Source organism: Nuphar pumila, chromosome 14, assembly GCF_984573655.1.
Source record: "Nuphar pumila chromosome 14, dmNupPumi1.hap1.1, whole genome shotgun sequence".
In the NCBI taxonomy this organism is placed as follows: domain Eukaryota; kingdom Viridiplantae; phylum Streptophyta; class Magnoliopsida; order Nymphaeales; family Nymphaeaceae; genus Nuphar; species Nuphar pumila.
This window is the reverse complement of record NC_143262.1, coordinates 13,720,682-13,778,771: the sequence shown is the minus strand read 5'-3', so window position 1 is coordinate 13,778,771 and position 58,090 is coordinate 13,720,682. Positions and strand designations below refer to the sequence as shown.

General features: G+C 39.7%; 4 protein-coding genes across 5 annotated transcripts; all 4 read left to right on the top strand.

Annotated features, from left to right (window-relative positions):
• The first annotated feature begins 3,367 nt into the window (after nt 1–3,367).
• LOC149816442 (pentatricopeptide repeat-containing protein At4g25270, chloroplastic-like) lies at nt 3,368–5,488 on the top strand. Its single transcript, XM_089986894.1, has 6 exons — nt 3,368–3,599; nt 3,714–3,922; nt 4,036–4,374; nt 4,486–4,547; nt 4,635–4,715; nt 5,227–5,488. The coding sequence occupies exons 1-6, from the start codon at nt 3,368–3,370 to the stop codon at nt 5,486–5,488; spliced, it is 1,185 nt and encodes a 394-aa protein (XP_089843020.1).
• Nucleotides 5,489–16,049: 10,561 nt separating this feature from the next.
• Nucleotides 16,050–22,034, top strand: LOC149816441 (uncharacterized). Its single transcript, XM_089986828.1, has 5 exons — nt 16,050–16,506; nt 16,964–17,092; nt 18,179–18,343; nt 21,415–21,720; nt 21,798–22,034. The coding sequence occupies exons 1-5, from the start codon at nt 16,084–16,086 to the stop codon at nt 21,936–21,938; spliced, it is 1,164 nt and encodes a 387-aa protein (XP_089842954.1). The 5' UTR covers nt 16,050–16,083; the 3' UTR covers nt 21,939–22,034.
• Nucleotides 22,035–25,063: 3,029 nt separating this feature from the next.
• Nucleotides 25,064–31,781, top strand: LOC149816440 (B3 domain-containing protein At3g19184-like). Its single transcript, XM_089986893.1, has 6 exons — nt 25,064–25,195; nt 27,680–27,708; nt 27,786–27,948; nt 28,596–28,802; nt 29,821–29,908; nt 31,431–31,781. The coding sequence occupies exons 1-5, from the start codon at nt 25,064–25,066 to the stop codon at nt 29,899–29,901; spliced, it is 612 nt and encodes a 203-aa protein (XP_089843019.1). The 3' UTR covers nt 29,902–29,908; nt 31,431–31,781.
• A 16,776-nt stretch (nt 31,782–48,557) lies between these two features.
• On the top strand, nt 48,558–57,785 carry LOC149816439 (putative protein phosphatase 2C 12). 2 transcript variants are annotated; one of them, XM_089986706.1, is made up of 10 exons: nt 48,558–48,677; nt 49,051–49,418; nt 50,884–51,055; nt 53,659–53,812; nt 53,927–53,990; nt 55,657–55,764; nt 55,942–56,067; nt 56,158–56,390; nt 56,848–57,050; nt 57,217–57,785. In XM_089986706.1, exons 2-10 carry the CDS (start codon nt 49,224–49,226, stop codon nt 57,231–57,233), a joined length of 1,272 nt encoding a protein of 423 aa, XP_089842832.1. In that variant the 5' UTR covers nt 48,558–48,677; nt 49,051–49,223; the 3' UTR covers nt 57,234–57,785. The 2 variants fall into 2 exon arrangements, with proteins under 2 accessions (XP_089842832.1, XP_089842833.1); XM_089986707.1 differs by having other exon boundaries at nt 48,642–49,418.
• The last annotated feature ends 305 nt before the right edge of the window (nt 57,786–58,090 follow it).

Sequence of the window (58,090 nt, the reverse complement as noted above, 5' to 3'; positions counted from 1 at the left end):
TAGTTTTAGCTATCTGCACAAGAGAATCTCGCTTACGTATAGGACATATTATCAAACACTTGCCTTTGATGAATATCTTTCTTTTTAAACTAGGCTGTTCAATGTGTAGAGATGGTTTACAAGAACATGATATGAAGTTCTACCTATGCTCGACTTCCAACACCTCTCTGTTGCCAATTTCTTGAGGTTTCAATCACGTGGTATTTTTGCTGCTTTTGCTTGGATAAGTGGAACGCAAGCTCCAAGGCATTAAGGGGCTTGGAATATGAAACATTCCACACTTTTAAAGGGAGATTCTCTTTATTCGAGAGCATGACTAAAGCTCTGTTTGGGAGCTGGTGTTGGAGATGAGATGAGAGGGGTGATGGGAGTAGAGAAGAAAATTAGAGATAAGGCTAGAGTTGTCAACTATGAAGAAAATGGCCCATATCCACCCCCCATCTCCACTCTCAACACCATTCTCTTCTCCCAAAACAAGGTTTCCAAACACCTGTGGGGGTAGGTGATACTAATTAAATCCTCATTAAATACCATCTCCAGCTCCCAAACATAGTACAATGGCTGCAACAAACTGAATATCGTAGTATCGTTCCATGAAGTAAAAACAAGGAAAAGACATGAAATTGAGTTTTTAGTAGGATCAACTCTCACAGACTCGCTGTATGCGATCCTAGACCCTCACACAGACACAGACTAAATCATTGTTGATTAACTGAATATTAAACCAAGTGTGTTTTTTATTTTTTTCAACAAAATTCAGGTGGGGAGTATGCCCCATGGACACTTAAACAAGGCCACAGTCAATGTGCCACTTCTCAGTCCATAGCGAGACATCTGAACCATAATGATGGTTTCTGCTTGTTATCACCAAAAAGCAAATCAAGTGCTTAAATGTATTAGTAAAAAAGCTAAGCAGTATTTGTAAAAAAAACCAAGTGATATTGGTAAATGGATTAGTTCAGTTCGGGTGTGTAAGTTGGTTGGCTAAACCCGGTCCAAACTGAAGCACCAAACTGGTTAGAACCGACCTGTCCTGATTTTAATAGAGAACCCCATATGCCGGTTAAGTCCAAAACCTGGAACCACTTAAAAGGTGGGTGTTTTAGTATGAAAACTTTGGACCTGACCCCATTTTGTATTCCACTCATCACCAGAAGCAATTTATACCTATATTCATGTCCTGAGCCGACAAGGACCAAAACTGCTACATGAGCAAGCAGATACAAACAAAGTAAATCTACCCTTTTACCGATTTCAATCCTAGTTGAATATATACATGTATTTGGTCCTAAAGGAAAATAGCATACCCAGAATATTCATGCTGCATATGAACTATGCATTTCCAGCACTTTTTTCACAAATCTGATCCTACAAGTGTTTGGCATGATCCATTTACTGAAAATCAAACTTGAATCGTGTGCTTTTTTTAATGAAAATTATGATTTTTTGAGGCTTGAATATTTACAACAATTTTGAGCCATTGATTTTCAAACCTCATAAAAATATGTTCATGTGTCCTAGTGGGATGATTCAAGAGCCGTTCTTATCCTGCATGTAAAACACCTGTATGGTGAAATTTGAAGAAAAAAAATTATAATAAATACCGCCTCACTTTTGACGGAATTAAAAAAGTAACTCTCAAACAACTGCTTGAGTTAACCTTGAACATCTAACTATCGTTACACCTTAGTTAGCTTGTGCCAAAAGTCTGTTTTACCCTTGAATACTAGAAAAGACAACCAACCTTGCCTTTTACTGCTCCTCTTTCATACCACTTTTATTGTGCCCCACCCAATTCCACTCATCGGTGTTTTTTGTTTTAAAGAAGAAGAAGAAGAAGAAGAATTCCACTCATCGATTTGTGCCCCACATGACTCTACTCACCGGTCCTCTGTGCTGGATTCTGGTCACCAGAAGGCCCAATCCTCCTTCACTTAACAATCATGATTGTGGCTTCATCATCATTCAAAAACAATGATGAGAGAGATACGCAGCTTAGTGGGCTAGAGAGAGGAACGCTAAATTTGAGCCAGCAATAACCAAAAATGCTGATTTTTTTGTGTGGTTTAGAGACAAAATTGAAACCCAAAATACAGATAAAAGAACCTGAAGTTTCTGCAAAGAACAGAGGTTAGAGAGAGAGAAACTAGGGCTCCTCCATTGATGGTGCTCAATCACTCCTTGGTGAAACCCTAGACAGAGAGAGAGAGAGCACCATAAACTAAAATCTCTAGCACGGAGGCAAATCTGATGGGGATGAAGCACAACATAATTTTGGTGAAGGCGGAGCACATTTCCGGTGAATCCAAACTTCGGCAGAGAAATGCAGCACAGAAATTTTTTACTGGAAAAGGGTAAACATGTCTTTTTGTAAAAGTTAACCAAAGTCTAACCATACGTAAACATTCAAGGGTAGATCAGATGGTTGTTTGAGAGTTATTTACTTAACTCAGGCGCCTATTCGTAAAATTTCAAAAGTGAGTTGGTTCTTTGTAATTACGTCAAAAAATAGAGTGTTCATGAAGCGGCGCTGCATGCCCTGACAGCCACCCATCTTTGGCATCTCTCGAGAATGGTGTGGATGGGTGGCTGTTAGCAGGCGGCATGTAGCACCGGCGCCGCTGTATAAAAAGTGCACCCCCAAAAGAAAAACAGTATGTACAGGGTAGAAAGGATTGTGTTACCTCCAGTTTCGGGTTTGGGTCCGACTGTGAGACCCAATTCAAAATCGGGCCTGATAGTCGCCCAGCGATGCGGATTTTTGCATTGGTGATTGGATACCAACTGTGTTTTCATAAGAAGGCTGGTTAATTTCACAACAGACCAGTGCCATTGAATCTCAGCTGGTGATCACAAAACCACCCTAAGGTCTGGATCTCCGTGAGATGTCGTCCCAGTAGGGATGGTTCAGATTCAAATATCACCAAACCATGGTGATATTTCATATGACCAGATCTCTCCTGGCAGGGAAGACTGACCAACCAGCACCCGCTGCTTTCCTTTCCATGGGACAAGGCAAATTGCGAGAAGCTGCGGTTCTCCGAGCCATATGAGAAGATGAGGCTCTCAGCCATCGTTTTCGATTGCATTCATGGCCCATCTGGCCTTCCGCGTTCTCAAGAAGAGGCCCCCATCGTTCTCTTCCTCACCATCATGCCTTCCTCCTCCTCCTCCTCCTCCTTCCCCTTCCCAACTCAATCGCCTCCTTCAGAGTTGCTGCAACTCAAAAGCATTAAACCAAGGAAATCAAGTCCACCAACAGATCATCGTGAATGGTTTTCACAGAAACTCACATTTAAGTACGAAATTGGTGGAGTTTTATGCGGTTTGCGACGATTTCGGGGCCGCACGCCAACTGTTCGACGAAATGCCTCATAGAAACGTCTTTGCTTGGACTGCCATGTTGGGGTTCTATTTGAGGAATGCTATGTATGAAAAGGTTATTGACACGTACTGGAGGATGAGATTCACGGGTGTTTACGCAGATGATTACGTGTTCCCCAAGGTCCTCAAGGCTTGTGCCCAGTTGCTGGATTTAGAAGAGGGAGTTCGAATTCACGATGATATGACGCAGCTGGGTCTGAGGCCTAACTTGCATAGTTCGAATGCGCTGATATAAATTTTCTCGAGATGCGGGGATGAGGAGGGTGACCGTCGAGTGTTTGTTGAGATGCCTCAGAGAGATGTATTGTCATGGAACTCCATGATTGCAGGTTATGTTTATAATGGTATGTATGAGTCGGCATTGGAGCTGTTTGATTTGATGCAGAAGGGTGATCTGCGACCAGATTTAATCACTTGGAATACTGTTCTCGCTGCTTATTGCCAGTGTGGACTCCTTGAGGAGGCGTTTGGTATCTTCAATCGGATTAAGAAGTGTGGATATACAATGCCTAATCACGTTACATGGACAACTTTGATAGTTGGTTACTCAAGAAACGGTCATTACCAAAGGGCATTGGAGTTCAAAGAAATGTTGATTGCAAATGTCACCCAGATACTGATACTCTTTCTTGTGTTATCTCTGCTTGCAAGAATTTACGAGTTTTTTTGAGTGAGCGAGAGGTCCATGGCTATGGGATTAAAATCCTTCTTGGGCTCGAATTCTACAACTCTGCCGGCAGCGCTCTTGTGACCCTTTACTCAGGGCGTGGCAGGATTGCTGATGCAAGAAATGTTTTCAGTAAGATGAATGAAAGAGATGTAGTTTCATGGAATTCTATGATCATGGGTCTTATGCAGTCTGGCTCTGGTGATTCGGCATTGAAGCTTTTGCATGACATGCAAATGAAGGGACTTAAGCCTGACCAATTTTCATTAACCGCTCTTTTGCAGATCTGTTGTAGCCAAGCTTCAATGAAAGCAGGCAAACAGGTTCATGCTCATGTGCTTAAGAGTGATTATGATTTGGTTACTGCAGTTTGGAATTCAGTGATTCATATGTGGATGTGTTAAATATGCATATGCTGTTTTTCTGAGTATAAGAATGAAGATGTCATCTCTTGGAATGCTATAATTGGAGGTTATGGTGTGAATGACCATGGCAGGTCAGCACTCCGCTTCTTTAAGCCGATGAAGGAATTGGGAGTGGAACCAAATCATGTGAAATTTACGTGGGTTCTTTCTGCTTGTAGTTATTCTGGACTTGTTGATGATGGGAAGGAGTGCTTCACGAGCATGACTAATGAGTTCAAATTTGTGCCAAGTATGGAGCAGTATGCTTGCATGGTTGATCTTCTCAGTCGTTCAGGACGTTTTGAGGAAGCAATAGATTTAATTACTAGAATGTCATGTTGGCGTTTCCTGCAAAATCCAATACAAACACAGAAAGCATACCTGTAGTCGCAATAGAATGCGCATGCAGAGTATTCGGCGTTTGTATTGGATTTTGCAGGAATCACCAACATTGGGTTATGGGCCCACGATGAGCTTAGGCCTTAGGTCGACGATGAGCAGGACCCTTTACCACTTAAGCCTTATGTGGTATTTGGGGTAGGCTAATTGGTATGAATCTCTCATCATTTTCATGGCAGCCTACCCCATATAATGGAAGAAATAGGTAGTTACGTGAATGTGGTCACATAACTCCCACCCACTACCCCCATTATGTGGCCCACTAATGGTGTCAAACCGGGTCACCCTGTGGGTTGGACCCAAACCCATTATGTCCAACATGTCGCTTGAACCTGATGGAAGCATTTGGGGTTCTTTGTTTGCTGCTTGCAGAGTTCATCAAAATGTCAAACTTGCACAGATTGCTGCTGAGCAGCTATTCCTTTTGGAACCAAAGAATCCAGGGAACTATGTGACTCTTTCAAACATATTGATTAAGTCAGTAGTGTTGCGAAGGCACATTTCAGGTCATGTGATGGTGTGCACTTGCCTGTGGGAGTGGCAAGGCATGTTTGACCCTTCAGTTGGAGGAGCTAGCCGATATGAGATGACTATGCATGTAAGTGGGTATCAGATATGCGACGACCATGATTGAATGGATTCTTTGAAGGAAAAGTTTGTTAAGTTGAAGTTCTGCTACGTAAAAAGATTATGTATGGGAAAACACATGCTATGAGATTGAGTATTTCACGAGGCCTAGTGTCACACTGGCGTTCTTTGGCTTGCAAGCGTGAAAAATTAGGCCTTGGAATTTAGCCCATGGCAACTGGTATCAAAGTAGATTTGGCGTCAGCATGGCGTTGGTCATCGAGTTTGTTTTGAATAGGAGCATATGATTGCCTAAGTTGGTGAATGTGTTGGAGTGCCTTTGGCCATATTTTTCTTCATGTTGCCAAGGTATTTTCAAATCATTAGAACCGTAGTGCGATGCTTCATGATAGAGTTATGACAAATGTTGGTTTGCTGGAGTTGGGTTTGGCTATGTAGAAGGCCAACTACGTAGTCGGCTCAGGACAGTGATGTGCAGTTCCTGTGTGAACAAAAGGGAGTATTTGTTTATATACATGTCTTGAAAGTTTTGCGAGGCATAGTGGTATATGGAATATGCATTTAAGATGATGAATCCTAAGTGTCAGTGGCGGCACAAAAGAGGGTAGTATTCACTTGTTACGAGTTCACCAACCACCAAGAGAGTGCCCTAAGGTTCAGGGCAGGAGCGTGACAAGTCGTTGAGGAAAGTGGTGGACCGTCATTGAAGTGGCTTGAGGCGCATCAAGCTATGAGATTTGGCATGTCAAAGAGTTGGGATGACAGCGGGTTGAAGCCGAAGGAGGCACGCCTTAGGGTTCGAGGGTGCCTAGAGTATTGAGGGCAGCGTAAGGAGAACCTCGATTATTGCTCGTGGTTGATGGCAATGCGAGAAAGATTGCATCAGTTGTCACTTGTGTGTTGCTCTTAGGGCAAACCTGAGCCACCCTAAGGAGTGGAGTACTGACATACCTGCAATTAGGTATGGCCGAAGTGAGATTGACAAAACCTAAAGTGATCGAGCTAGAGAATGGTCGATAAGGCCTTGCAAGAGAAGTCGAGTGAGGAAAAATCTCCAGAATAGGATTCACTTTTGTGGCAGTCTGTGCATGGGCTGCGTGATAATTCATGAAGTCAAGGCGAAGGGGGCACCAAAGTTGAGAGAAGTGGTCATGCACAAGGAAGGCGTATGTGCAAATGTACTGAGACGACAAGTGGTTGTGCAGGCATGGGAGACCCTCTTGAGGATTGGGACTATACTGTGGTCTCGTAAGTATGAGAAAGTAAATGAACCAATTGGTAAGAAGTAACATAGTGTCCATATGGGTTGTGTTGTCGAAGTTGAAAGATCTCCTCAGATTTGAAGGCGCTGGGTAAATACATCATCGAGGACGATGATAGAAGAGTGTTGCACAAGAAGTCTCGGATAGCCTTGTAGTGTGTCACAGTATGGGACGTGGCACGGTGCATGGTGCAAAAGAGGTGTGTGTATGCCATAGAGTGTGCATTGTGCCTGAGTTCGACACTAGGTTGTGCAAAGTGTGTGGCATGTGCACGAGCATGGTGCAGTGCAAAGGCAACAACAGATGCTTGGTCGTGTGCAAAGTGCAGTGAAAATGCCTTAGGAATGATGGATTAGCTAGCCGCGATGCGCATGGGGCAGTCGGGCCAGCCTCATAGCAAGCAAACCCAAATTGGGTCTGCCCGCATGTGCATAGTCCATGCATAGCCTGCAGGGGCTGGACCTGCACAACAGTGGCATACACGTGCGTGGGCCACTGCTATGCACGTTGGGTGCGCACAATAGTGGCACCGCGCATGGCATGGACCACTACTACACATGCAGGGTGCATGCAATACTCGTGTGTGCATGACAACGTCGGGCGCATGGGGCATGATGCATCTAACGCATTGCATGCGGCACGTGGCATGGGGTGTGTGGCTACGTGTTGTCGTGTGTTGTGGTATACAACAACGTGCTGCAGTACATGTAGGCATATGGTGAGCAGCACAAGCAGTGGCATATGTGCCGTCGCGCACATATGTGTGTACAAAACTTGATGGCGATATTTCAACATGCATTTTGAGTTGTTTGGCGCCAAGATCGAAAATACACCAAATGGATTATAGAGAATGCATTGGTGAAGTCAGATTCAAAGAATTTGAAAGTTGAAAATTTTATGGTTCTCTAAGCGTTATTAGGGTTCTTCCTACCAACAAGAGGTCATCTCCCAAAACACCTATATAGGGGACCTCCTACTTGACCCTGTTGGCCTGTCTTGGCACCAATTTGGCACATGCACCCCCTATATCGCACAAACAACACTGAAAGTGCATGGAGGTGTTCGTGTGTAGTGCAAATCCTCCATGGGATGTGGGAAATAGCCTTTGGTGCGCGAGATGTGGCCTTTGGTATGGTTGTACGACCGTAACCGTGTATGGTGGCACGTGGTCGTGTGAGTACATGCATAGTGTTGGCGAATGAGTCTGGGTGGTGCTCTTCGCTATGACATGCAATCATCAACTGGTCTTCGGATTGAGAGTCGAAAGACCTTGTCCCTTTGGTGGTGAGGTTATTCTAGGACCGTGCTCATGGGACCGCGATACGCTCTATGGCATGTGAGGCTAAGACATTTGTTCATTGTTTAATTCAAAAGGCCGAAATTAAGGAAGGGTGACTAAGAATAATGCTCAAGGGCTTAGTATGCATCAACAATGCATATGTGACTCATCATGCATCCTATGACATGTGTTTGATGTTGGTTAAGTCAGTAGTACAGTGAATGCATGTTTAAGCTCATGTGACTGTGTGCACTTGCCAGTGAGAGTGACAAGGCACGTTTAGGCTTTCAGTTGAAGGTGGTAGTCAGTATGGGATGACTATGCACGTAAGTGGTTATCAGATGCGCGATGACCATGATCAAACAGATTCTTTAAAAAGAAAGTTAGTTAAGTTGAAGTTTCATTATGGAAGAAGATTACGTGTAGAGGTTTTAGATTCATTATCTTATTTCTTAACAAATCAATCATGTCAAGGGGCATCAGATTTGACAGAAACAACCTAAAATGCTCATTCATTGGCCTGCAAACAACTACCACTTTTCCTCATGCCCGTTCATTGGCCTGCAAACAACTACCACTTTTCTTCACGTTGATTACAAACCGCCAGATGTATGATTTTGTTTGACCCGTTGGATTCATAAATCCGAAAAACACTTTATTTGATCATTAACTTGTTCATGCTAAATCATTAAAAAGATCATAAATTAAACTTAAAGCGAAAGCGTACATGAATCCGTTAGTACTCTGGTAGATCTTTTACGGGCATGATCTTCCAGAACCTCTATATGTGGCATTGCCTTCTGCTCTAAACTCGATGAGAGAGGGACAATTTTCTTTCTTGATGGGGAGGCAAAAGAGAACAATCACTATATATGATTTTGGGGACCATAACCTAATTGTAACCACCTTAGAGTCTATTTCCTATTTTATGATGGGCTAAATTGGATAACCATTTGTGATCACTTTATATGGGCCTTAACCTTAAACAACATATAATGTGTGATTAAACATATGTAGGTCCACACGATTTATCTAACAATCTCCCACTTGGGCTACATATGTAACCTTACAGTCATGCATTATAACCTTATGAGCTAAAAAATACTGTATTATCAGATGACATCTCTAACAATCTAGTCCATTAATAATGTCAATATAGAATCAAAGCGGTCTTTATTACAATCATCGTAATTAAACTCATCAATGATCATGTATATTGACATAACCAAATGACATAGATCAAGTATGGATGCAAAGTATAAAAATTACATGTAATGTGATCCAAACATGCCTATTTCTAACTGGTTCTACCTTAATCTTTAGTGAGATCATAACAAATTAGCACATAATGAAACTAAAACCTGAACTTTATACTTAAGTAGTAAAATGAAACTTTATTATATCATAGAACGTCCAAATACAAACTCCCACTAAACCAGCATATCATTAAATGATATAACACCCATTCGAGTAGTATGCTCGAGAAAGACCTTGGGTGGCAAACCTTTGGTAAGCGGATCTGTAATCATGGAGTTTGTGCCAATATATTCTATAAATATTTGATCATTCTGCACTCTTTTTTAATAAGGAACTTGATGTCAATATGCTTTAACTTTGACGAGTTTTTGTTGTTGTTGGAATATAGCACTGTCAAATTATTATCACAAAATAACTTTAACAGTCTTTCAACATTATCCAAATTTGGCGGTCGAGTGACAAAATTGCTTAACCATATTCCATGATTGTATGCCTCATAACAGGCTATGAACTCTACTGCCATAGTGGAAGATGCAATGAGTATCTGCTTGGCACTCTTTTAAGAAATAGCTCTCCCGACTAACAGAAAAATATAACCTGACGTGGATCTGCGACTGTTTGGGCATTCGACAATGTTAGAATCAGAATACCCAATGATCTCTAACTGATCTGATTTCTTGTATATGAGCATATAACCTATTGTTCTTTGCAAGTACCACATAACCCGTTTGGCTGCTTTTCAATGATTCATCCCTGGGTTACTAAGATATCTACCTAACATTTCAACAATATATGTTATATCCGGACGTGTAAACACTTGAGCATACATAAGACTCCCTACAACAGATGTATAAGAAATCTTTTTCATATCCTTAACTTTAAACTCATGTTTGGGGCATTGAGCGAGACTAAACTTGTCTTTCTTTGGGACATTGAGCGAGACTAAACTTGTCTTTCTTAGCAACAGGGGTGTCACCTGGTTTACAATCCTTCATGTCAAATCTATCCAGAATCCTTTCAATATAATTCTTTTGCGATAATCCAAGAATACCTTAAGAATGATCTTGATGTATCTGGATCTCTAATACAAAAGAGGCGTCACCAATATCTTTCATTTTAAATTTCTTTGTCAAAAATTTCATAGTTTCGTGTAATATGCTTACATCATTACTGGCAAGTAATATGTCATCGACATATAAAATCAAGAAAACATATTTACCCCCACTAAACTTATGATATATGCATTCATCAACCACATTTATCTCAAAACCAAATGAGAGGACAACTTGATAAAATTTATGATACCATTGACGGGAGGCCTGCTTAAGTCCATAGATGGATTTCTTTAATTTGCAAACAATTTTCTTTGCATTGCCTAATATTCTGGTTGCACTATATATATTATCTCATCAATGTCACCATTAAGGAATACCATTTTTACATCTATCTGATGCAATTTCAAATCATAATGAGCCACAAGTGCGATTCTAATTTTGAATGAGTCTTTCGTAGAAACTGGAAAAAAGCCTCTGTATAGTCAATGCCTACTCTTTGAGTAAACCCTTTTGCAACAAGACGTGCCTTATATCTTTCCACATTACCCATCGAATCTCTCTTGCTGTTAAATATCCATTTGCAACCAATGAGTTTCACACCTTCAGATAAAGGAATAAGATCCCATATGTCATTGTCTTTAATGGATTTAATCTCCTCATGTATTGCCTCAATCCACTTTTGAGAGTTAAAACTCTGTATAGCTTGATGAAATTTGATTGAATCATCTTCCCTTAAGTCAGTATCACCTTCATGTTCTTGAAGAAAAATAATATAATCATCTGGAATTGCTCTTCTCCTCTCTCTAGTGAATTTTCTTAATGAAACTTTTTCTTGAGTTACTTGAGGTTATTGAGTTTATACTCTAGGAGTAAAAGCTTGATTTTGGATAGAGAGATCTAGAACATTGTCTTGTTCTGGATTTATTAGAACAATGTCAGAAATAGTAATCTGATCATTGTCAACAACAACTGTAAGAAGAGAAACAGACTCTTATTTAAAAGTAATGTTTTTTACCTTATCACTCCCCCCAAACTCAACGTCATTAAATAAACAAGCATTTCTCCTTTCAAAAAAGGACTTATTCATAGGGTCATAAAATTCATAACTCCTAGATCTTTTAGAATACCCAACAAAATAGCAGCTAACCATTTTTTAATCCAATTTTCTTTCATATGGCTTATATGGCCTAACCTTAGCTGGACATCCCCAAATATGAAAATGCTTCATACTAGGCTTTTTGCCTGTCCACATTTCATGTGAGGTCTTGGTTACTTCTTTAGTTGATATTTTGTTCAATACATAAGCTGCAGTCTTTAATGCCTCTCTCGAGAGAGACTCTGGTAAAGTAGAATCAGAAATCATGCTCCTTACCATATCCTTTAAGGTCATGTTTCATCTCTTGGCAATACCATTCATGCTAAAAGTGCATGACATGGTGTACTAAGGGACGATACCATATTCCTCTAAAAATTTAGCAAAAGGCTCTGGACGTTGTTCATCTCATCTATCATATCTACCATAGTACTCACCACCACGGTCAGATCTTACGGCCTTAATCCTTTTGCCAAGTTGGGTTTCAACTTCAACCTTAAATGATTTGAATACATCCAGAGACTGAGACTTTTCATGAATTAAATATAGGTACCCATAACAAGAATAATCATCTATAAACATAATAAAATATTATTGACCATTCCAAGAAGCCGTGTAGGAAATGACCCATAAATATCTGTATGAATTAGTTTTAAGACGTCTGTTTTTTTTTTTTTTGGGCACCTAATTTCCTTATGTTTGTTCATTTTTCTTTTATGCACTCAACACAAACCTAAAAGTTAGTGAAATAAAGAGAATCAATAATTTCACTTATCACAAGCCTTTCAATTCTTTGTTTAGAAATATGACCTAAGTGCTTATGTCATAATAAAGCAGAATTCTCATTTGTTAATTTTTATTTAGTACCACGTGAACTTGAATGTAAGGTTTCACTATATGAGGCAATAATATTAAGTAAATATAGGTTATCAACTATAGATAATCACCTGTCTCAATAAATTTTGAATCAAGAAATAATTTAAATTAACTATTTCTAAATAAACAAGAATAACCAGATTTGTCTAATGCGAAAATAGAAACCAAATTCCATCTAAATGATGGTACAATGTATATTCCTTCAAATCTAAATAACTATCAGTCTTTAATAGTAACCTAAATGTTCCTATTGCCCCAACTTTAAATTGTTTGCCATCGCCCATATAGATGAATCTTTCAACAACAATTAACGTTCGACAACTTAGGCAACCCTGCATGGACAAACTTATGTGAGTGGTAGCACCAGAATCCATTCACCAAGTGTATTTGAGTATAGAAGTTAAATTAACCTTAAAACAAACCAAAGCAAGGAGCGTACCTTTCTTTTCACGGCAAACATGATATTTGTTATAGTCTTTCTTCATGTGACCCTCCCTTTTGCAAAAGGAATAATTGGATTTTAGATCATGATGTTTCTTCTATTTTTTCTGCGATTGAGGGTCCACTGCAACTTCCTTATTCATTTTTTTTCTTAAATTTGTTCTTAGAGGTTACTGTCAAGTGAGCACTTTTTATCTTTTTTTGCTTTATCCTTTTCTCTTTTTGCACACAGTGGAAAATAAGCTCATTAAGAGTCCATTTATCCTTTCGACAGTTATAACTAACCTTAAACTGACTGTATTGTGTAGGAAGAGATATTAAAACTAAGTGCACGAATAAGTCCTCAAACAACTCTAACTTTAGTGTCTTTAGTTTTGAAGAAAGATGAAACATTTTCATAATGTACTCTCTAATGTTTCTTTTACCTTTATACCTCATTGAAACAAGACTCGAAAGGAGAGTGTTTGTCTTAACCTTTTCATTTTTAGCAAAACGCTTTTCGATTTTCTCAATGAACCTTTTGACATTAAGCTCTTGAGACATAATGCCCTTGAAGGTTTTCAAAATTTCACGTTCATGATCATAAAACTCATGCGATTGGATCGATCCCACCACTCATGGTTCCTTTTATCCTCAGTCGAACTCCTATATGTAAGAGCAGGTGGTTGATCCTCTCAAAGTACAGAGTTCAAATCCATGCATCCGAAAACAATCATAACGTTATCTTTCTAGTTTTTAAAGTTAGAGCCATTCAAAACAAGGATCAAATTTATATTTACAGATATCGTAGAAGCAGAAGTATTAACTGAATCAAGAATAAAACAAACTCGTAATTAACATACATATTCACATGCGTTAACATAAACTAACATATTTAAACTGTGGTGAACCCCATCACAAGATACCCATCACAACATTGATATTTAGTTTTTAGATAAAAATGTCAACTTGTAAGTGATACTCTCATCACAGTAATCAAACATGGACCATTAATCATGTCAAACAACGAGCCTTTCTTTGGACCGACTCGTTATTTACATGGAAAACCCTACAATCATCCCATATTTATTACTAAAAATATATATATTTGGGTTCAGCCAAATAATAATCTTTCTTTGGGCTGATCACTATTCGCATGAAACCTAAATATATAAACATCTCAATATTCCAAACAAGTCAATCTACACAAGAGATTACTTTGGTAACATGTTGTTTCAATCAACTCATTTTAGAATATTAGACCATTATTATGAAAAAAATATCATAGTTCAAGTATGTCAATACATGAATACGAATAAAAAGAAAATATAACCATAATCCGTATAAGGTCAAAAAATAATCGAAGACAACCCCCTAAAGGGATCCAAAATGAATACTTAACGGCACTGAATCTAATAATAAAATCCTTAAATTTTTCTTTTTTTTTATTCCGAGTTTAAGGGCACATGCAAGGGTCCGACCCACAGAGATCGGGCTAGACCCAACTGGTGGGTCAAAATAGGTCTGACCCAACTCGGGTCAAACCCTAATACACCACAGCCAAAGAGGTAGCTAAGCCATCGAATCAGTCCGACCAGGCCCAACTCGCGGGTCAGGTCAAACCTGACCCGACATGGGTCTGGACCCCATCCAAGCCAGCTCGGTCCCCTTAACCTGATGGGGACCGAACTAGGTTAGCACAGAAGGTCAAACTCGACCTGGCATGGCGCACAGAGGCATCGACTGACTCGGTTCAGTCCCTACAACTAAATGGGGACCAAACCGGGTCAACCGCCTCCTCCAAAAAAATAAAAAATCGACTCGGCCCCAGTTGGAGGTTGAACCTAGCTCTGCTAAGGGCCGAACCGGTCCCAAGTCTATCAGTTGAAGGTTGAATCGACCCCGGCTCGGTCGACTGAAGATCGAACCGTCCCTGGCTTGGTCAACTGAAGACTAAACCAGAACCAGAACCAGGCTTAATGGCTGAACCGGCCTCAGTTGCCGTATCGGCTGAAGCCTGAGTCAACTCTACACTGCGATACACCAGCTAAAAAAAATGAATTGCCCGGGTCGCCATATCGGCTAAAGGCCGAATTGGCTCACCTAACTATTGGGGTGGAAGGAAAAACTGGATCTCGATTATCACCAACCCTCGAAATACCCAGTGAAGGTAAAAAACGACTCTGGATTGCCGTCGAACCTAGAATCGTCCAGTCTGAATACCGTCGTCCGGCGATTTGAGCAGGCGACCGCCCGTTCGACATTCTGAGAGAGCGACTGCCCATTTGGCGGTCTGAGCAGGTGATATCCCCATTCGGTGAACAGAAATCCGGTCTGAATGGGTGTCCACCCTCACCGTCCAGCAATCTGAGCAGGCAACCGCCCGTCCGACGTTCTGAGAGAGCGACTACCCATCAGACGATCTGAGCAGGCGATATCTCCATCTGGTGAACATAAATCTAGTCAGAATGGGCGTCCACCCTCGTCATTCGGTGATCTGAGAAAGCGACATCCCCCCCCCCCCCCCCGTTCGGCCTGCTGAAAGGGGGGAAAGCCGATCGACCCTCCTGCCTGTCGATTTCGGTGATCCAAAAAGGGGAAGGGCCCTCCGTCGTTCGATGATCTGATAGACATAAGGTGGAGGGTCGATCAACCCTCCCACCTATCTAATAACCCTAAGGGGAGGGCCGATCGACCCTCCCTTGCGTTCGGGCACTTCTGAATGGTGCAAGGAGTGTCGATCGACCCTCCTCTGCTCGTGCCCTACCATCGGTCAGAAAAAAAAAACTCAAGAAAGGAGATTCAATCCTTCTCATTTTCTCGAGAACCGTGTAGACACCTAATGATGCTTGCGTCGAAAATCAATTGCAACAGATCACCGAACGCAACGAGAAGCATAATGGTAAAATCGAATATTTCAACGATTCAACGAGAACAACCTGACTCTAATACTAATTGTTGGATTCATAAATCCAAAAAACACTTTATTTGATCATTAACTTATTCATGCTAAATCATTGAAAATATCATAAGCTAAACTTGAAACGAAAGCGTACCTAAATCCATTACTATTCCGATAAATCATTTATGGTATGATCTTTCAGAACCTCTATATATAATTTTGCCTTCATGATAGAAGGATAATTTTTTTTTAACGAAAAGATAAAAAAAACAATCTTAGAGTCTATTTTTAATTTAACTCGTGATAAAATAAAAAATTAACAAATAAGGGTACACGAAATCTTTACGATAATATAACCATCCCATATGGCCCAACCGTATTTGATGATTAAACGCACGTAGGCCACACGATTTATCTAAAAATGACCAACAAACCTAAAATGCCCGTTCGCTGGACTGCAAACTGCTACCACTTTTCCTCGTGCCCGTTCGACCAACATGATATCAATTCCATCATCTCTCCCTATTTCATTTGCCATCAACTCTTCTTTCTTGTCAAGTCAGTTAGTTAGAAGGGGATCGGCAGAAAGAAGACAGCCCACCACCGTCTTCATCGTTGGTCGCCACCACGGTTGGCGGTTTGCAATGACAATGAGGGTGGTGGTGACGGGCGCGTCCGGGTACCTCGGGGGCAGCCTCTGCCGGGCTCTGCTGCAGGAGGGCCACTCCGTGAGGGCGCTCGTCCGACGCTCCAGCGACCTCTCCTTCCTCCCCACGGCCGACTCCCACCACCTCCAGCTCGCCTTCGGCGACGTCACCGACTTCCCTTCCCTCCTCGCGGCCTTCTCTGGCTGCGACGCCCTCTTCCACGCCGCCGCCGTGGTCGAGCCGTGGCTCCCCAACCCCTCCCCATTCTTCACCGTGAGCTCTCTCTCTCCCTCTCTGTATATATACATGAAGGACAGGAAGACTACCCTCGGGATCAAAGACTTAGTCGTGTGCTTCAACCTGCTGTACTTACGGTCGCCTTCCCCACACTATAAACCAGTGGCGCACCCCTTGCCTCCAAGGAGTCGCTCAGCTTGGGCTGAGCAAGAGCTTATCCATTGCCCCTCGTTAATGCAAGGGGTTTGACATTCATGGGAATGGAACCCTGACCACCCGTCTAGTGGCCAAGGCCCCTACACTGTGCCAAACCCCTTGAGGCTTCTCTCTCACGAATCGGAGGGGAGGTGGAGTAGAGTGAAGTTTTATGACTTAGTTGGTATTTTGGAAGATTACCTACTCGGGGAAACTCGGCGGAATCGACAGAGTCGAGTCTTTGGTTGGTTTTTTTCGCTTAAATGATTGGTAATTCGTGGGGTTGTTTCTTGTTAAGGTGAATGTTGAAGGGCTGAAGAATGTGTTACAAGCATTTAGAGAGACGGGTTCTCTGCAGAGGATGGTATACACGTCGTCCTTCTTTGCTCTGGGGCCTACTGATGGGTACATTGGTGATGAGAGGCAGGTAATAATATGCAGTTATTGAGTTATATCGGATTGGGCTTAGTGATTGATTATACGTGTGGTGTTTGTTGCTGTTGGTCCTTTTTGAGTCACCTGCAATCTAAAACTGCACCTCTTTCGAGGGGAAGGAACGAAATAAGAAGAATGGTGTTTTCAGTTTGTTCATAATAGCTAGATGTCGTCATTAGTGGTTTACAAAGACCAGAGATTAGTATGTGAATACTTTCTCAAAATGACAGGCACTATTGGACTTTCAGGTGGCCTTTTTTTATTTCCCTTTTTTTTTTTGCTTAATTTTACAAATCCAGTAATGGGCATTGAATTTCATTGCTATAATGGAAGACATGAAAAAATATTAAATCAATCCACCATTTTTACTCTCCGTTGCTTGGCCTTGTGTGTAGGTTATCAAAATTCATTGATCAGTCTTTTTTTCTTGCGTCTCCATTAAAAATATATGTGCGGCTTCCGTAAACTGTTATGGGGCCATATTCGTCAGATTAACCTTGTGGTTCCATTCCAGTATGGATACATTACTAGGCAAAAGAAGATGATAAGTTATCAAGTACCAATGCTACCATTGTTTATGCAAATAATGTCTTGTAACTACTATTAAACCTTGATCATTATCTTTTATATAGAATTAGAGCTAATCGGGGAGGAATCATAGCTGATGGTTTTTCCTTTTAAAGATTCAGCGTGAAATAAATCCAAGACTAGTGCGGCTTTGCATGTTGTTCGATTAAATGTATGAGGTGGGGACTATACGTTCAACAGTTATTCTAGTTTGCATTGAATACAAATATTGCTGCTCTCTATTAAGAATGATATTCCAGGTCAGTATGAATTGATTTCCTGGAAAGGCGGGGCTGTAGCTGTATGCTATCCCCTGATCTTGCTTTCTGCATCTGCTCAGCTATTAAATGAATATCCAAGTGTTTTATGATTGATTCGTGCTAGCGTACAACTGCAAGTTGCTTAGGAAGAATTTCAGTTGATACTTATTATTTTCCATTTGTTCAAACATTCTTTGCATTCTCGGTATATTGATCAAGTTGCTGGTTGGTTGCTGTTTTCCTAATGGCAGATGCACCATGAGAAGTTTTTCTGTACAGAATATGAGAAATCCAAGGCTATGGCAGATAAAATTGCATTTCAAGCAGCTGCAGATGGTCTGCCAATCATTATTGTTTATCCAGGCGTTATTTATGGCCCTGGAAAGATCACTTCAGGGAATATTGTTGCTTCTATGGTAATATTTTGGTAGCTGACAGGATTTGATAGCTTCCTTATTTTAGCTGTTTTAATTTTTCTCATGTTGCTTTGGCCTTTCGGAGTCTCAAACTTTTGATCGATATATCATCTTCCTTTCAATAGATCTGAAAATATTTTGACCCTGTTAGAGGAAAACACCATCCTTCAACCGATGGAAAATGTGTTTGTCAGTTTCTTCCTTGTAGGGGTTGTAAACAGGTCAGATTTGGGTTAGTTGTAGATCATACCAGAACAGACTAACTGGATATTGGTTAATCAGACTCGGAGTTGGATTTGGAGTCTGATGGAGAAAGGGTACTACCAAATCTGACTAATACATGCATTCAGATTTGGATATTCATCATATTTGATTGTAAAATCTGAAATTGAATCTGAATCCGATTGTTAATTGGATTTAGTTCTCTAATTCTCTTTAACAAATTCAACTATCTGAGGTCGGATATCGGCTAACATTGTATCCATTGATACCCTACCTTCTTGTTTTCTAAAATAGACCATCTTCTATTATAGAACACAGCCTAGGTGATAATTTTTCAGGGTTGATTGCCCTGTGTACGCTAGCGTGATTTCTGAGCTTGATACATGAAATTGCTTAAGATGGTCTTCTATCTAGTGGCTATTGTCCCAATGATCAAAACTGATTGTGGATACTGCTTTCAGATATTTTTCTTTTTTTATTGACAAGTTGGAGGATAATCCCCATGGATTTGAACCCAGCCCCTCAGTTGTGATAGTGTGATCAAACCATCCTACTATCTCTTTTGATCCTTGTGCTTTTGATAGTTAAATAAAGTAGAAAAGTCATTTTCCTTTCCCACATGTCATGTTCTCTTCTTCCTCTTCTTAGTTCAATTTCTGATTCAGAGCTTCCATGGCTTCATGCTGTATTTTAACTGTCATCATTCACATTGACCTTTATTTGTTATTTGACTATTTTGGGAACAATTGTTTGAGATTGTGTCTGTTTCTCTTCATTTGTTTCCTTCATCCTTAACACACCATTTTGGAAGCAGTAGAGCTGCTGGACTTAGCTGTCCATTGGTGAATTATCTAGGCAGCCAATCTATCAAAACTGCACTGTGTTGCTTTATAGAAATCATAAATAACATATCATCTCTGGATCAGTCACCCGGGAAGTCTACATAAAATTTCTGACATATTCCAAGTTGTATACAGTCCTCTCGTCTGAGGACAAGGTTGGTAGACAGCCATATGGGTTGGCAATAAAACTAAAAAGTTCAACATAGCTTCCTAGAAGATATGGAGTCTCACTTTAGGCTCAAGAAGGTGATGTAGATGTTGTGGTTGGGGTTTTACAAGACAGATGGACGCTAGTCATAGTCAGTTTCACATTAAGTTCAAGTAGCTTCAAGAGATTTTCGGGTATCTTTGTTGGTTGGTTGCTTTAAGTCCCATATTGTTTGGTTTCAGAAATTTATCACTAGCAGTAACACTACATGAAGAGGCTTGCTTTTGATATTTGATAAGTAAGCAATATCATAACCGTTTTTTGAAAGGCTTGTTTTGGATATTTGATAAGTATGCACTATAATAACCCTTCTTTGAAAGTTGTAACTGTAGTGAAATGGTATACAAGAGAGCAATAGTCACAATGCCACTAAGTCAAATACACATAAGCCACACAAGGGAAACAAGTACAAGTAAAAAATATCGATTTTGTTAATATTAAAATGCACAAATAATGCATAAAAACACAAGAGGGACTTAAGTTCCTTGTATATACAAAATGAGGATGAGAGAAAAGCCACACACACACACACTTTAACAGTAACATTAACAATGAAAAAACTGCATAAGTTATTCCAATAACTCCGCTCATCTGGTAGGGGCAAGTTGTAAATGTCACCAAGTTGACAGGACGTCACAAGTTCGAAACCCATTGGTGGCGTCCCTTGCCGCAAGGTTGAAGCTGGGTCTACTCCCGGTGGGCAGGGGGGGCCTCAAGCGTTTTACCAACCGGAGGCCAGCCAATGTGCGGTCGGTGGATTATCCAAGAAAAAAACTTGGAAAGGGCCGGAGTGATTCGATGTCCTAGGCAGAAAAAGAAATTTAAAGTTTACTTTTTGTATGGAAATGTCTGAAAGTTGCTATTACATTAAATATATGGACATAAAATTTGAATTTTAAATGTAGTTGTCAATCCTGTTTCACTCGTGTTGAGGTCTCTGGTTTGTATGAAAACCAACCTGTCCCTGTTGCTGGGTAGCCAACACCCACACACACTGCACTGGGTCCAGGTGAACCCCTTCTTCCCTGCAGCACTGGCCACACCTTGAATTAAGGGACAGGTTCAAATGGAGAGCAGTGCCGATGAAATGAATTTGAGGGAACATATTATCATATCAGGACAATAGCTTCATTTCAGTTTTGGAACCTAATGATGGTCTCCAGTTCTCTCCAAGTGGAATCCTCAATTGTGTCCTTTAACAAATACAAAGGATTGGCTTAGTCAAGATATGCAAAGTTATTGAGGCGTTCTATTTTCTTCAATGAATGTCATACCACAACACCATTTAGCATGATTTGTTATGAATGCTATGAGTTTTGGTTGACTGAAAGGGCATGGTTTGAGTGAGAGAGATCCTGACCATTAGAAAATGGTGTTAAGAATTATCTTGTTAGAACTTCTTTCAATAAAAGGAACTTCAATTATAAGAACGATTCTGCTTGTCATTCTTTGAAATATCTCCCTATGAATTTGCTTCTTAGTTGTTGCACGACAGTGAAAAACTAATTCTGCTGAGATTTATCTTATTGTGCATGATTTGTTGCCTCACCTGGCCTGGCTGCCCTCCCTGTGTCAGCTTGAGGCATGCTGAAGATTATCTGAAAATATGAGATGTGGACATCTAAGTCTCATCTTTGGCTTGTTTTCACAATCCAATTGTAACTGAAATCTCACTGTCCCTTCTCGGGTTTCCTTTGTGGTCTTTGCTTGTTGCCTGTTCTGAACGGCCAAGTTTATTTTCCACTTCGTAATTTGGAGTGGGGTTTGATTTTTTACTGACTGTTGGTCTGTTCTGTCAGATTGTAGAGCGCTTCAGTGGGCGCTTACCAGGCTATATTGGCAATGGAAATGAAAGATTCTCCTTCAGCCACATTGAGGATGTTGTACATGGGCATATAGCAGCTATGGAGAGTGGGAAAGTTGGTGAAAGATATCTACTTACTGGAGAAAATGCGTCTTTTACTAATGTAGTTGACATCATTGCTATGGTCACTGGTACACGAAGACCTTCATTTCGCATTCCATTGTGGTTAGTGGAGATCTATGGTTGGATTAATGTATTTTGGGCCCGATTTACAGGAACAATTCCTCTTATTAGTTATCCGGTGAGCGTCTTATTTTCTCGGAAATCTCTTTCCTTGTTATTTGACATTCTGATTAAGTGCCATCCCATTCACTGCAGACTGTGCGTGTAATGAGACACCAGTGGGCTTATTCTTCTGAGAAAGCAAAGCAGGAGCTCAAGTATAAGCCAAGAAGTTTAAAGGAAGGCCTGACAGAGATATTGATATGGTTGAAAAGTCTAGGAAAAATAAAATATTGAACTTGCACGCTGCCTTGCAGAGGTGTGCATTTCTCTGTGCCAGATTGTATAACCATCTGTCTAGTGGTATGAAATTTGTACTTACATCCTTTAAAACATCTACAGCAATCAACCAAGGGATTCATCCGGGTAGGACTAGGACCCTCTTGGTGATTCGGTGAAAAGAAAACTTGATGCCTATGGAAAGAATTAGGCCCCATTTGAATGACAACAGGCAAAACCAAGTTTCTCAGAAACCTGGTTTTTGGCAAACTCAGTTTGCTAAAAATCAAGTTTGTTGGCGTTTGGATTAGGGGTGTCAACCTATTTAACACCAAACCCTGATCCTATAGGGTTTGGTACGGGTCGGGTTCATGTCAAACCCGACCCATTGACACCCCTAGTTTGGATGACTCACAACCTCAAAAAACAGGTTTTGAGTTTCCAAAACTTAAAAAAATGCTTACAGACTATTTTCAGCCTTTTTCAAACAAAAGATAAAAAAAAAGTTAAGAAATGTAAAAAACATGAAAAAATTGACTAGGTTATTTCTGACCAAACACTAGAATAGGTAAAAAATGTTAAAAAGAAAAAGAAAAAATGGTGGGTCCATTTTTTGGCCAGCCACTGGCTAGAAAATGGCCAGACTGGTGCCTTTCTTGTTGGGTGGCACCAGCTCGACCATTTGTCGGCCGGTGGCCGGTTGGAAATGGCCAGATATACGAAAAACTAAAATAAAATGGTTGAGCTATTTTCTGGCCAGCCACCGGCCAGGAAATGACAAGGTAGTGCCACCCAGCAAGGGAGGAACTAGTTCAGTCATTTTCCTGCTGGTGGATGACCAAAAAAATGGTTGGATATCCTAAAAAAGTGTTAAAAAGCATTAAAAATAAAAGAATAAAAGAATAAAAGTTGACCCAGGCATATCTTGGAACGTGCATAGGGATCGCAGTGGACTGGGGGAAAGCGGGGCCCCACCCCGCCCCATTTGGACCGGGATGAAGGGTATGAAACGGGGATGGAGGTGGGGACAAATGTTAAAATCCATCCCCGTCCGGGGGTGGAGGTGGGGATGGACGTGCACTTTTCCCCGCCCCGTCCCTGCCATGATCCCCGCCTCATCCCCGCCCCAACCATTTTCCCCGCAATATCCCCGCCCCGCCCCGCCTCATCCCCGTTTGAACCGGGGATGGAGGACATGAAATGGGGATGAAGGCGGGGGTGGAGGATAAAATCCATCCCTGCCAGGGAGGCGGGGCGGGGGTGGAGGATAAAATCTTGAGGCGGAGCGGGAGTGGAGACCTTGTCCCCCGCCCTGGCCCACTGCCATCCCTAAACGTGCATTATTACATCTTTCCTCCTCCTTTGTTACCATGGCTACCAGCGAGGGAAGTCAATGGGTTGGGTTTGACCTTATCCAAGGTTTGGTAATAAAGGAGGCCCGACTAAAATCCGGGTCAAAACAGAAAGGTCTGATTAGCATATAGAGCAGAGAATGGTTTATAAAATTTGATAAGCCCTACCGACGGGGGCTCAGCTTGTTTGGTAGGAGCTGTTAGTGCAAGTCACCATGTGTTAGGGACGTTGCAAGTTCAAAATCCAATGGTATGATGTGTAACTGCTGGAGTCTGTTTAACCACAGCTCGCCTTTCAAAAAAAAAAAAATCATGTTAGATCAGACCTGGGACTGTGTAAAAAAATTAAAAAATATATTATTTGGAAGCTACCATTAGCAGTCCCTTTGAGGCCGTTCATCTATGTCATGCATCTCAGATCCTATGGTTTTGAGGTTGTTCTAAGCCATACCAGAAAAGCAGTGTTGTCAGTATCCACCTGAATCGCCCCATGCATCTCGTATCGGCAGAAAATCAATACAGAAATAACTCGATTCTAATTTTTTAAATAGATTATAAAAATACTTAAAATAATTTTATAATATTTTTAATATTTTGTGACACGCGTCAACTGCTAGTTAAAAGTTGGCCGATTCAGTTTGAATCAGAGGTGATTCACCTGAATCGTTGAGCCAACGATTCGAGGGCCGATACGAACTCGAATCTGACGACATTGATCTAAAGTAATAATGTCTCTGATAAAAAAAATTATGGGACCCAACTAGAGGGTCAGCAAACCAACCATGATGTTGGGGCTGCCGTTCTTCGCCTGGATGAAGAGCATCAGAGTGACCCCTGATTAAGGGTGTCAACGGGTAGGGTTTACCCGGACCAAACCCTAAAAGGTCTGGGTATGGTGACAAATAAGAAGACCTGATTAAGACTTGCTTTCGGACCCGAAGGAACGATTAATACATGGACCCATGTATAGTTTGTGAAATTTTATACCCTACCCGAGTTTCGATTAAGACTCACAAATTTTCAATGTAAAAATGATAAAACATATTATTTTACCGGGTCTGGTTCATGGAGTTTTTATCGAGTTCGTTTATGGTTTTTCTTATAGTAGACCCAATTAGACCTGGGTCTGAATATGATACCATACCCAAAAATCTGGTCCAAGTTAGTTTCACTTAGGTCCGAACCAAACCCGACCCGTTGACACCCCTACCCCTGATGCCCACTCTCAACGTCTGAAGTCTCAAACTTATCACCACTCGCTGGTCTCAGCGATTGACTGTTGGGTTTGGATTTATTACGATTCAAATTTAGATTCAATGAAAGTTTTCTACTGGATCTGTATAGGATCCAAATCAAATATAATCAATGGTACCTTATCGGACGTAAAAGCCTTCATTTCCATCCCTTTTTCATTATCTAATCTGATATTTTTCATGTAAACTTGGGATCTGCATTCAAATTTTGGTTATGGACTCGGATTCTGACAAAAAATGATCTGGCCGGTGTCCGACCCGTGTCCGACCCGTTTCCGCCCCCAGACTCGAATCCCTCTCCCAGCATTCAAAAACCGGTACGGATGTCCTTCTTAAATTTCGAACTGTGTTTCAAACGGTCATTTTCCCCCCCACTTTCAAGAGAGAGAGAGAAAGAGGGTAGCCGTCTTCTGTGCTCCTGTTCCCCTAGAAAGCTCTCTCTCTCTCTCTCTCTCTCTCTCTCTCTCTCTCTCTCTCTCTCTCAAGTGCGTGCAATCTTCGTGGTTCTTTTGTTTGTGCATAGAGTAAGACTTAGAGGATGGTGGTGGCGGCAACGAAATATGAGGACGTCCGTAAGCGACGGTTGGAAGAGAACAAAAGGCGTATGGAAGAGCTGCAGCTTCCCTCTCTATCTGATCATCTTCGGAATTCCGCTATCAAGCCCTCTCCGGTTTGTTTCTGCATAACTAGCTTGGTTCTGTGTCTGTTTTTTCCTACCATCATTTCCTTAGCCACATTGCTTCCCTTTCTTTGTTGTTTCCCTTTTTCCCCTCTACCTTGAATCTACATGTTTATGCATGTCATTAGATCAAGAAGGTGAAGACTACGATTGATCGGCGTATAGGCTCGTTCTTTGAAGTCAGAAGATCATCTAGAGTTGCGAACAAGCCTGCGCCAAATTACAAAGAAGTTAGTGCTTTTGATTTATGATTTTCATTTTAGCCTTCTCTGGCTTTCAGATTATTTAGGGAAGAGAAGTTTTTTCCATTTATTGGTTATATTATGTGACATTTCATTCTCTGAAATGTTCTATTCATGCTTATTGAGTAAGAAAAGTTGTTACCCTCTCAAAAATAAACCAGAATGGCTACGTATGTGGATGTGTTCATGATAGCTTTTGAACAAAAGTGAATAAAGGTACTATCCTGCTATTTCATATGAACATCTTGCAAACACCCAATGCGTTATCTGAATCGTAATATAAATGAAGTGATTGGCTGTAAGGATGACAGTTCTCAGTGTTTGTTATTTTGGGATGGATTGCTGTTTGTCATTTTTTCCAACTTCATATACAACGAAATATCTTGAAAGCTACTTTTGGGATGAGTTTGGTTGCAGCTGATCTTCAGTCCACGGATTTTGGTCTGCTCACCCAATATCTGCAGTTTCTGCAAACATGGTAATTCAAATCCTCAAGTGGCCTCAACTCTTTGGTCTTTGAGTTGGGTTCCCACACATCTGACTACAAATCTGCCAGTTTGAGGCCTAAATTTTTTCACATTGAGATTTTAAAAACTGTGATTTTCAATCTGAGGTAATCAAATACCACCAGTTTCCAAACACCCTTTGATTTTCCTATTACTTGCAATGTCTTTCATGTTTGTTCTTTTCTGAAAACTAACAGGCTTTACTTGGACACTGTTTGAAAGAGGGGATTTATTGAGTTTTATATGAAGTATAGGATGCAATTTTATTGATTCAGTAATCAATTTCACCATGCTAATTCATCAGATGCATTTTTTTGTCATGCACTTGCTTCTGGTGTAGTTTAAGAACTGCTAACATGATCTGGGTTGTAGGTCTCAGATGTATGATGTGCACTTTGTGTTGCCTTAGATGTATGATGGGATTTATGGTGGGACCTAATTGAGCTTCTTGTTTGAACTACTTTTCTATAGGTTTAATCATCTTGTCAATGCATCTCAAGTTACACCTTTCTACCACTAATATCCAATAGTCAAGCAAAATTTTAAAAAAGTTTTGGGCACAATTTAATTTTAGTTTGACAAATAGATATCTACGCTTTGTTTCCATTCAACACATAGGTCACTCATATCAGGTTTTCAAAATTACTAAATGGAAAATATCGTATATAGTATTCACTTTAAGAATCTTGCTAAAAATTTGATTCTGAAGGCTTTGTGGGACATATTTCCCATAAGCCTCCATAAAATTTGGAGAACTTCTTAAGCGGTAAATGTGTGCAGATATTTAATGATTTATGTGCATCAGGTTCTTTATTGGACCACTTATGTGGCTTTAAGTGTAGCCTATCGTGTAATTTAAAAACTCATGTACAATTTAAAATAAATATCATAGAAGCTAATTATTTTTCAAAATTCTTTTATAAACTTTAAGATTAATGCACTTTGTGTTGAAACTTCTCACATTCTGAGGCTCAAGATTTTTCAATTTTCTCATTCACATTCCAAAGTATGCATTTATTTTAAATTCATCTTTTTGAAGGTGATTCAGATAGTGCAATTTCTCTGCCAACAACCAGAATTAATTTGGGAGAATGCATAAATTTGGATCTATAAGTTGTTTCAAGAGATAATCTTTTGTAAATCGTATGTTAATGTTATATTAGAATGAAGTTCAAAGTTTCAATTGAAGTTGCTTTCTCAGTTGATCTATATGATTGTTCAAGTTGTTAGTTTTGCTCATCTGTAGAACTTATTTGCTATTTTCCAGATGAACAAATCTCATGAAGAAATTCTGGTTCTGGGGCACATTAACATTAAATATAGTCCATAAGCCTTCATGGAAACTATCAAACCATTATAATGCAAGATATGCATGTGGAGAACATGAACATTTTTCTAAACATGATGTTACCCTAAAACAACTTATCTGTTTATACTTTATTGGGTGAATGGCCATCAGCTTCAACTTTGCCTATTCTCTTTTGGATTCTAAAGTAGAGGGAATAATAAAATCTAATATAAATATACCACCACATTTAGTTGCAGAATAATGCAGGCTTTCTGTGGACGTTTTCTTATATGTAGAACTTAATCATGCTCATTTCCTTGGTAACTTTGTACCTAGTTTCACCAGTCCTTTTTATGTGATGTGTCAATTTGTACTTTGCCCTAATATATGATCAAATACCTCATCCTTGTTTTTAATATGTTCCTTGATGTTTTGGCAGCCAAACTATGATGAACTAAAGCTACCAAGGTAACTTTCAATGTATTCCTTGACCTGCCTTCTCCTACTTTTTCTATTATCTGCTTATGTAATGATGACCATTTCAGGAGGAGCTACATGCGACCTCTTTTGATGGGTAAGCGTGCTTCAGAAGAAGCTAGGTCATGTGCTATTGAGAAAGCAGAAAGCATCCAAGCTGGTCTGGATCCTAAGTTTCCTAGCTTTGTTAAGCCTATGCTTCACTCACATGTTGCAGTTGGGTTTTGGCTGGTAAACATCATCTAAATCCTGATGTAGTAGGTAGGGCTGCATATGACCCGAGCTCAGTTTGAGTCTGGGTTGTAGAAGCTTGGCTTGCCTAAGCTCAAGCCAAGCTTTATAACAATACTTTTTTTCTTTGATACCAAAAAGCCATGATCACTTTTTGTTTTTTGTTTTTTTTGAAAGGCAAGCTGGGGTTAGGCAGACCCCCACTAGTTATACAACTATACCATTGGGTTTTGAACCTGCAACATCCCAACACAACTATACCATTGGGTTTTAAACCCATGATCTCTCCTTTGAAGTAAGAGAGGATAACCATTATATATATATATTTATTTATTTGTGTGTACGTACATATGTATGTGATCTAGATGAGCTTTGAGCTGAAACAAGCATGAACCCAGGTTCAGGCTATGATTCTTTAACTAAAGGAGCCTAGGACTAGGCTTGGGCTTGGCTTGTTTATAAAAGATGAACGAATCCAAGCTTCTTGCCAGAGGCTGTGCTCATCGTGCAGCCACATAAGAAAGTATAGTATGCCATTTTTTCTTTACCTTTTTAACACTTTGTTACTTTATCATCTATTGTAGGATAGCTTAGAATTTAAATGGTATTACATGAGAGTGACTTACTCTTGTACAATTTGTTTATAGGGCCTTCCTGTGGAATACTGTAAGCTGAACCTTCCAAAACGTGATAGCACTATGATTTTGGAGGATGAAGATGGGGAATGTTATGAGACAAAACTTCTTGCCCAAAAGACTGGGTTAAGTGCTGGATGGAGGGGGTTTTCTGTTGCCCATGAGTTAATTGATGGTGATGCTGTAGTTTTCCAACTAGTTGAACCAACCAAATTTAAGGTAATAGCCTGTAGTACTCTGCTTTAGCCATTCATTACTAATTTAGTGCCGTTACCTCCAACACTTTGAAGCATATTTTGGACACTGTGTCCACCACTCCTCTTCTTCTTTTTTTACGAATGAGGTACACTCCTCATTAATGAGGAGCAGCCCTCTCATCAATGAGGGGAAATTCCTTCTATTTTTAGGCCCCGTTTGGAATCGAGGAACTGGGATAGGAGTTAATGCATTTGGCAAAAAGTTGGTCAAACTACCACCTGGTGGCTGTTTGGAAACATTTGGGATGGGAAGTGACATTGTATTTACACTAAAGCATGAAATTGACAGCTACTGCCAAAACCAGGATTTGGCAGCTGCCACTTTCTGAAATGCTTCTTCCCATCCCAGCTACTAGTTTTTAAACAGGGCCTTAAAGTGAAGAGGAAAGAGTTGTTTTTAGAGCAACTCTCTTTTTTTTATTAATAAAAGGTACGCTCCTCATTAATGAGGAGCTAATGAGGAAGTGGGCCTCTTCATTTTTTGAAAAAATGAGAACTCAAAGGAGCTTGCTTTACAACCACCCCCTTTCTTTTTCTCTCATTAACTAGGAAGGGACAAGAGAAGCATCCTCTCCCTCTCTCTTTCTTGGGAAAAGAAGGGTTCAATGTTCAATTTTTTGTTTTGTTTTATGAAAACAAAAAATGTTTTTCATTGAATATAAATTTTGATCTAATTAAAATTCATTATATATATATAACCATGTTCGAGTGTACTTTTTCAATACCCGCCGTGTCCGACACCCACACAGTTTTAGTTCTCAAGTAGCATAGCTTGACATGTAGTGTCCAACTGACATGAGTTTGAAAAATAACAATGTCTAAGCCATGTCAAGAAGTGTTGATGTCAGACACTGTTGAACACAAACACATTGGATCTTTAAGAGTGTCCAGGTAACATAGCCTGGAAGTTTCTAATTCCCAAGTGTTTCTCAAGCATTAACATCTTAGTAACTTGCTAATTCTTATTTTTCATTTCACAGGTTTACATAGTGAGGGCAATAGAGCCAAATTGTAGCACTGACTCTGCAGATATTCTGCATGCTGAATCAGGAGCTAAATGATTCTCAGGTAAATAATAGCCATTTTGGCATTAATTAGAATTTTCACAGGAAACAATGTCAAGATAAGCTGGTGATTCACATTTGTGAAAAGCCCATTTTCTATGCTATAGTGTAATTGGTCCTATAAGTTCATTTTAAATAGCTTCTTATATAAAAGTTCAGTCAACATTCCTTTATTCCATTCCATGTTCCCTTTTTGTCTTAACGAACCGAGCAACCCCCCCTTTCTTCATGCTTGGACTTGTTTATGTTTAGGGGTGCCAATAGATCAGATTTTATTCAATATCCGACCAAATCTGACCAAAACTATATTCCATTATAATCAGATGCAGATATGATTTCCTTTCTTCATGTTTGGACTTGTTTATGTTTAGGGGTGCCAATAGATCAGATTTTATTCAATATCCGACCAAATCTGACCAAAACTATATTCCATTATAATCAGATGCAGATATGATTTTGACCTTTTGGTACAAGATCCGAGGGATATCCAGACCTCTGATGGATATCTGAATCTGATTCCGTTTGGTATGAGCTTTTTTACCATCCTCATCTGAATCCAAGTTGGAATCCATTTAGCTAACATCTGATCAGTTGGATATGGTATTGGCCACATCCGGCACAAGTCTGAACCATCTACATCTCCATTTATGCTCATGACCATGTCACAGGGACTCGGCTAGCAGGGTGCCGCACCCGCGTCGACACGGGTGCGGCACCGGGTGTGGTCAACCCGACCCTGGGTGCGTTGACCGCACCCAGGGTCATTTTGGTCCATTTTTTTTGTTTTTTTTTTAATTTTGCCCTATAAAATGGGCTGCGGAATTTAAAAAAAAAATCTGGGGGGGGGGGGGGGGGGCGCTGCCCCCCTATAACCCCGCCAGGGGCGCCCCCGGGATCCGTGCCGGGGCGACCCCCCCTTATATATATATTTTCATTTTTGCCCCTGCCGCACCCCCGCATCCGGGTTTTTTGGAAGTGCCGAATCCCCGCACCCGCACCCATGTGACATAGCTCATGACTCAAATTGCGTAACCTGCTTGATGAGCCTGAACGAGTTTCATGTGAGCCAAACCAAGCAGACCCAAGTGAGCCATGAGCAGTTTACCCCATGCCTAGGCTTGAGAAAAATAACACTCAAACTAGGCCTGACCAGCCCCAAGGGGTTTGGCGTAGTGGCAGGGGGCCTTGGCTGTTAGGTAGGTGGTCAAGGTTCCACTCTCACGGAAGGCAGCCTCTTGCATTATCAAAGAATAAGGGTATCATATCCCTTGCTTATGCTGAATTCAGCAAGGCGACTCCTTGGGGGGCAAGGGGTGTGTGCCATGGTTTACACCGTTGGGATAGCGACCGTAAGTACGGCAGGCATAGTCAGCGCAGCTAGGTCTCTGATCTTGGAGGTGGTTTCCCAGTCTCTCATGGGAAAAAAAAACTAGGCCTGACCTAATGGTGTTTTGGTGATCATTCTAACTTCACTATAAACCTGTGGGTTGCTTCTATTTATGCTATTTGTTGGTGCTGCTGTGCAGTTAGAGCAAGATCCCCATCGATCGGTGAGCAGCAGTTTGCATGTCTTATTCTTTGCGGACACTCATCCAAAAATATGGCATCTCTCATGGCCTCTCTCTTTCAGCTTTTACTTCCAACAACAACAGACACCAACTTATTCATGAGTTTGATGGAGACTTCACAATAGGTACCAACCCATATATGGTACTCTCATAAGAAAGAGCACCATCTAACCAAATTAGGAATTTAGGATATATGTCTTAAATGCTGTAGGCTTTTACTTATTTTAGATAATTGTGTGTGGGGGAGGATTGTCACAACTTGTACTTCATGGGGCACCCTGGACATGCTCAAAATTGTCAAACATTTGAAATTCTACATTGAAAAGTTAAGTGTTTTGTGCAATGGATGGCATTAAGGCATTGTTTTGGAGATGGAGATGGAGATGGAGATGGAGTTGGAGATGGAGATGGAGTTGGAGAGGAGATGAGAAAGGTGATGGGAATGGAGGAGAGAAGGACCTCATTGTCCTTGTGTACATTGTGGACGGTGAGGATGCCAAATCACTTTTCTTTGGCAGATCACTTGATCTGCTCTCTCCTTGATACATCATTTTGAAGATGTAGTTGAAATGGAGAGATGAAAGCTCATCTCTTCTCCCATCTCCCAAAATACGTTCTTTCAAACAGCAGCAGGGTAGATGGATTGTCACAACTTGTACTTCATGGGGCACCCTGGACATGCTCAAAATTGTCAAACATTTGAAATTCTACATTGAAAAGGTAAGTGTTTTGTGCAATGGATGACATTAAGGCATTGTTTTGGAGATGGAGTTGGAGAGGAGATGAGAAAGGTGATAGGAATGGAGGAGAAAATGTATGATCAGACTGTCAAATCAGGTGATCTTGACATCTTCGCCTCCATTGCTTCATCCCACAAGGACCTCATTGTCCTTGTGTACATTGTGGATGCCAAATCATTTTTCTTTGGCAGATCACTTGATCTGCTCTCTCCTTGATACATCATTTTGAAGATGGAGTTGAAATGGAGAGACGAGAGCTCATCTCTTCTCCCATCTCCCAAAATATGTTCTTTCAAACAACAGCAGGGTAGATGGAATAGGTGAGATTCACTCAAATCCGCGATGCAGACTTACAATTAAGATCCAAGCTGACCAATCAAAGGTGCTTGGCTAAAAGTAGGGGTGTCAAGGGTTAGTCCCAAACCTGACCAGTACCAAACCTCATGGGAATGTTTGATCGCTTGTCTGGGGTTGCACGAAATGAACAAAAAGAACAGAACATTGGTTCTGTTCGTTCTGTAACAACTGTTCCAAGTTCAACGTTTGTTTGGACTGTACTCAAATGCTATGTGAACTTGTATAACAGCTTGGACAGTCATGGATAATGGGTTGAATTATTTCGTTTTGGATCATATGACCTAATCCGTTCACCATTTTACATATTTTAAGAAGTTTATTATGGTTTTTTGCCTGGATATGGATCCAATTACAAAATTATATCTAAAATCATGAATTTTTGCCCTGAATATGGATTTGGAATTGAATTTTTGCCCCAAATGTGGATTTTTGCCCCGAATATGAATCTCGAATTGAATTTTTGCCCTGACCATGGATATGAACAATTCATATTATGCTATCAACATTAGGGCCAGTCACAGTGAAATATCTCACATGAAAGAAAGCAAAAAAAAATTGAATAAACATACAAAATTCCTAAAAAAACCCCTAAAATTTGATTATTTTTAAAGAAACCCACATTGATTAGGGTCAGCCATAGTGAAATATCTCACATGAAAGATGCAAGAAAAAACACACTGAACACATAAAATCTCTAAAAAAAACCCCTTAAATCAGATTATTTTAATGAATCCTACATTGATTAGGTCGGCCACAATTAAATATCTTGCAATCACATGCATTTATGCATTAAATTTATATATGCAGTTGTTGGGTGTATTATGTCATATAGGTGTTGTGAACAAACATTAAATTTTACAGAGATTCCTAAATTAAGTGTGATATGAAAGTGCTTAAACTCAAAATAGTTGTGATATGATGATCACGTGTTTTCAATTTCTAAAGCTTTCACAAGCTGCTTGGGTCTTATATGCATACATATAGAAGTTTTCCTACACTTGAACATATGATCGCAACCATATAATTCATCTGAAAGGTGATCTCAACATAAACATTTAACCGATCAAGTATGAAAAGCTTAAATGATATTTTACTAGGGTACGTATTTTTTACCTATTTGTTCAATATGATCAGCAATAAAAATAAAAACAAGAAAAATTACTAAAAATGTGGTAGTCTTGAAGCAGCAACGCCCCGGCAACCAAGGGCATTTTCTTCTACAACCAAGTCCCTCACTATTCTTGTAACTCTATGAAATGCTTGGGTACTTTTAAAATCTTAGAAGTGTTCATATCTAGGTAGCCAATTTCTCTTTATAATATTTGCACTATGTGGGTTGAAAGCTAAGAGGTTGGATGAGCTAAGCAAGGTTAACCATGACCGACTTTGATGGCTAAGACTTTACCCAAAATTCAGTTTTTTTTTTCTTACATACCCAAAATCAATTACCAACAAACAAAATAAAAGAGAAAAGGAAGAATAAGAGAATTTAAAGGCACAAACAACATGAGAAGTTAAATAACAATTTCATAAAATTATATTAATTGTCAAACCCTCAAAGTTGAACCTAAATCAAATGCGAAGAATAGTGGTATTTTGACAAATAGGTTAGCTGTAGACTTGTTCATGAGCCTCTTTGAGACATTTTAGCGAACAGGTAGTATGGACCACCTAAATTAGAGAGAGCAGTATGCACGGTCACCCTTGCATATAGAATCACTTAACAAAGTGCATGAGAAATTGCTTCAACAGCCAGAGAAACAAGAAATGCAAATGAATAAACACAATAATAATAAACAGTCCAAATTTATCAATGAAAATAAAAAAATTATAAAAAATAAGAGTATCATCCAACGACAAGTAGAGAACAGGGAGAGGTAGATAGCAAGGTGACGCCCGGTGCGTAGAGGGACCTCCAGTGAGTAAGGTGGCCTTTGGCGACAGAGTAGGCATAGCGTTTGCAGAGAGGGATGAGAGCGAGGATTGAGAAGAGAGAGAATCACGTTTTTTAAAGAGAGACCTCCAACTGCAACTTTTTTCTCTTCTCTCTCTTGCTGCAACCTCGGTCTGTGATTCCGGCGTGCAGGGGCTTTCGACGACAGGGCGAGCAGGTGCTTCTGGCTATACGGTCTGATGTTGCAACGAGAGGGAGAGAAGAAGAAGAAGGGAGAGGGTCCGGCGACGGCCAGCGATGGTTTGAGGTTGCAGAGAACGAGATGGAGTGGAGACGGGAAGATGGAGTGGAACAAGACGGGAAGAGAGACGCCGGTCGATGCTTTTTTTTTTTTCATCGTTCCTTCTGTTCCTGTTCACTTTGTAACTGGGGACGTGGATAAAAAATTACACACCTTAGACCTTTAATGTAATGAACGCGTGAAACACCGTCCGCCCATCTCACATGAATGTAATGAACGCGTGTTCCCGTCCATCCAATGTTTGTTAACTATCGGGTTCTCGATGTCTTTTTCTTCTCTTGTAACACGGGATGAGCCATCAAACATATTCTATCGGATCAGGGTTTGGTGATAAGAAAGGACGTTTGATTAAAATCTTGGTCAGACCCAAAGGATCCTATTAATATATGGAGCTGGGTAATATAAGGAACTGGGTGTGGTTTTTAGAATTTCATATTAGTCTCAGGTTCGACCCAAGTTCAGATTAAAGTCTGTAATTTTTTAATGTAAAAAGATATTACTAACAATGACATAGATGTTAGTCACTTTTGGCACCATCCCTTGTTTTGGCTAGACTAGAGAAATATGTCAAACATGGTCAATTCACTTCTCAAAATATGTTAAACATGCCCACTTGATTTTCTTTGTTGACAGTTTACACGCGAGTGAGGTGGTTTTCCCTGTTTATCCAAACAAAAGAAAGCATATGTTTGTTTATATTTTCAACGTTTAATTATAAAAAGAATGTTACTTTTCAAAAAATTTATCAACATTATTTCTTAATTATAAAACAATGTTATTTTTTCAAAATTATCAAATTTCAAAACTCAGAATTTAATAAAAGGGTTCTATGTGTCCGAGGCCGATCTTTCGTAATGGGGCATGTGCAATGCGGAACTCTACTGAGTGGAAAATGCATAGAGTGCAAGATTGTACGGTATGTGTTTGCTTGATCGGTGACGTATGATGGTAGCATGACATGCGATAGGCATCGGTATCGTCGTTAGTGCATCGCTGTGTGGCGACACAAACATAGAGCATTGTTCAATTAAGCAGTGCCAACAGATCAGATGATGTTGCCTTTGGAGATTTGGTTAAAGACCTCTTGACTTGCACGATGTTTCTCACACATAGCAATTGGAGACACAGGGTGCATGTGAGTTAGGGATAATTCTCTTCAGGAATCACCTTAGGTGATCCCAACCAAGTATGGTGACTCGGGGCTAGGTGAGTGAATGCCTAGGTGCCGGAGAATGAGTTTGGGTAGTGCTCTTCGCTATGATGTTCAATTATCAACTGGTCTTCGAACTAGGGGCCACAAGGTCTTGTTCCTTCAATGACGAGGTTTGGATATATTGGGTGCATGAAGTCGCAATACGCTCCATGACATGCAAGGCTAAATCAAAGTTTGTGCCTCTTTCGAAAGTGATAGCTGGTATGGGACGGCTATGCACCAAGCGGCATGGACTACATGGAATATGCATTTGGAAATGCTCTTGATAAGCTTTCGCTAGGCATTGCACACGAAGTGGTGCGTATGGCCAATGAAAATGATTCAGCACATGAAAACATGTTAGTACGCAGCCTTTGGCCATTAGGCTGGCCAACATGGCACATCTCTGCTTTGCGAAGCATTTTATTCTCGTGAGAGAGTGATAGATAGGCTTGCGTCGGTAAGGAAGGATCATCGTGCCACACTGGCATATTAAAAAAAGTAAGTCCGTGACAAATTTGTATCGGTGCAGAAAGATTCACGAAGACCTTGTTCTTCATTGTGTGTGACACTGAAGATGACAACGATGGTTTATCTTGGTTACGTAATTTTGCGCAACTGAAGGGTGGTTGACCGAGCAAAGAAGCAAGATGTTGGCAGGATGATATGAGATATTTTGTCAATGATAAGCAAAAGTGTAAGGTTGTTGTTCAGTTGGCTAAGAAAACGTAGATAAGCCAAAGATTTCTACAAGTTGTGCGTTAGGCTCACAAGTGGAGTGTGGCGCTTGCCTTATGCATGCAGAGAATGCACGTTGGATTCAGCTAGATGGATTTGCACATTTGAGTATGAGAGACTCAATTAAACTTCTAAATACTCTCCCAAGATTGTACGTTAGCGGAGTGCCCACGTTGAGCAGAAGGCTCACTGTTTTGGTCCATTGAGTTGGCAAATCTTCAATAGATTGCGCGTGTAGAAAAAGTTATTGTTCGTGGCTCACTGATTTCTGCGAGAACGTTTTGCTGACTCTGAGAGAGAGTATAACATGCTGACTTCGGGAGGACAATGCAACATTAGAGCAAAATGCTCTTGTGAGGACGAGTGCCCAGGAAGACACTTTGAATGACTAGATTGGGGTGATACGTAAGCAGACACCCCCCACTTGAGGACTATTTTGGATGAGTGGAAAACTACAAGTTGGTGCTTAAGGGAGTAGATATCCTGGCGTCATGTATTGGTAGTCGTCTTTCTCTGTGAGGACCACGAAGGGCTTTAACTTGCCCTTGCTGGGGTTGGAAGGCACCCCGATTATGAGCATCAAGACGACAAGTTTGTCGTGTGGGCGAGGATGACCCATTTATGTTTGAGACTGCACTGGGGTCTCACGAGCAGAGAATGCTCGATGTTGATAAAGTAGAAGACCACAGTCTAAGTGATCAGAGATGTGTTAAAGGTACGAGACTTGGTGTGTTAAAGGTTGCGGTGATGGTAGATGTAAAACATAACAAGTTGAGTAGGCTGAAGAAAAAGAGTAAACCAAAGATAAGTACAAAAGAAAATTGGCATATCAGTGAAGACTGTTTTCTTACCTTCACCAGCATTGTCGAGTATGATAATGGTTTTGGGTGGGGGAGAATGTCCCAGGCCGATTTTTCAGAATGGGGCATGTGCAGTGAAGAGCTCTACTAAGTGGAAAATGCATTGAGTGTAGGAACGTGCAGTATGTGTTCCCGTGATCGATGACGTGCATTGGTAGCATGACATGCGATAGGCATCAATATCGTCGTTAGTATATCGTTGTATGGTGGCACAGACGTAGAGCGTTGTTCGGTTAAGCAGTGCCAGCGGATCAGACAATGTTGTCTTTGGAGATTTGGTTAAGGACCTCTCGGCTTGCAAGGTGTTTCCCATGCGTAGCGGTTGGACGCACGGGTGTGTGTGTGGGTTAGGGTTAATTCTCTCAGGAATCACCTTAGGTGATCTCAACCGAGTATATATGGTGACTCAGGACTAGGCGAGTGAATGCCTAGGCACCGACGAATGAGTCTGGGTGGTGCTCTTCGATATGGTGTTCAATCATCAATTGGTCTTCGGACGGAAGACTGCAAGATCTTTTTCTTTTAGTGATGAGGTTTTACTATGTTGTGCGTATGAAACCGCAATACGCTTCATGACACGCAAGGCTAAGACAAAGTTTATGCCTCTTTCGAAAGTGATAGCTGGTATGGGACGACTATGCACCAAGCGGCATGGACTACATGGAATGCGCATTTGGAAATGCGCTTGATCAAATTCTGCTAGGCAGTTGCATACGGGGTGGTGCGCAGTGCCAATGAAAATGATTCAACACATGAAAACGTGTTAATACGCAGCCTTTGGCCGTTAGACTGGCCAGCTTGGGCAGCTTGGCGCATCACGGGTTTGTGAAGCATTCTATGCCCGTAACAGAGCGATAAATAGGCTTGTGACGGTAAGGAAGGATTGTCGCGTCACACTGACTTATTGAAAAAAGTAAGCTCGTGACGCTGTGTGTGGATGTCAATTACTTGTCGTTACACACACAGATTTGAATGCTGACCTCAAGCCCGATATATTGCAATAGAGAAAATTACAATATTTTATATGTTCAAAATGACTAACAAAGTGACACCACACTTTTTGCTATATAAGTCAGGCCAGCCTGGGCCGCTAATGAACCACGCTGGGTCTGATAAAGTCCACCCCTTAGGCCCAGCCGGGTTCATTAGGTCCGGCCCGTTGCCAAATCTCCGAACCACTGTCCACCCCTTAGGCCGATGATCCTAACTGGGGCAGTCTAGCCTGTGAATATATAATATAATTATATAATAAATATATATTGTAAATATAATATATTGTCTATATATAGATTCACACACGTATGATATGTATATATATACCCACTTGGTGCTAAACAGGGTTTTTGAGCTTTTTTCGTTTTAGTTTTAAATTCTGACCATACAGTTGTGATCTATGTACTTAATTTTATAAGGATCATCTCTTGAAGCGTTTGATTTCAACACATGTGTGGGTTTTTATAAAGTTCAAAAATCAACGGTTCAAAATCTTTCTAAATTTTTTAGGCTCCAAACATCATTTTTTTAATCTAAAACACATGTTACAGGTGTGGATTCTCAGTAAATTGACCATGCCCAACTCACGAAAAAGCTGAAAACTCCATTTAGCACTAGGTTTAGCACCAAATGGGTTTAGCACAGATCCATTACTCTCTCTCTCTCTCTCTCTCTCTCTCTCTATATATATATATATATATATATATATATATATATATATATATATATATATATATATATATATATATATGTGTGTGTGTGTGGTCATAATCCAAAACCTGGATCCGGGATTGACACATTAGAATGATCTCATGTCTCATGGCATGAATCTTCGTGGCCAATCGCATGGCACTTTATTGCCATGATAGCTGGATACGGGCCCCACTTAAAAGAGGGCCGCATGTGATTAGTCCTATGATCTAAGCTATGAGACATGAGTTCATTGGATCTCATTTTAGGTTTTTAATTTCATGATAGTTGCTTAACCAGCTATGGCACCAGTCTGTTCATCTGTTGGCCTTTTATCCATTGCCCAGCGACTCTTTCGGGGCAAAGGGTGTGACATGGGTTTATATCGTCTGAAAAGCGACTGTAAGTACGGAACCAGCGCATCCAGGTCTCTGTTCCCGATGGTGTTTTTTCCGTCCAGAGTATATTATGGTCTGATCCATCAGCTGTCACACTCCATGCCAAGGTTGTTAAATGCGATGAGGCCAAGCGAGACGTGTTGAGCCTGCGCTTCGCCTCTGAGGCGTACGCCTCAGGTACCTCTCACAACTGGTATGAAAGTGAAGCGGTGGGAGGGGAGGCAGTAAGAGAAGGACCACGCGCCCAGCTGGTACGGAAGCGAGGGATATGCCGGTCGTCCGGTGGTCGGAAAAGACTGAGCAGCAGCTGCAGCACAGCAACTCCGGTGGTCGGTGGTCACAACTGGTCGAAGGTTGATGAGGGGCGCATCACAGCAACGCCTCAGTACCTTGAGCGTGCGTCTTGCCTCTAAGGCGTACGCCTCTCACAACACTGCTCCATGCAGCTAGAAAGATCATCCCACCAAACACATTGAAAACAATGTGCTACCATGGCTGGCTTAAGGCACAACTGCAAACTGTTTTTTTAAAGGTGAATTCGTGGATTTTTCTTGAAAAAATGGATTGTATCATCATAGAAACTGAACTACGATCTGGTTGGTCCGACTCATGAACATCATTAAGCTAAAGGGACGTCTTGACTTCAAAACCCACCAGTCTGAAAGGAGAGGAACTTCAAGCTTGTAAGCGAGGTTGCCTAGACGCTTGATGATAGAAAAGGGACCTTTGTATTTGCGGATGAAGCCCCGATGTAGATCCTGAAAAATTCTAGTTCTCTCGGGATACAACTTTGACTAATATTAGGTCTCTGACTTTGAAGTCCTTAGGGCCATGAACCCTCAAGTGAGTGAGGTGATTTTTCTTAATTATTCAAACAAAAACAAACCCAACCTCAATTATGTTGAAAATATAATCTGGCTGCATTATAATTTGAGATAATACCCAAGTTGGCACCAAAAATTTGCCAACTATTATACAAAATTTCTAAGCAGGATTTCTTCTAAAATATTGTTAATCAATTTGGGGTTCTAGACTTTGCAACCCCCAACAATATTAGATGTAGATAAAAACAGTGGACCTAGTGTTTGGTGGGCAGATAGCTGTATAGCATTGTATAACACAGTTCTTGCACTACATACATGATCAAGGTCCCCCTCATGAGGTCCACCCCAGTCAACAAGGTGGACAACAATTTGTCTTTGTAGACTGGTAGGTTGCCAACATGGATTTGGCTTTCCAAGTCATATAGTGAACCTTCACATGTGATACATTGGACAAAAGGAACAGGACAATGAAAAAAACAAAACTCAACCTACCTTTTAACCAAACAAAATGAAGCATTCTTGCTTTGTGACAAATGAAGAAGTGGGATGTTTGGGACCACCATTTGTCTATGGCTTTTACCACCTATCATAGGTAAGCAATGATAACTGGATGGTTATGTAGCACCATCATAAGTTTATAACCAAGCAGCCTCAGGTCAAATCCCATAGGTGGGAGGTGTTTACTTCCATCCGTGCTTAAGGAAAATGCATCGTGCGAGAGATGAACACACAACGTTCTTTTTTTTTTTTTTTGCGCAAACGTGCAAAAAATATTTTTAGTGGTGGTTCAAAACGCGGCTAAAACTAAAAATATTAATACCGGGTGTGCCCCCCCGCTGGATGCTTTAGGGATGTTTTGAAGTGCGCTAAAAGGTTTTTTTTGCCCAAAAAAAAGTACTGAGCATCCATCCCAGCAATGCATGTGCGTTCCATTAAGCATATACCTCTCTCTCTCTCTCTGTATATATATATATATATATATAGAGAGAGAGAGAGAGAGAGAGAGAGTATGTGCTTAAACATTAGGTGTTTGTGACCCATGCTTGATGGGTTTCTCAGGTTTTTTGATCGTACAAATATGATCTATGTACTTAATTTTATAGGAATCAACTCTTAAATTCTGACACATGGGTGAGTTTTTATAAGGTTAAAAAGATCAATGGTCCAAAATCTTTGTAAATTTTTGAGGGTCTAAATATCAATTTTTTCATCCAAAACACATGATCCATGTGTGGATCCCTCGTAAATCGACCATGCCCAACACATTTATGGGGTCAAAACTGCAAAAAAATATCAAAAGAGTAGAAAAACCCATCAAGCGCGTATACCAAGCACCTACTCTCTACTCTCTCTATATATATTATATACAAAAAATAATCCTACTGTACAATAAAAATGACGTGTTTCTAAAAATGCTCTACAATTTACCAAATTTGCAAAAAAATATCAAAAGAGTAGAAAAACTCATCCAGTGTGTATACCAAGCACCTACGCTCTACTCTCTCTCTCTATATATATTATATATGAAAAATAATCCTATTGTACAATAAAAATAATGTGTTTCTAAAAATGCTCTACTATTGTACCGTAGGATTCTAAAAATGACGTGTGAAACTGAAAAGAAATTTTGCATCACCGCGTGTGAAACTTTATGAATTTCATAAACATTTTAGAAATTTTGCAACCAACAATGCGAAACTCTTGATGAACTTCATAAGTAATGCCACGATTTTTGTACTATAGATGCGAAAATCATTGGGAATTTTGCAACCCATGTGCGAAATTCTGAATTTCGCATAAGGTTGAAATTTTTTTTTTTTGCAAAATTTTTTATTCGCTTCTACCATTTTCATGAGAAAAAATTATTTGAGGGGGGGGGGGGGGGCGAAATTCAGAGTTTACGAAAATAGGGCATCTAGATGCAAAAAAAGATGGAAAAATGAAATGTCATTATTTCACAAAATGAAGTCATTCATTTTATTTTTTCATAAAATGAAGATTCTCATACATTGCATTTGTTTTATTCTTTCACAAAGCGAAGTCGCTCATACATTGCAATCATTTCATTCTTTGACAAAATAAAATCTCTCATACATTGCATTAATTTTATTTTTTTCACAAAATAAAGTCGTTCATACATTGCATTCATTCTATTCCTTCGCAAGAATATTGCTTCTCACTGCCTCTTTGATGGAGAGAAAACAATATATGTGCAGAAGTACACATCACTTAGGCTTGCCTCAAGAATGTTGTATATCACATCTTTGATAGAGAGAAAATACAATATACCATCATTGATTCTATATTTTATGTTGTTCTTTTGATTTTTTCTATCCCACTCATACCATGTGATCGAACGAATGTTGACGATGAGATATGTCGACTATACATCATCATAGTCCAACACATCACAGTTCGTTAGAGTGAATGCTTTTTGCATCATCGTTTTTTACTTTTTTTTATGATGAGAAGCAACTCTCATGAGCAACTTGCAGACTTTTGGTTTTTTATCTCACCCATACCATAAGATCTCGCCATTGATACTTTTACCAAAAAAAACTCATCATCGATGAAGTGTCATCCATTATTTTACCGAAAAAACTCATCGTCAATGAAATGGTGCCCATGTTTTAATAAAAATTTTGTTGTCGATGAAGTACAAGTACTGGCACTCAACTATCAGCTCTTCTTAAAAAACTGTTTGATTGAAAATGTTTGACCAGGTCTTGCTGTGTAGAAAAGGGAAGTGCCTTGAATCAATAACTGATCTTTGAGAATAGCATGGGAACAAATGCTCAAAATAGGCATTCAAAAGGACAACAACACAAAGTATCGTGGCAAAAAGCAGGGTGAAAGGGAAATAGTGGACTTGAGGGCTCCCCTCATTCACTATATATGCTCAAGCTGTAGCTACACCCCACAGACCATGCCGGCATGCCCGTGGTGGTTGCTTAGAGTGAAACTTATTGTGCAATGAAATTTCTTGAAATACAATCAGTGGACACGTCGGCGACCCCGTGGTGGCCTCAAAGAGGGTTTGGCGTAGTGGGATGGGACTTAGTCTGCTAGGCATGTGGTATAGATTCAAATCCCATGAGCACAGAGCCGTACCTGTGTTTTATGGGGCCTGAGGCGGAGGGAAAAAATGCTCCCCCTATTAATAGTAGGAGTTCGGGGGGGGGGGGCAGCGCCTCCGATTTTTTTTTTAAAGAATCAAAATAACAATAAAATTTGCATTCACATTAAACAAATATAATATTTCAAATATTTATATTATATTAAATAAAAATATATAAAATATTTATATAAACTACCTAAACAATACTTTACCTGAACCTTTTCTAAACAAATGGGGAGCTCGGGCTTTAAAAATGGGCCCCTAAATTTTTTTTGGGCCCAGGAGCCCTGAGGCCTAAGCCTCATTGGCCACTTTACAGGTCCGGCTCTGCATGAGCATCACCCCTTGTTCAAGCCAAAGCGTGGTGACTTACTGGGGCAAGTGCTAAGCCCACAGACCAGGACAATGACCGTACGACATGCAAAGTCAGGATGGTTAGGTCTCTGATCCTGGGGTTGGTTTCTACGTAAATATATATATAAAAAAAATAATTCCATGGCCAGGTGGCTGAATATTAACCCTGGTCAGCAAAAGGTCATTCTTCAAGAAGGTCTACCAAACATTTCTCTTAAACACAGTTTGTTATTTGCTTATACACAGAGTTTAATGGGCATGCCTAGTTTCTTTTCTCTTTTTGTGATCATTTTTTTACGTAAAATCATCTTATGCTCCAACCTGTTTTGCAGATATTGATGCCATTTTGGCATTTAAAAAGAAAAAAAACTTTGGCTTGGCTTGGTTTGGCTTGACTCAGATTCGTTCATGGTCAAAGTCGGCTCGATGAGACGAGCCACAAGCAGCAAGTACAGCATAACCAAGCAAAGTAAGAAAAATAGGTATATATTCCGTTGGCCTGTCTCTCCTCCTTTAAACTTGTTTATACTGGTTTGGCACAGGGGAGAGGGCGAGCATTAGCCCCTTGTATTAACTGAGGCAGGGTTAAGCCTTGCTCAGTTGAAGACAAGCTACACAGGTTTACACCATCTGGACAACGACAGTAAGTGCGACAGGCTTAGCAAACATAACTAGGTCTTTGATTCCGAGAGTGGTTTTCTCATCTTTCATAAAAAAAATAAAATGACATATATAATAGTTTAATCGGTTAGATTTATGTCATAGAAACACACCATTTTGGTTGTGTCCCTAGTCACATGTATAATTTTTTTATGGCAAGGAACCTTCTCCAAAGTAAGAAAAGCCTAGGGTGAGACCCCACAAACCTTGACTTGACCCACATTTGAAAAGCTACGGATACATCCATGTGACAGTGGAGCATGATCCGGTGCCACATATATGAATTGTTGATATGCTCTAATCACCAATATCTTTGATCATGTTTGTAACATGCCAATTGGGTGCCATGTTTTCTCCTGACAGGTTCATATATATATATATATATATATATATATATATATATATATATATATATATATATATATATATATATATATATATATATATAGAGAGAGAGAGAGAGAGAGAGAGAGAGAGAGAGAGAGAGAGGTCCATGCTAAATAAATGTGTCAAATGAATAATGCTAAATAAGTTTTTCAGTTTTTTTTTGGTTTTATTTTTAAGTTCTGATCATACAGATGTGATCTATGTATTTGATTGTATAAGAATCAGCTCTTCAAGCGTTCGACACATGGATGGGTTTTTATAACATTCAAAAAAATCAACAGTCCAAAATCTTTGTAAATTTTTGAGGCTCCAAATATCATTTTTTTAATCGAAAACACATGATTCATGTGTGGATTTCTTGAAAATCAACCATGCCCAGCACATTTATGGGATTAAAACTGTGAAAAAAATACCAGAAGAGTAGAAAAACTCATTTAGCACGAACCCAATTTCTCTCTCTCTCTCTCTCTCTCTCTATATATATATATATATATATTTGCTACAATCGAGTTGGGATCTCATGATATAAGATGTTTTGACCCAATCTGACCTCTTAGATGTGTTCAACATGCTCAATTTATTATGAAACGACTCTTGGATTATGCTTTTTTTGGATAAAAAAAATATTTTTGAGTCAAAAAATTTGGTGTATTCATTGCCATTGATTTTTGGATTGCTGAAAAAAATCTGTGTACATGTCTGATTCTAGTGATCCAAAAGCTGGTTTTCACTAAATAAATTATATGTGACAAAAAACACACACAAAAAAGTTCCTCCTATTTGCTAGGTTGACTGTAACTGCAGCAGTGGATTGAGAACTTCAAAGAGACATGTTGGCAATCTTCCACGTAAGAAGAAATCAATTGTATAGTTTCTCTGGTACTGACTCAACATAAATTCAATAATAATCATAAAAAAAAAATTACTCAAGAAATGCACTTATTATCTGGCTAACCAGATTCTAGTTCAAATTTCAGAAATTTACAAATGTTCATCAGGGTTGAATGTGGTAGATGGATGGTTAAGTTGCATTATTATAACTGAGGGGGCTAGGGTTCCAGCCCCATAGGTGTATATCACAACTCAACTACTAAAAAGAAAAAAATATGTGATCTCCAATAGACTTCAGTTCATCATAGGGCCGGAAAACTAACCGAGCAGCTCATAGTTTGGCTTGTCTCATACTAGGCTTTTGAGAGGTGTCTCATGTTTATCTAAAATCTAACCATACTTATGTATTCTACCTAGGTAATGTCAATGGGTCGGGTTTCACCCCAACTCGATCTGTACCAAACTCTATAGGGTCAAGGTTTGATGATAAATAAGAAGGCCCGATTAGAATCTGGGAACTCAAGGGTCCTATTAATATATAGAGCCGGGTATGGTTTGTGAAATCTCATATCAGACCTAGGCTCGACTTGAGTTCCAATTAAGATCCATAATTTTTTAATATAAAATAATAAAAAATATTATTTTATTGGGTATGGCCCGAGTCTGATTCATGTAATCCTTATAGGATTCGGATACCATCATCTCAAATGAGGTTTGGGTCTGGTTCCACCTTGGTTTGAACCAAACCTGACCCGTTGAAATCCTAATTCTAGGGTGTCATGTATTTTACCATTAAAGAAGTGTATATAAAGGTTAGGGATTGCAGGGGACCGGGGCGGGGCGGGGAACAAGGTCTCCACCCTGCCCCGTTTCAAAATCTGAACCTTCATTCCCGCCTTCATCCCCGTGTGGGGATGGATTTTAACTTTCACCCCCGCCTCCATCCCGGTTTCATGTCCTCCATCCCTGATCCAAACGGAGGTGAGGCCGGGCAGGGCCTCGTTTCCCCTCGGTCTATAGTCATTCCTTAAAGGATTGGAGACGGGGCAGGACGGGGATGGGGCGGGGTGGGGGAAAGTGTAAGTCCATCCTCGCCTCCATTCCTGCACGAAGATTGATTTTAACCTTCATCCCCGCCTCCATCCCCGGTCCAAACGGGGCAGGGCTAAGTAGTCCCCCGGTCCACTGCCATCCCTAATAAAGGTGTTGTTCGCCTTTATATATTGGTGCGTGTTGACACCTAGATCCATGAAATTAGCAGGCATTCTGAAAATCTAAAAGTTGAGGTTTACTGAATATTTCTAAAGAACGAGGCGAATATAGAAAGTTTTTATTAGAAAAATAAAAAGAAACTGACGGCAGATTTTGTGTCTCTTTTTCCCATCGATGGCTTTGACTCGTTCCATGTCGACATAATAAAATATTCATCATAATTGTACTAAACAATAAATAAAATATCAATTTAATTAAAATATATATATGCAAGGTCAAGCATGTGCTTTACCTGGCAATCCATTTATTTATTTGTTTGTTTTCTCCAAGCGACGGGATGTAAAGGGGTTGGATTCGAATCGGGTTCGGGGTTGAATATACTCGGATCTAAAGTAAACTGATACAGAGTCCAATTCAGGTTCGGATGAAGAGAATTTATATTGAACTTAAATCTGATTAAGATATATATTATAATCTTGTCAGACTTTGAGTTGGACTCGAGTATCAATGTAACTATGACTGATAAATAATAGATCTTAATCAAAATTTGAGTCAGATATGCATATGATCTACATTTTTTATAAACTTAGCTCGAGATATACTACTTGGACCTTGTGTGTCAGACCCGAATAGCTGATGCGACCTATCTCAATGTGCCCGACCTCGGATCTTATGAGATCCGATTCAGATTGAGATCGGGTAATGCCTGTTCTTTGACTGGACCGCATCTAAGAGAAGGACTGAGCATGTGATTGGGTTGGATATCCTATAAGAGTCAGGTCTTTAGTCAATTTTGATGGAGAAAGTCAAGTCCGGTTGCTAATGAGATTCATACCCGATCTTTTCTCTTTTCTAAATCTGAAACCGAACCCAAAATCGTATCCTTTCGTGTATCAGACGTACCAAACTCGTCTCTAAAATCATAAATACAAGTATCAAATGTTTAATAAACTTGTCTCAATTACTTGAGGAAAAATATACCAAATTATTCAAAAATACCTTTTTATTACATTATAAATAAGTATGATGGAATTTTTCCCTACAAACAAATTTTATTTATTTATTTTACAAAAGCATTATTTTTATTAAGAGTTTTAAATATTGTAATATGTGAAAGTATTTATATAATAAATAATTGATTCAAATATTATGTTAACTATTTTAATTTATAGGTATATTTAAAAAATATATACTTCCTGTCAACTTTTTAGAAACTCATACCATTTTTTTTAGAAACAGTTTCAATGTTTATTAGGAACTTGTATAGATATTTTTTCTTAACGTTTATAATGAAAATGTAATAAAACCCCATACCTTGTACCTATAACCATTCAATACAAAAATTATAAAAATTTCCAATTTCACTGTTTGGACCCAATACCAGCAGCTGAAGGTCAGAACAGAGTCCGGACCCAGGATCCGACCCGTTGATAGCCCTACCTAAACCGAGCCGAAACCCACGTTGGACCTCTCTGCCTCTCATAATCTTCCCTACCCTTTTCAAGGATATATATATTTTTCCCCTGGCTTCTTCTCTCAGTTTTTTCCGCCAAACACTGAACCAGGTTTCCAGGGTCTTCTCGTTCCCTACAAATCCCGGACACCTCGCCTGGCTTTCCCATGAAGATCTTTTCTGCGGAATTTCCGCTTTCTCTCGTGAGTCTTTCTTTCCGGAATTCATCTTCTGCAGCTCGCCTTTGTTGCGATCCTCTCATGTTTGCCAAAAATTCCCACGCGTTCTTTTGTTTTCCTCGGAATCTGATTCCGCGATCGGTCTCAGTCGATCGATCGCTGTGACGAAAGGAAGAACAAAAGAAAAAAGAAAAAAGAAAAAAGAAAAAAGAAAAAAGAAAAAAGAAAAAAGAAAAAATTGTTCCGTTTACTCTTTTTTCTCCCATCACCACATCCTCTTCTGGAGAATTTAGGATTTGCTTGGAGCGGAATTGCGGCGGGTTTCCGTTTTCGGCTTTCGTGTGATTTTCGAGGTTTCAGTCAGAGTTTTACATGGATTTTGCTCGTGATCGTGCAGGAATTTTCTGAATTTCGTTGTTGGAGCAGATTGTTTATGATCAGAATGGCGGGACGGGCAGGGAATCGGACGTAATTATGCGGCGGGCGAGGATTTTCTAAGGTTTTCGTCCAAGGGATTTCGCAGCGATCGCGAATCGTTGTGCGTTTCTGGGTTTCTTTGCTTGCAAGGCGATGAATGTTAAGAATGATCACATGGTCCCGTTGGCGGTGCTGCTCAAGCGTGAGGTTGCGAGCGACAAGGTCGAAAAGCCGGATATTTTGCACGGTCAGGCGAGCCAGAGCAAGAAGGGGGAGGATTTCACTCTGTTGAAGACGGAGTGCCAGAGGAATCCTGGAGATGGTGTGTCTACGTTTGCGGTTTTCGCGGTGAGTGGTGTGCATGGTTGCTTGAATTTTTCGGATACAATTCTCAGGTATTGAATTTCTGTAACCTGTTGATTTTATGTCGTCTGGGTAGATGAAGGAGAGCGATGGTTTTGTTTTACATTCATATATGATGCTATTTCATTGCTTTTTTATGCTGGTTCTGTTAATCACAATATCTGATCCTTATTTGCTTCTGGGTTTTGAGATTCTTATGGCATATGCTTTATTGCATTCAGAATGGTTTTCACAGATTATGCCCGTCACTTAGAAAAGCCATGCATCGTCTTCCACTAATACAGCTTCATTGTCCAATGTCCATCGATGCAATGTCAAAATGTTGTTTAGGTGGTCTGGCCGCAGATACGGAATAGTAGGCCTGAAAACTGGTGAAATGTGAAAAAAAAAGGTTTTGAGGCTTCCCTCCACCACAATCATCTACTTGTACACCTAGGTTTGAAAATTGGTAGATTGGTCACCTATCTGAACCATCTCCATTTTCGAGAGTATAACCATTTTTCAACGAACCTCTCCAGATGGTATTCTTAATGTGACCGGTTACACTCTTTTGCAATCAGTTTTGCTACAGAACCTGCTACTCTCTTGTAAGATACTATGAAAACTGACCTTGATTTGTGACTATCTCGGATCATATAGCATTCGCATTTTCTGTCTATCATGCACGTGTATTGGTTAAAAATGCATGGTGGGTAATATATGGGACTGGGTATGGATTAACTTAGACTTATCTGACAACCAAATGTTATTCATATTCACGTCATATTAGATTGATCTCAATGTGAACTAATCTCTTGTTGATCCCATGTATGTGCACATTTGGAGCCCTAATCCATGTATGTGTGTGTGGCATCACATGCTGACATCTGGAATCGCTGAAGAGGGTCAAGAGTATCAGCATTATGCTGCTTGCTAGTAGTCTAATCAACAGTTTCCATTTGCTGGAAACAGTCACTTCTTCTGAATTTTCTCTCAGATACCATGTAAGAGAAAGGAACTTGGAAGAGAAAAGTGATAGCTTTCTAGATTGAGTTATGGAAGAGCACCCTATTTATATTTGAGCAATAAAAGAAAGAAAAGGATTGGAAACCTTACTTCATTAACTGTTTAATCTATTTAATAGTAGGTGCATTTATATACAATCCCAGCCTTCTGTAAGGGAGATGGCTTCTATTTTTACCTTACACAGATATTTTGGTACTTATAAGTGTCAAATCTTGGGCTTAAAACAGGCTTTTTGTTGTTTGAATTTAAGGGATGTTCGTGGTGTTTTTGTTGCAAGTGTTGTGTCTGCCAAAATCTTGTTGTTGTAGAAACTTTCTATCTAGGGAATTTAGTTGATATTTATGTGTAATTGTGTTCCAGATCTGCGCAAAATTTTATTTAATTACCAATTTAACCATGAAACAAGCCATTGTTAGATTGCTTAGATGACTTCTTTCTTTGGCAGCTTTTTGATGGGCATAATGGGTCAGCAGCTGCTATATACTCAAAGGAGAACCTCTTAAACAATGTTTTGAGTGCAATTCCTTCAGACCTTAGTAGAGATGAGTGGTTAGCCGCACTGCCAAGGGCTTTGGTTGCAGGGTTCGTTAAAACTGATAAAGATTTTCAAGAAAAGGGTATGATCAATGTGCCATTTTTGTTTACACATTTTTTAACATTTTGTCAAATTTGTCAGGCTTTGAGTAATCAGCCAAAAATGGAAGAACATAAGCATCATTTTAATTTTCCTTGTATGGCAGTCTTTGTTTTCTGTAATCATGGTCCACTGGGAGCTTATTCATGATTCATACGGTTTGAATGCATTTTTCTGTTTGTGCACTTGCTACTTTATATTGAATATTTTAGTTTACGTGTTGCATTAATGCTTCTTTTGACACCTTATTTTTCCACAAAACCACATTTCCTCCTCCTGTCGGGGGATTACTCTTGAAGTGCCACTGAGGTCTGCTTCTTGATGTTCATGCATTGGCTTCAGGTACCCCCTAGAGCTTTTTGATCTGGGCTGACCAAAGAACAAATTATTGATGTTTTCTTTTTGTATGGAACCATGTTAAACCTATTCCTATTTAACCAGATTATCTTCAACTTATGTGTTTATAAGACGGACATGGTGATTAGCTGGTCTCTGATGAACTAAGAACTTTTCCTCCTTGTATTGACCTCCTGCCATTGAAGTGTAGAGATCAAATTTCATTGATGTTTGCATTCTAAGTTATATCCTGCTAATTTTCAATGGCGGCTTGCAATTCTTCATTCCTTCATTATCTTTTCCTTAGTTATTGGGCCTTTGGTTGGCTTAGTTGTCTCTGAAAACTTTGCATGCGACCTTGCTCGCATTAAGTAAATTGAGTCCTGGCAATGTCAGCTTCTAGTCATTGACTTGGGATGTGTTCTTCAATTTTGGTTAGCATAATCTCTTTAACAAAGGATTGACCAGTATTGAGTGGAATGAGTTTTGTTGTTACTGGGTTGATCTTTGTAGTCTTGGACATAAGTTGGTAAGGTTTACTGAGTCTCTTGTTCTCTTAACTCAAAGCAGGACATCCCCAATACTCTGATTACACTCTTTTCCTTTCTACCTCTTGCTCTCAGTCCTTTTTTTGATGTCTAAACCATAGTCACAAATATTTGTATCGGCTATATCTCGGTGAGGCTATTTCTCGTGATATTATAGGTTTGGTGATAAATCTCGGGGCTTAAAAAAAAAGTAAGAGAATATTATGTTTAGACAAAAAATTAAAAGAAATAAGTAAAAAATGTAAAAGAAAGAAGAAAAACATATTTAAAATGTAAAAAATAAATAAAACCAGTAAAACTAATTGATAATATCACAATATTCTCGTGATAATATCGCAATATTATCAAATTGGCGATATTTTACCTATATTATCGTTTGTTGAATTTACAGCGATAACATCACGATGTTTTGAAAATATCACCGATATCTGTGACTATGGTCTAAACCGATTCTCATAGAACACTGTGTAGATCATGGTTGCCAAAAATATCTAGATCAAAGTCCATGAAGTAGGAGAAAAATCCTGACATAAAGTTGTGAAGCTTTTGGGAAGTTTGCTTCCTATTCAATGCCAGCATGATTCCTTTCGGCGGGGAAACCTAGTTATGGTGTAGGATGAGTCTGGTTTTATGCAAGGTTGCCAGACTAGGAGGCAGAAGCGAAAAATGATACGGGAAACAAAAGCAAGAAGCAGCAACAACAACAACAACAACTACGCCTTCATCCCAAAACAATTGGGGTCGGCGATATGAACCAAAAAAGAAAATCATTTTGGGTCTTCCACATGAATCCTTCTCCTCCAATCATTTCTATCCAATGCCATGTCCTCGGTGAGGTTCAAAGCATTCATATCCTTTCCTATCATCTCCATCCAAGTCTTCTTAGGCCTACCCCGACCTCTTTTAACTAATATATTTTCCCATTTCTCCATCCTTCTATCTGGAGCATCATTAGGCATTCGCCGAATATGTCCAAACCACCGTAAACGATTCTCTCTCATCTTATTTTCAATGGATGCAATGCTGACCTTCTTACGTATCTCCTCGTTTCGAATCTTATTTTCAATGGATGCAAGAAGCGATGCATTTTAAAATGTATAGGAAGTGGGAAGCGAGGAATAAAAAAAGAAATATAAGAATTGAATGAGAATCAAAATGAAACACAAATGAAAACTAAAATAAAAGTGACAAATATTAAATTTCATGTTTTTTTAGTGCAAGAATTAAATTTTTAACATCTAAAAATGATGACTACCAATATAGAGAAAGCACATGGAATTGAGTGAGAAAAGTGAGAGAAAACACAAAAAACTAGAAAAGTTAAGAGAACATATAAGAAGAATAGATGAAGCGTGTGGAAAACATAGAAGCGTGGGGGAATCAAGGTTCTCATCAAGTTTTGAAAGTGAGGAGTATCACACTTCCGAAGCGAGTTTCTAGGAAGTGAGCTTCCCACCTATCTAAGAAGCTTCTGGTAACTCTGGTTTAATGTCTCTCAAATGCATGCCTCCTCCTCATCATTGAGGTCTGATCCTTTTTATTTATCTCCAAAAGTAAATTAAAATGCAGTTCTCATTAGCTCCAGTTGACCTGATTAGTGCAATGTATGGTTCAAGTAGTTTTCCTTCTGCAGAGCCTAGAATTCTATTAATTTAACTACTAGAGTTTTGAATTTTTTATCTGACTTTTGGTCCAATTTCAGCACAATCTTCAGGTACGACGGTTACCTTTGTAATAGTGGACGGGTGGGTGGTGACTGTGGCGTCTGTAGGTGATTCTCAATGTTTTCTTGAATCAGCTGAAGGTTCAATTTATTCCTTGTCAGCTGATCATAGGCTTGAAGTCAATGAGGAAGAGTAAGTCATGGTTTTGTCTTTGTTGTTTATCATTGGATTTGGGTTACAAATGTTATTCTAAAGAATACTTACTTTTTTGGGTCTTTGAGTAATTTATGCATGGCAATCATGTAGGAGGGAACGAATAACAGCTAGTGGAGGTGAGGTTGGCAGGCTAAACGTTGTTGGTGGAGCAGAGGTATGCTTCCCATTCTATTTCTCATGCTTGACCTAGTTTTGGTTCATTTTGAGCATTTTGATTGCCTTTTTGCAAGTATATATCAAGTTTTTTTTTTTAGGTACTATATCACAAGAAAAAGGATACAGGACAGTCCAGTTTTCTGGAATTCTCCATTAAGAATAATATACAAGAGAATACAACACGATTTTTAAGTCCATGTGGCGTAGGTATACACACACATCGCATATCATCATCATCAAGCCTTATCTCAACTATACACACACATGCATACCACATATGAAGACAATAAGAAAAACCTGAACTCCCTTTGAGTCATCATGTAAGGTCCTAGTGACGAGGTTTGCAAACTTTACTGTATGCATTGAAAAAATGATGACATTGATAAGTAAACAATGGTGGACTGTTGTCCATTTGACATGGACCTGGGGACATACAAGACGCAACGTGGGTACAGCTAATAAAATAGAAAGTTTTGATGATACCACAAGGATGCAATAATAGATATGTACATATATAACATATACACGTGTATTTGAAAAATAGGAAGATTATAAGAAAGGTAAAATGGAATATCTAAAAGCATAGAGCATGACTTCTCCAATTTTTTCCAGCACATAAAAAGTTTAAAGGCAAAAAGAGACTAATTAAAGAAGAAAAAGAGAGGAACTTAACTCTCAGCAACGAACTTTTTGAGGCTTTTCTGAATAACCACATGGGAAATTAGAAATCCCAAGAATAATCCACCCCGTCCTCCTATCTTCCCACTTTAAGAAAAAGGAGAAAGTTTGTGCGTACAAAAACATGAATCAGACAATTCTCAGTCAAGTCAATCTCTGGCTGGAATTCTGAGTTCGAATGATTTCTAGCTCAGTTTAGGTCTGCATGGGGTTTCATCTATTGGTAGCTCATTTGGCATGTGACTCAGCTTTTTCACAATTTGACCAACCATCGTATATAGCATGCTCCTATTATAATGGAGTAATGTGTATGGGAATGTGAAGGATCAATATGAAGCTAATAATGTGTATGGGAATGTGAAGGATCAATGTGAAGGATAATAATGTGTATGGGAATGTGAAGGATAATAATGTGTACGGAAATGTGAAGGATCAATGTGAAGCTAATAATGTGTATGGGAATGTGAAGGATCAATATGAAGCTAATCCATACCACTTTGCTATTTCTTGTGCAGTTATTAGACTTGAGTAGGCTGTTGACCAAGATGTTACTTCTTGCTTTGGAAGACATTAACATGTTACTAAGGAAAACACAATAAATCGCTAGTCAACCTTTCATCAGCTGTAGTACACCAGTATAGGCTGTATAGCCCGCTTCGTCCAGCTCCTAAGCCACCATGCACTTGCCCAAGATAGTTAAAGCTCAAAATGTTATGCACAGAAAAAAAAAGCTTGGATATTGAAGCTCATATTCAAGTGGAATGCATGAGAGCATTCCTTAGTTGACTAGTGATATGGACTGCATAAATAATGTCTTTGGTTGATGCAGTGTGAAAATGATCAAGCTGCCAACAAGCTATTTGGGAACTCATAATAATTGCATAATCATTCACTTGACAATGAATGTGCCACACTAACTTTTTTTTTCTGAATTTAACTGCTGAATATTTATCTTTTCTTTTTTTATCCTTTTCTTTCTTTTTCAGATAGGGCCTCTAAGATGCTGGCCAGGTGGTTTGTGTCTTTCAAGATCTATTGGGGATATGGATGTCGGCGAGTTTATTGTTCCTGTCCCATTTGTCAAGCAAGTGAAGGTTGGTCAGATTTTGTATTTAATTTTTATTACGAAGTACTGGCTGGCTTTTTATGCATGCCTTTCGATAGATTGCAATATCATTAAATTATGCTAGTGAACCACGGAGTTGCTTAATGGGTTATGTTTATTGTATTTAAAGCTATATCATTGTTGACATCGTTATGTACTACTGCAGTTGTCTATTGCTGGTGGTCGTCTTGTTATCTCAAGTGATGGAGTTTGGGATGCCTTGACTTCTGAAAAGGCTCTGAGTTGTTGTCGTGGATTACCAGCAGAAGTTGCAGCCAAACAAATTGTGGAAGTATGAACTTTTGGTGGTCCTCTCGCATTCTGTTGTTTAGCTTTTTACTAATGACGTCTCCCTTTGAACCATTGACTGTAATCTTTGCAGGAAGCTGTAAAAATAAAAGGACTTCGAGATGATACTACATGTATAGTAATAGATATATTGCCACAAGAAAATCCACCTACTTTGCCGCCACCTAAGAAGCAAGGAAAAGGAGTATTCAAGTCTATGTTTCGGAAAAAGTCCACTGAATCATCATCTCATTCAGATAAAAAATGCTCTGTGCCAGATGTTGTGGAGGAAATATATGAAGAAGGATCTGCAAAGCTTGCTGAAAGGTTTGGACTTCACCTGGTACTATCTTACGTTTCAGTATGTTGTAGTGTCACTGTTTCTGTATTCTTAATTGGGCTTTGCATCTCAAGTTGTCTGTCTGTTTCTTTTAATGGAGCCTTCTGACCATGCGTTAAAACATAAGCTTTATGCCATTTAGGCTCCTTCAAATTAGCCCTTTTGTATGCCTTCATATTTTGTAGAAGCAATTTTTTTGTTAAATATCATAATAACATTTTTGAAGATCAGTGGTTGGTAGATGCCACTTATCTATGTAAAGATCAGTGTGTTAATGACAGTTGTTTGCACTACTAGTTCATGACATGGCTTCACTGCTACAATATTTTTGTTTTACAAATTCATGCTTTGTTCGTAAACAACTGACTGTATCTTCTCAAAATCTTCTTTTAGCAACAGGTTTAAATGCTATATCTAAGACGTGATTGATGATGAACTTTTCAGGTTAGATACACAGTATCCCCTGCGTAGCATGTTCAAGTTGTTCGTATGTGCAGTTTGTCAGGTAGATATGAAGCCTGGAGAAGGCATTTCTGTACATTCCGGTTCCTTACATGGTGGAAGAGTGCGGCCCTGGGATGGTCCTTTCCTTTGTCCAAGTTGCCTCGTGAAGAAAGATGCCATGGAAGGCAAAAGGCCTTCGGGAGGTATTCTACTTGACATTTAATTGGTGTTAATGTTTAACTGCTTGGATTCTTTTAGGTTAAAACATAGTACTTGGTGCAGCATCTATAAATGTCTCATCTTGACCATCATGCACATTCCCACAAAAGATTGTTATATAGCCGCTTATTTGGAAATTTATGCCTTCAGTGCCTTCCAGAGCTTAAAGCTTTGTCGTGAGGATTTGGGCGTTTGATTCAGGATACACTGAAGGTGACATATATATCCAGTTTCAGCATGAGTGTACTGTAGGCACCTACTTGCTTACAATGATGAGAACACTGCTTTGGTTCACTAATCAAAGGTTTAGCTTAAAGCTGCATCGAGTTGAGAAACGAGGTTATTGAGCCTGGCAAATATTACTGGAAAAGCTGCTTGGAAAGCTACCACTAATCTTTTTCGTGGAGTTGCAACCACGGAAAATCATTTCTCTAGAATGGTGAAAGCGGCTATGTTGTATTATTTTTGGAACTATGTAGCTGATTTTTTCTCTTACATTCTTTCTGTGAAAATCACAAGGCGTGCTCGTTTCTTCATTCGCCCTCCTGACACTCTTTGAGGGTTGCCTCCATCGAGGGAAGGATCTGTTCTAACATATTTACTGTTTTTTTAGATTTTCCAGGTCAAAATTTGTTACATTATTTATAAACATTGGTTGAGTGTGAATTAGTATCTCATTAATGCAAATGATCAAAGATTATTGAAGCAAGATGTACCGCCATTAAGGTCCAAGAGTAGCAGCATTAATCATGTTCTTTGTTTCTATTCTTGTTCTTTGTTTTAGACAACCTTATCCAACCATTTATTTTCCTCTATTGGGCTGGCAAGGCAACACGATTGTTGTTTTAGCTTCACTCTATAGTTCTTGAATTGTAACCTCAACCCCACCACTGTTGCAATGAAACTCTTAAGTGTTTTTGTGTTGCTCTCTCTCTCTCTCTCAATTTTGATAGGCAAGTTAGGTATGGGCTGCCCCAAGGGGGGTTGGCATAGTGGGGTGGGGCCTTGGGTGCTAGACGGCCAG

What these genes read in the sequence shown, in the direction of transcription:
- LOC149816441 (XM_089986828.1), top strand. Translation starts at nt 16,084, where the DNA reads ATGATATCAATTCCATCATCTCTCCCTATTTCATTTGCCATCAACTCT. An exon ending in ACATTGGTGATGAGAGGCAG is followed by an intron (nt 17,093 to 18,178) that starts GTAATAATATGC and finishes TCCTAATGGCAG; the next exon opens with ATGCACCATGAGAAGTTTTT. An exon ending in TTCCTCTTATTAGTTATCCG is followed by an intron (nt 21,721 to 21,797) that starts GTGAGCGTCTTA and finishes CATTCACTGCAG; the next exon opens with ACTGTGCGTGTAATGAGACA.
- LOC149816439 (XM_089986706.1), top strand. Translation starts at nt 49,224, where the DNA reads ATGAATGTTAAGAATGATCACATGGTCCCGTTGGCGGTGCTGCTCAAG. An exon ending in CATTTGTCAAGCAAGTGAAG is followed by an intron (nt 55,765 to 55,941) that starts GTTGGTCAGATT and finishes GTACTACTGCAG; the next exon opens with TTGTCTATTGCTGGTGGTCG. An exon ending in CAGCCAAACAAATTGTGGAA is followed by an intron (nt 56,068 to 56,157) that starts GTATGAACTTTT and finishes TAATCTTTGCAG; the next exon opens with GAAGCTGTAAAAATAAAAGG.
- LOC149816442 (XM_089986894.1), top strand. Translation starts at nt 3,368, where the DNA reads ATGCCTCATAGAAACGTCTTTGCTTGGACTGCCATGTTGGGGTTCTAT. An exon ending in TCTGAGGCCTAACTTGCATA is followed by an intron (nt 3,600 to 3,713) that starts GTTCGAATGCGC and finishes CCATGATTGCAG; the next exon opens with GTTATGTTTATAATGGTATG. An exon ending in CAATGAAAGCAGGCAAACAG is followed by an intron (nt 4,375 to 4,485) that starts GTTCATGCTCAT and finishes TCTGAGTATAAG; the next exon opens with AATGAAGATGTCATCTCTTG.
- LOC149816440 (XM_089986893.1), top strand. Translation starts at nt 25,064, where the DNA reads ATGGTGGTGGCGGCAACGAAATATGAGGACGTCCGTAAGCGACGGTTG. An exon ending in GATGAACTAAAGCTACCAAG is followed by an intron (nt 27,709 to 27,785) that starts GTAACTTTCAAT and finishes TGACCATTTCAG; the next exon opens with GAGGAGCTACATGCGACCTC. An exon ending in TTGCAGTTGGGTTTTGGCTG is followed by an intron (nt 27,949 to 28,595) that starts GTAAACATCATC and finishes ATTTGTTTATAG; the next exon opens with GGCCTTCCTGTGGAATACTG.